A 72,089-nucleotide genomic window follows, 5' to 3' on the forward strand; every position below is an offset into this window, starting at 1 on the left:
TCCTCTATATGGTGTACACCTCAAGGATCTTCACCCATCGCAGTGCAATCTTTAGGCAACGGTTGCCCCTCCCCTGACCGGCCACCTTCATTCCTAAAAACCCACAGGTAGTTATTGATTGTTCTTAGAAGCCGATTTAACTAAAAAGGGGGGAGGAAGAGGATTTCTGGGTTCGTCCTCCTCAAAGCTACATTTATTAGTACACCGGCCGAGGGTCGGCCCTGACCAAGTAAGTGATTTTCCATATCGGAAAGGGAGCACGATGCCCATTCCGTTTGACAGTCTTGTCAACACGAGCACCGCTCTGACACTTTCTCACAGGCTTTACAGCAGCCCGCCAAAGCATATAGTCAGTCAACCTTCCATTTTTCCTTCTTTAGGGTGTGACTACATGCCACCCCCCCCCCCCCCCAGAAAGACCATGACGTAATATTTCAACGTCAAATATGTATGTGTTTTTCTGTTTGTAAATGTTCTGTTTTGTAATACACATGTGATTTACCTAATTACCTAACAATGCTCCCATAGTGGACCTCTAAACCGCACCCCTTGATAAATTGGTTGTGGGCATTGTTCAAATCGAACAACACACGTGTTCACCTAATTTTGCTGTGAAATTGCACTTTTGCACGTGTGGTGGTTTTTAGAACGCGTAATGAATTAATGTTATTCAGCCAGAGGCTGACATTTGTCTGTTTGTTAAATATTGTTTATTTAAAGAATGAACACAATAAGTAAAACAGTACATTACCATGACAAAAAAGCAAAACAGGAATAAGCACATAATGGTGAAGCTCATTTAGAATAAATAAAACTGCGTCTTCACGTATATAACTATTATAAGAAAAGATTATAACTACATGAAGTGAGGAAGAAGAATAGTATAACATTATAATATCTTACTAAAATGTGTGTTCCAAAGGATAAAAGGTTTTAAATTCTATGTAATTTTGAGTTAAAGAGAAAGAAAAGAAACAGAAAAGAAAAAGAAGAGGAACGAAGAAGAAAGGAGTAGAAAAGAGAGAAATAGATAGGAGAAATACTTAAAAAGGAGGGAAAAATTAGCATTATGGGAGAGAAGAGTGTGAGGATAGGAATGTTGTAAAAGGTAACGATAATAAATCTAGTTTAATCTTTTGGAAAATAGAACAATGGGAAACTGATGCAATTCTATGTTTATCACATATTAGATTCTACCAAAGCATGTAAGATATTTTGGAGTTGTCTTTCCAATTTGTTAATATAACTTTAAAAGCAACCGCAATAAAGAGGTCAAATAAAAGAGTTTTAGACGGACACTGGTCAAAATCGGGAGACATAGGGGCATATCAACAACAACCGGCGATAATTATCGCTAAGTGTGGTGCAGATCGGGTTCTTCAATTCCCCTCTACCACCACGAACTGAATGATTTCACAGTCACACGCACACACACACATCATACGCTGGTGGGGCCCATAACACCAACATTCATTCTCTCAATCTACCTGCGCCTATAAAGGGGAAAAACATCAGCTACCCGAACCAATCTGCTTTTCTTTGATGGAAGGAAACACTTTCCTTAGAATCACCCTAACAGTCCCTCCATCAAATAGGTCGATCAAATCATTTAGTTGCCTGGTTTAATAATACCTTAACACTCTAAATTATGCAATTAAACATTTCAATGAAATAATCACCCGACACATTAATTCAAACAATAGTTTCTTTATCTAATTCAAATGCATGTTAAAAGCCTAGTTAATGCAATATCATCTTTGTCATAATGACCTATTCTGGCTAAATGTCGTTTTTTAAGTCAGAACTGGTCCTCAGCAACTTTGTCAGAATTCTGTGCCGTCATGTAGAGTCACCGTCCTCTCCGTCAGCATCGGGACCTCTGATCATCAATTCAAGAAGTGGCGCTTCAGGGTCAGTATTAGCATTGCATTTAGAATTAGCATAGCTAGCCCTCTCTAGTCTACCTTTATTTATACCAAAATTTACACTCCAAATGTTGCAAACATAACTTTCAAGACATTCAGGTGTAGATTCCGATCCTGGAAAAACCGGGTACGAACCGTCGGACGGAGCGTTTTCTCCGTCTGACTCGTACCCGGTAAAAAAACATTACAAACATGCAAGTACGATTCGTACGGAAACACCATTTCTGTACGAATCGCAAAATTCACCGACCGAGACAAATATAGCCACAATTCCGATCCGGGACACCGCGGACGTGACGTCCGGACGCATTCAGGCAGCGTTTCACGAACCAGGAAGTACGATTCGTACCGACGTCACTCCGCACGGATTATATTTTCCGGCAGCCAAAAACTGCCGGGAAATCATGACGACGCGCAGAAGGAGCACCTGTACGCGACCGACAGCCATGGACCCCAACCTACGTGTCATCCCGGCCCTCATAGCAGTCCACCTGGTGTACATGAACCGACGCAGACGCCGCAGAAGGTCAGAACAACACCCAGGGGCAAAGGGGGGGGGCAGGGGCAGGAAACATAAACCCCACCCAAGGTCAAAATCATACATGCCCTGTACATACCTGACCTCCAGGGCCTGGTCACTTCGGGGTGTGGGGGCGTGTCCACCAAGGACTGCGTCCTGCCACAACGGAAGTCGACATGGACGCGAACCGGCAACACCACAATTGTGGTACGTACCGTACCCACGCCTTAAGAGCATGGGTACAGGTTGTACCACGCCCACCCCTACGTCACCCCAACAATGGCGGTACGGCCCGTACCCATGCCTTTGGGACGTGGGTACGGCCCGTACTGCCATTGTTGGGGTGACGTAGGGGTAGGCTTGGTACGACCCGTACCCACGCTCTTAAGGCGTGGGTACGGGCCGTACCCCTACGGCACCCCAACATTGGGGGTACGGGCCGTACCCACGTCCCAATGGCATAGGTACGGGCCGTACCCCTACGTCACCCCAACAATGGCGGTATGGGCCGTACCCACGTCCCAAAGGCATGGGTACGGGCCGTACCGCCATTGTTGGCGTGACGTAGGGGTGGGCGTGGTACGACCCGTACTCACGCTCTTAAGGCTTGGGTACGGCACGTACCCATGCCTTTGGGACATGGGTATGGCCCGTACCTCCAATGTTGGGGTGCCGCAGGGGTACGGCCTGTACCCACGCCTTAAGAGCGTGGGTACGGGTCGTACCACGCCTACCCCTACGTCACCCCAACAATGGCGGTACGGCCCGTACCCATGCCTTTGGGACGTGGGTACGGGTCGTACCACGCCAGTGGACACACACATTGGGGTGTGTGGCCATCAGTCCCAGCAGTGCCCAGACATAGGAGGGGTGGGTGCAGAGTCCTCCCAGCAGTGCCCACATATAGGAAGGGTGGGTGCCTATCACTCCCAGCAGTGCCCAGACATAGGAGGGGTTGGTGCAGAGTCCTCCCAGCAGTGCCCAGACATAGGAGGGGTGTGTGCCTATCACTCCCAGCAGTGCCCAGATATAGGAGGGGTGGGTGCAAAGTCCTCCCAGCAGTGCCCAGACACAGGAGGGGTGGGTGCAGAGTCCTCCCAGCAGTGCCCACACATAGGAGGGGTGTGTGCCTATCACTCCCAGCAGTGGCCACACATAGGAGGGGTGTGTGCAGAGTCCTCCCAGCAGTGCCCAGACACAGGAGGGGTGGGTGCACGGTCCGTACCCATGCCTTTGGGACGTGGGTACAGGTCGTACCACGCCAGTGGACACACACATTGGGGTGTGTGGCCATCAGTCCCAGCAGTGCCCAGACATAGGAGGGGTGGGTGCAAAGTCCTCCCAGCAGTGCCCAGACACAGGAGGGGTGTGTGCCTATCACTCCCAGCAGTGCCCAGACATAGGAGGGGTGGGTGCAAAGTCCTCCCAGCAGTGCCCAGACACAGGAGGGGTGGGTGCAGAGTCCTCCCAGCAGTGCCCACACATAGGAGGGGTGTGTGCCTATCACTCCCAGCAGTGGCCACACATAGGAGGGGTGTGTGCAGAGTCCTCCCAGCAGTGCCCAGACACAGGAGGGGTGGGTGCAGAGTCCTCCCAGCAGTGCCCAGACATAGGAGGGGTGGGTGCAGAGTCCTCCCAGCAGTGCCCACACATAGGAGGGGTGTGTGCCTATCACTCCCAGCAGTGCCCAGACATAGGAGGGGTGGGTGCAGAGTCCTCCCAGCAATGCCCACACATAGAAGGGGTGGGTGCAGAGTCGTCCCAGCAGTGCCCACACATACGAGGGGTGTGTGCCTATCATTCCTAGCAGTGCCCAGACATAGGAGGGGTGGGTGCAGAGTCCTCCCAGCAGTGCCCACACATAGGAGGGGTGTGTGCCTATCACTCCCAGCAGTGCCCAGACATAGAAGGGGTGGGTGCAGAGTCCTCCCAGCAGTGCCCAGACACAGGAGGGGTGGGTGCAGAGTCCTCCCAGCAGTGCCCAGACACAGCAGGGGTGGGTGCAGAGTCCTCCCAGCAGTGCCCACACATAGGAGGGGTGTGTGCCTATCACTCCCAGCAGTGCCCAGACATAGGAGGGGTGGGTGCAGAGTCCTCCCAGCAGTGCCCACACATAGGAGGGGTGTGTGCCTATCCCTCCCAGCAGTGGCCAGACATAGGAGGGGTGGGTGCAGAGTCCTCCCAGCAGTGCCCATGGAAAGAAAAGGGTGGAGTACCCACAGATACAATGCCCACAATTGTCAGGTGCCCAAAGACCCTGCAGAACATGTAACACATGTGTGCGAGGCTGGGAGTACACACATGCATAGTGCGGAAAAGGGAACATGTCCACATGAAGTCATGTCAATATACTCCATACACAAGTACAGTGACCACCAAGGATGCCACAAATGATGCAGGTGGAGACATTGCTCAGTATGCATGGCCAAAGTTGAAGGGATCCGTCACACACCCAGGAAATGTAGACACAGCTCAGCACAACAATTGGGAAACACCCTGCAGGGAAGATGTCAGGGTCCACAAAGGAAGGAACACACCATGGGACAATGGCACCATGCAGTAAGAGCGTACATGACCAAAGATTATTTGCAAATACCTTGTGATGGCACACAGATACCAGGGTCCACCCCATGAGCAGCACACTACTACATTTCCCAGACACCTAAAACATTATCAACACCCCAAATCATGGAGCAGCACCACCAACAGCAATACCAGAAAAGCATTTGTGTTCAAAATAACCAAAAATATTCTTTATTCAGCAGAAAATAAAAATTATTTTGAAATGTCCAATATTTACAAGGCCCATAGGGCAGTCCATATATGATTTCCTGGTGGGGGACACATTGGGGCGCGTGTCCCCTAGCTTGCCTGCACAGTTCAGAGTTACTTTTCTTCCACAGGGGGGGGGGCATCATGTGGGGGGGGGGGAGGACAAGGCACCGCAGGGAATGGAGGGGCAAGGGTGGGCATTGGGGGTGCAGGGACGGAGGACTCCACCACAGGGGGTGGGGCAGCACCAAAGGTGGTGGTTAGGATGGCGCTGCACACGGTTGCAAGGTCCCCCAGCGTCTCCCCTGCACCCGATGGAACCACAGGCCCCAAGGAGGGGGTGGGGGTCAGAGGGATGGGTCGCAGCACTACTGGGGGAGGGTGTGGACAGGGGGGGAACTCAACTACCCTGCCCGTGTCCTGCCTCCACCGCTTGCGGGGTGGTGCCACACTGGGGCTGATGGACAGACTGGGCAGGACTGACCCTTTGTCCGACTCTTGGACAGGAGAGCTGAGGGGAGTGGATTTGGAGGAAGTGGGTCGTGAGGAATGTGGACTCCCACTGTGGCTGCGTGTCTTCCGTTTGCCCCCCGACCCAGTGGGTGTGCCTACTTCCCCCTGTGCGTGCGTGACAGGAGGTGTGCACTTGGCCTTCCCTGGTGGTGTGCTGCCTGTGTCTGGTGGGGTGCGTGCATGGGGACGTCTGGGTGTGCTTGGGACAGGCATGGGAGTGGGAAGTGTGGATGGTTCAGGGGTGGGGGGGACGCAGCGCTGCAGGAGACCCACTGCTGCAGTCAGTGTCGAGTCAATGGACCTCAGCAACATGCGTTGGTCAGACATCGCTGCTGACATGCCCTCCATGTACGACACCATCTGTGTCAGCAGTCTGGTGTGGCCATGGAGGACATTAAGCTGCGATGTCTGACCAACCTGCAACTGCCGCAGAATGTCCACAGACTCGGCATTCACGGCAGCAGTGGAGACAGGGGCAGGGGGTGCAGTGCCTGGCACGAAGGAGACATGTTGTCGCCTAGCACGGACGTAAGGGACCCGAGCAAGTGGGAGGCCGGTGATGGGAATGGAGGGGGCGGCGAGAGATGTAGTGCTGCTTTCAGCTGTGGTAGCAGCTTCCGCCCCCTCTGGGAGCTCAGCCTCGGACCCGTCAGCGTCATAGTCGGTGGTGGGACTGGAAAGGTCCTCCGCCTCACTCCCCTCGGCCTCCGTGCCACTCGCTTGGCCAGACTTGACAGCACTGGTGGCACCGGTGCTCGATCCCTCCTCAAGGTCCGTGCCAGTGTCTCCCTCGGTGTCCCCCGACGATGCTGTGGGCAAGGTGAAGAGACAGGAAATAATCAGACACCTGTATACATTTGACACATGATTCAAAACTACATAGGTCACAGTGCATAGCATGAAAAGCAACATGAGTAACATCTACAATACTACGCATATATGTAGGCCCTGCAACACACAGTTGGTTGACCCACCATGCCACTGAGAAACAATGGAGAGCATGACACAACAGCAAATAACTTGATATCAAATTAGACAGAGGAGCCAGGCTCTGGGGCCACTCGAGCACAGCATCTGGACCACACACCGTTGCCAAAAAAGGGATGAGCAGGAACCATGTCTTTTAACTTTTGGCACATGCTGCTTAACAAGTACATTAAATCATCCCCAACATGACTGGGTCACTGCATGTTGAGAGTATGTCCAGACAAACATCACACACAGGCCAGACCTGGCAAGGAGACATAAGGTTTTGACATGTTGGCCTTGCCCGCACAAACCCCCCCCTACCTGAGACAATGTGATTGAGACAGAGGAAGTACTTACACCTCTTACTCTGGGATAGAAAACATGCCCTTCAATAAATCCAGATTGTACACAAACTACCCCTCGTGCGCCTGTCCACACGTATTATTGACGAACAACCATCATCAGATAGTTGTACCAAGACACACAGGCACTGGCCACTGTGAGTATGCACAAGCAAAATTAGGTCACCCTGTACAGTGGACACATGAAGCACACTTAACGTAAATACAAATTGGGCCAGGGTACAATGCCACAGAGCCCAACCTATGGTGCAGACACAGAGGATGTCCACATTGTTGGATGACACACATGATACCTAGGGAAAGGTGCCCCAGGGGACTGTAGTGGCCACATTCCTCCATGGTCCTGGATGTATATGACTGCAACTGAAGCAACCGTCCCTGCACTATGCATATCTCCCACTCATGCACATCATGTCTGAGGGCACAACATTGGACATGCATGCTGTAAGGCAGTACACTGTTAAGACACCCTCCTATGTCGGGACTCACCATCAGTGCCAACTAACATGGACCCCACAATGACTGAACTGGACAGGGCACAGGCAAGGTCCCAAAACCTGTTACACACCACCCCCACACATGATGCTGCAAGAATTGGGCACTTTGATAAACTGGCAGCCTAGATAACCTTGTGCAAGAGTGATTACACACAGACCAGGGAACACATGTCAAGGAGGGGAAGGGAGGAAGAACAGCACGGGTTGACTTTGGGGAACAGGATATGCACTGCACATATAAACCCTGGCAGTGTATCCATGCAACTGCGCACTTCCAAAACCTGGTGACACACAACAAACACACATGTACCTACCCCCTTCCTGCTGCTGCTTCTCCTGTAAGCGCCTATTCAAGTCAGGGAAGACCACCGCCAGCACACGCTTATGGATGTGGGTCAGGCGCCGGCACCCACGGTTCTTATGGCTCTCTGGTGAGTCCCCCAGCAGGACCCGTGCGATCCTCGTCCAGCACCGGATATCCTGCCAGCGTTTCCTCACCTGGGCCAGGCGCCGCTTCCGACCCTCCACCGACCTCACGGCACTGACGGCTTGCTTCCATATCTCCCCCTTGGCATAGACGCCTACCTGTGAGGATGCAAAAGTGAGAATACTTAAATACACCTGCTAAATGTCACAGAGACACACATTAGAACAATTATGCTGGTTTGAACAGGGCATAGTATGCAGCCAACTCATTGCACCTTTGTCATAGGGACATTATCCTCTGGGGAAGGCCAAATGCACAATGTGGCATTGAAAGTACACAGGTGGCATGAGGGGTGCGACACAATCAATGATCCCGGCTCACACTGTGCATCACAAGCTACACCAGGATTATGTAAAGCACCTCAAAGCAATCACATGCCCCAGGCCACTGACGCAACCTCAGCAGAGTACACAGACACACACTGGCACAGGACAATCACCTGCCATTGCCAACTGCGGGTTGTTAGACGGACCGGGAGGGTCGGCCGAGGACAAGGGGAGAGGTCTCCGGGGAGAGCCGTCTCCAGCGATCGTACAGACGAGTAACTTCCCCCCCACAGATGTACACCACACAAGGATAGGATTTAACGTTCTTTATGAGCGATTTCTTAAGGTACGATGGAATGGTACAAGGAGGTCTGGACTCAGGGGTCCCCTCGGTTCTAGTCTCTTGGTTTGGGAAAGGGGGTAGCGGGACAGTCTGGTCACCGATCTGGTAGATGCGATGATGGATAGCTCACAATCCTCGAGCTCGGTGTTCTAGCTGGGATGGGCCGCGGCAGCGCCAGCAGGTCCCGGTGAAGATGGTCGTTACACGGTCCGCGGCAGCGCCAGCAGGTCCCGATGAAGGTGGTCGGTACACGGTCCGCGGCAGCGCCAGCAGGTCCCGATGAAGGTGGTGGTTACAACGGTCCGCGGCAGCGCCAGCAGGTCCCGACAAAGGTAATAGTTACAACGGTCCGCGGCAGCGCCAGCAGGTCCCAACGAGGATGGAGGATGTAGAAGGCCGCGGCAGCGCCAGCAGGCAGGACGACAGTTCACAAGGCAGGGCTACGGCAGCGCCGGTAGTCCGTCAAGGATGAGTTCTTCTCGGTGTCTCTCGACTCCAGGATACAACTGCCTTCCTGCTCTGGAGCTGCCCTAGTTATAGGTCTGGCGCTCTTTGATGTCCGGACCCTCGCACTTGGAGGTCGGGAGGTCCGGGATGAGGGAGTCCAGACACCCAGCAGGGGGGTGGAGCCAGCGCCCGGGGGAGCTGGAGGGCGATCGGCACCTGGCGGGGGAGAGCCATCGACACTTCTTTCTCCCATCGACCTGCCAAGTGGTCCGTTCACCTCCTGGGTGGATGGTGGTGCCGGGATGTCGGGGCCTGGCCAGGCCCAGGGTTAGGGTCGAGCTGAGGCCATGCGGCCTCGTGGTGCAGTGTCCAAGATGGCGGCTGGTCCGGCCGGGGGAGCCGGTAGTGGTTCGGCCCCATGATACATAGATGTCCGGGGGCAGGAGTTCCGTCGGGAGACGGGGTGCGGGTGATTTCTGTGGGTAACACCTGGAGGGCCGGGGCTTGGGCCCTGTCATGCGGGGAGGGAGCAAGCCCTTCATGTGGCCTGTCCAACACGGGTACAAACCTCACTCTGCACATGTGCCACTAGACTGGGGGGTGTCACAGGTTTGGGGCTGGCTCAGCACGGCAGACACACAGCACTGCTCCCTGCTCACATCAGATGGGTAGGGTATATGCATCCCTCATGCAGCTGGTGTGCAACACTCCACATATACACTCACCCACATGACAGGGGACTTACACACACACCAATGTCCAGGGGACGAACACATCATTTGGACACTCTCACCACAGGTACACTCAACTCACACACATCTGTGGGTACAGTCACCTGTCACACTGGGGAGACCACAGAATCACATCAGGACTGTAGAAACAACATTCCCAAGAGGATTAGCCAGGCTGAATGTGGCACGCACCATGCAGTGATTGTCACAGTAAACACTATGCAAGTGAGGAGTGCAGACATGCACTACAGCATGCTCTGCATGGGAGACATGAGGCATTCCCCCCCCCCTGGGACCCACTCTAAAGAACACTGCATGTCTGTCACACCTGGACACAATGCCAGAAGTCACAGTCACTAAAAAGGGGCACAGTCTAAGCTAGTGGAGTCAGCACTCACCTGCTCCCCTGGTCGACTATACAGCATGGGGTACTGTGGGAGGATCACATCCAGCAATGCCACGTTCTCCTCCAGGGTGAATGGCTGGGCCCTCTCCACAGACCTGGACATGGTGCCAGAGGAATCACGAGCAGCAGCAGTGTTGTGAAATGAAAGGATGTGCAGGCAAGTGCTCTTTCATGGGACCTAGCTGCCTTATATCTGCCTTGCTGGCCTGTTTCATTGACAGGAGTACAGAGTGATTGGTCAGTCTCATTTGCATCCTACGTTTCCTCCAATCCCTTTAAACCTACCCCAGTGGGTGTCTTTGCATGGTTTAAAAATGTAGCATGATGTCAAGTCAACAACCACTTTGCAACAAAGTATATTGTCTCCAACCGACTTTTGCTGGCCACCTGATGCACAATTTAAAACTTGAAACTCGGTCTCCATGACAACCAGCATGCATTTAGGCCCTTATACTTGTCCCTCATGTGTCCCTTATGTAATTTCACTATTCACACACAGGTACGGTGCGTTCCATGGCCCTAGGGCACCACTACTCCAGTGATACGGTCCGTACACGCGTGTGTAGGGTCCCTATCACTATGGGAGTGCTGCCGTAGGCGTACGCCATGGTGATACGGACCGTACACGCGTATGTACGGTCCCTATCACTATGGGAGTGCTGCCGTAGGCGTACACCATAGTAATACGGACCGTACACGCGTGTGTAGGGTTCGTATTACTATGGCGTACGCCTACGGCAGCACTCCCATAGTGATAGGGACCCTACACACGCGTGTACAGTCCGTATTACTATGGCGTATGCCTACGGCAGCACTCCCATAGTGATAGGGACCCTACACACGCGTGTACGGTCCGTATTACTATGGCGTACGCCTACGGCAGCACTCCCATAGTGATAGGGACCCTACACACGCCCTCAGAGTATGTGTACGGTGCGTTTCACACCTTACACTGGTGACCTGCGGCACACAGAAAGGAATTGAGCTGTCATACTTGGCCAAGGCTGGACATCAAGGCTTTGTCAGTGCAGTCCTACATGTCTCGGGCATAGGTGTGTCAGCCTGTGATGTGGCACATCTCTCCTCATGTTTGAAGCCAATAGATGTGTGATAAACTGTGTACACATGTCATGTGTGATGGTGCACTATGTGCCACACATCCCCTTCACTCCTTTGACATGTGTGCATGTAGTACGACTTGTTGAGCAATGCGTCACTGGCATGGCACAGTCACCAACACCCGCAACTGTCCCCTGATGCCAGGTACACGAATAATTACACCTGACATGTGACTACCCGCGTTGCACGATGTGACTATGTCATGTGTGTGTCATGTGTTCCCATAAGCTTGCTGTAGGTGTTCCGTCAAATGCATCTGCAGTTGCAGCATCCAACATGTGTCTGTGTGTAGATGGGCATGGCACACTATTACACACACCAGGCCACATGTGGAATCAGATGTAACGTGTGTATGTATGCATCGAACATGGACTTGCGAGACAAGGACATATCTGCGTAGTCTCAATGTATGTGTGATCAGTCTTGACATGTACCCCTTCATGGCAAGCTGTGTGGTGTGTCCTTTTTTTTAAAGGACATGTGACCTGTGCCTCTAGTGTTCCGCAACCTGTCTGTATGATAAACATCCTTCATCTGCACATATGTGGATGTCTGTCACTCCTGTAATGCGTCTGCCTGTTCACTTACACTGGCCCACTACTAGTTTCATGCCATGTAATGTTGAGCTTCAGAATCCACGTTTGTAGCTGCCTCTTGGTATGAGTGTCACCTGGCTGGCATACGTGTCCAGGATATATTGCACAGACCGGACTCTGTATGTAGCATATGTGTATTGCCTGTTGAACATGTGCTCAGTACATTGACATTTTTGGTGTACTGTACTCACTCTTAGTTGTCCCTTCCAAATTACTGCAGGGCTCCGCCTCTCCCCCGACCAATGCCAGACTTGGCTGACCTGAGGGAACGTGACTGTATACGCCGCTACCGCTTCACCCGACCGTTGATTGAGAACTTGACCGCAAGGCTGGCACCACACCTCCAACCACTACACAGGTATCCTACTGCACTGACACCCAAGATGAAGGTGATGGCAGCCCTCCATTTCTTTGCCACGGGTACGTTTCAATATACCATAGCTCATGTTGGTGGCATGTTCCAGACCATGTTCAGCCGTGTCCTGCATTATTTTTTAGAGGCCATATTGGTTCACCTGGATGAGTTCATCCATTTCCCAACTCCTGAGCAGTTGACAGGTGTCAAGGGTGAGTTCTATGCCCTGGGAGGGATGCCCCATGTCATTGGGTCCATTGATGGGACACATGTGGCTTTGGTACCACCACAGGCACAGGAGGTAGCCTATAGGAACCGCAAACATTACCACTCCATTAATGCCCTTGCGGTGTGTCTTCCCAACATGGTGATTTCCCATTTCTGTACTCGTTTTCCAGGATCAGCACATGATGCCTACATCATGAGGCGTAGCAGGGTGCCTGAAACGATGCAGCAGCTGCGCAACGAACAAGCATGTATTGTTGGTGGGTATACTCTGTCAGTCCTGTATTTAGCGTCATCTTTATGTCTTACTGCTTCTCCTGACCCAATTCTGTCCATGCTGTTTCCATGTAGGGGACTCTGGCTATCCCAACATGCCATGGCTGATCACGCCTCTCCACAACCCCAGAACGGCTGCCGATCACCGCTACAACAATGCCCATGGGCAGACCAGGCGAGTGATAGAGAGGACGTTTGGCCTCCTGAAGAGCCGATTCTGGTGCCTCCACAAGACCGGTGGCGCACTCCCATATGCACCGGTGAAGGTCTGCAAAATCTTCATCGTCTGCTGCATGCTGCACAACATGGCAGTGGAGAAAGCTGTGCCACTCATCCTGGATCCGGATGAGCAGGAACATCCACCCGTGGAGGATGAAGGGCTTGGTGACGAGGCAAGTGATGTGGAGGAGTAGGAGGAAGAGGACATCCGGAGTCGGCTCATGCGCAACTTCTTTGCATAGTGGTGAGTTCCAGTGTCTGAGTGTGCACGCATTGAGCCTTGTGTGGCATGTGTTGCAATGTGTGTGTCCATCTGCATGTATGGCAAGTGAGTCAGAGGTGTGTTTGGATGTGTCACTCGAGTGATGGTGCAATAGAAGAATGTATTTCCTGACACATCATTTTCACCTAGCATGTTGACAACCTTATACGTGTCGAGTACATACCCATGCATGCAGATGTGCTTCTGTTGGCTGACTTCTTGTGTGTCTATCATCCCCAGGTATTTGCGCATGCTGTCTGCTGGTGGCATTGTTGTGCTCCTGCTAATCCTCATGAACACAGCAATGTGTGCTGATTCAGCGTTACATGCACGGACATGTAGAAAATTCTCCTTAGGGTAAGGGATTCAGCACGGCTTTTTGGGTGTGGTATTGGTTTGGAATGTGTGTGCACTGCTCCTGTTCATGTTTGTTTACTTTGCATATATGTCGAAACACCATGGCCCACATGACATGGAGCTGGATTCACCTGTATTGATAGTCACACTTGGTGACAGCCATCTGTAATGGGATAGTGGATTGTGATGAAGGCATCAAAGTGTGTAACACTGCCCTCGTAAACATACGGGATGCACCGGGTTGACATAGTGTGGGACATCCCCATTAGAGTCTCAATGGTGAATAGCAGCCTCACCGTGAACAGCAGGGGGTGTTTAGCTCAAACCCGTCACTTGTGTGCCAGTTCTATGGATTTCCTGCATCTGTGGTGCAAAGGGGGGTGCCAGTGTTGGTCCCACATGTTCATCCACATGACCAGTGCATCTGTTAATATAGATGCATTTGCCTTCCGGCACACATGACTAATAAAGGTGTCCCTCTGCCTCCAAGGTGCCTCATCTCTGTCAATGGTGGTCTCTTGCCACTGTGCATGCGGCATGTGTGGCATAGTTATCAGAGATTGTGCACATGAGTCTATGTGTAGAGTTGCAAGATGCAAGCTGTTTGTCAGGGATTATAATATGTATTGTGCATGATGTCCATGGCTGTGTAGGTATTTTGCCATGTCAGTCTCCACGACGGCCACTGTGCTGCATGTGCATCCATTGTCTGTGTGTGTGCCATGTTGAACCAGACACTCCTTCCTTTACATACACCTTTTGCATAGTTCCTTTCTGACATCCTTGTCTTTGTGTGCAACTTGTGGCATGGTTTTCTGGACATGGCGCATGCTGCTGCAGGCCCTGCAGCAAGGGCACACAGAGTTTCTATATTTAGCCTCACACACACGCCTCTGAGACGCACCCCCCTTCCTCCCTCCACCCATTGATTTGGGTGTAATCTGCTTGTGTGTGACACAGTTGTGGTGGCACAGGCTGGACCGTCAGCACATGCTACGTGCACGTTGCACGTGCCTGATGTCCTTGCATGTGCCACATCACGCTACACCATGATGTTGAGGCCACCCACCAAGCAATGACCATCCAATACATCTGTTGCATGCAATCAGGCATGCACTAATCGGCCACACAACACCTTTGCATAATGAGTGTGCAACTCCAACTGCCTACACAGCGCTGGCACGCCTTCCAGGCCCTGTCACACCAACCAGGTCATGTCCCTCCTACTCCCCACCGGCCCTGTACCCCAACAAGGCCATGGGAGTGGTACTCCAGGCCTCTGCATGTAGTATGGTGTTGTTGTGGGACACATGGCACAGGTATCATGTCTCAGCGTGTCAGTCTACAATGTGTCCAGGATCCCCCTGTACACCATGACATGTGCACTGCATCTCATAATCATCTGGTTCCCCATTGACAGCCAAGTGCTCCTCACCCTCCCCAAAGACGCAGTCCTTGCCAGTTCTCATGTAGAATAATGCATGGTATCCATTGGCAGATGGCTGAACATCAGCCACCTGATGCTGGACTTGTACACGACTGAGGGGTTTATCTGTGGATTGTCCCCTTACAGGTGGCTCAACTGCTTGTGTCCCACCTGCAAGTGCCCTGCACAGGCACCCAGTGGCCACGCACACGAGCTGGTGTGCATCGTGGATTGCTTGCTCACATGTGCTATGCTGATCACCAGCATCTGTACCTCAGGCTGCAGCACACTCTGCATTATGCACAATATCCACAGTTCGATCCACCTCAAGGCAAGACAGACCATCCCCCAGGTCAACTACAACATCCGTGTCCAATCCTACCCTGCACTCTACGGACAAGTACGTTACAACTCCCATGATACTTGTCCACATCCAGGGTGCATCTGCACAGCTCAGCTTCTACATCCGGCGACCCAGCCACATCACCGTCCAACAGAGATAGCTGCAATGGATCACTGTCAGCTGCAGGATGACCTTCACAATCCACGCTCACACTCAGGATGCAGCCCACGACCACGACCCCAACACAACCTTGTGGCACTGTCATCCAAGACCCCATAGTGCCATCTCCATGCATCCAACCTTGGCCTGGACACCATTCTCCACATCCAGCTGACTCCAGCATGCAGGACATAGTTCTGCCACCTGGCTACACATACCTGGGAGTCCCACCCCAGGACACTCCACATGATCCCTGACCTCTGCGCATGACAGTTGCTCTTTGAAATAGGTCTGTCCGCACAGTTGTGCAGGCACCCCCTCAGCTGGTTTTGCCCATCACGGGTGAGTATGGTGCTCCATGTCTGTATTGGATGATACATTGTGACCCATGTGTGTCCTGTGCCAGACTCAGACCCCAGGGTATAGTTGTTTGGAGTTACTGCAACACTCAGGCATGGTTAGACATTACAACACACACATGTTATGGAATAATGCAAAATGACGGCATCATCTCGTGATTGTGATGATTTTTATTATTGGTGGGGTACGTGTTTGGGGGTGATGATAAGAGGTGCTCTCCGGGTGTGTAGAATCCAAAGTTCACTGGGGGAGTTGTTATCCTTGCCATTGGAAGTCATCAGAGTGCATGCCACAGTCTTTGTCAACATTGGTCAGACAGTGACCAGCAAGTCCATGTGGCAGAGAATGTCATTTGATGATGTGCTGCTGTTGGTCCAGAGGGCCAGGTGCCAGGCCAGGTGACCTGGGAGATGGTGATGTTCCGCTGACTCTCACGGTCTTTTGCGTGGACGACCCACCTTCCTCCGGGGACCCTCAGAAGCAGGCCTTGACGATGCTTGTGATGCTCCTTCGGATGAATCCTCCTCCTCCTGATCCCTCCCTGTGGCTGGTGGTGATATTCGCCTGGTGGCACAGGGAGGGTTGCCCATGTTTTCTGCAATCCGACGGAGTGAACGGCTCAGGTCCGTTTGCACCACCACGAGCTCAGCCAGTCTGTCCTCCATCCGTCCTTGGTGTCGCTGTTGACTGGCATGTTGCTCAGCCTGCAGGGTCTTCATCTCCTCGAGGGTCCCCTTGATGTCTGTGAGGGTGGACACAACCTGGCTGATGCCCCTGTTGTCATGCCGGTATGTGTCCAGGATGTTGCAGACGTGTGACATTACCGGTTCCTCAGCTGGCTGGTCAGGTTCGCACCTCCGCCGTCCTCCACTCCCACCACCCCTGCCCACTTGAGCCTGGCCTGCCGTTGTGGGCAAATCGGGTCTCCGGGACCCCTGAGGGATGGCATTTGCGGGTTCGCCTGCCTCCTCCTGGGTGCCCGGAGTACGTTGTCCCTCCTGGTCAGACTGGCTGCGTTGTTGTGTGCGGGTAGGGCTCCTGGCTGTATCCTGGGATGTGGCAGGAATGGGGGTGGTGGTTGGCACAGTTGTACCTGACGCAGGTGCTGCAGGGGCTTGGGCACCAGAGGGGCCAGGTTGGTCGGGGTCATCCACGGAGTGGTGAGAGTCGTCGCTGCCGGTGGGATCATCTTCACGCGGAGCCTGGTCCTGTGATTCTTCCCCCCCCGTGTTGGGGGGAGATCGACGACGTTGCCCTGTGTGTGAGAGAGAGACAATGTTAATTGTGTTACATGCGACATCCATGTTTCATACATATTCAAGTTGGCACAGTTCCTCTGGGTAGTTGGATATGTCTAGCATTCCTCTCACAGTGCACTTGTGCATGGGTATTTCCCTTGGCCACAGCTTTCGACCCTTTACCTATGTGTGACACACTCTTTGTTGATGCATCATTTTTGAACGCAGTCAGCAGTGTAGCGAGCGGGCGTAGCGAGCCATGCAGAACCGCCTTACGTGTTGCACTGTACGTGGGCAAATGGTGTTTTTTCATATGTATTTGAGAATGCAGGTAGGTAACTTATGCATTTTTGCCTGGGTTCTAACAAACGCAGTGAGTGGGTATACTGGGTGTAAGGTTAGGTTTTGCCTGCAGCAAGGATCTACTCGTGCACAGATTGACACATGGCCCAGTGATTTCAACACAAAAAAGGGGTGGTTCACTCACTGCCAAACCTTGTCTACATGCACACAGTCCACCTGCTGACGAGCGGACATGCCCACACCACCCACGGGTGATTTTGTCTCCCTCTGTCTCCCTTTCTCCCTCCCTCTGTCACCCTCCTCCCTCTGTCTGTCTCCCTCTGTTGCCCTCTGTTCTCCCTCTGTCTCCCTCCCTCTCTCTCCCTCTCCCTCCGTCTGTCTGTCACCCTCTGTCACCTCAGCCCAGCTTCCTGGGCACACACAGTTTGTAGGTCTTTCAAAGGCCATTGGCTTGTTCATGTGGCTTTGTTTAGAATCTCCCGGCCCCCATTGTGTGGAGTGTCTGAGTCTGCGCAGCTGCGGCGGTGTGTGCTGACACTCTTTCAATGTGATGCCTGTTCATTAGCTGCTGTTATGTGCAAATTGGGCCTTCCTACCCATGTCATCCTGCGACGGGGCCACCATTTGCAGGCGACACAGTACTGTGTGGGGACACACTGTTTGTATAGCTCTGCCGTAGGCCATATGGGCTGAGGGCATTGGTGTCTGCTTCTGAGTTGCACAATGTGTTTTTTGAGGCCCTCCCTCCCGCCATCAGGGACATCCTGTCTTGTGTTGGTGTTTTGTGTGGCCTGTGACTTGGCATGGCCTTACTTGGTGCATGGGGCATGGAGCTGCTAGTGGCATGTGCGTGTTTTTGGAGTGTGGTTGTGTCCGGTGATGGCTTTGGGGTAGTTGCGTGCATAATTGGGAGTTGGGTTGTGGATGGCGTTCCCCCCATGTGAGGTGAGTTGTTTGTGTACTCACCAGGCTCGGCGACTCCTTCTACTCCGTGTACTCCCACCGGCTGCAGCGTGCGCATCACCTTCTCCTCCCAGGGATGGTAGTGTACCGGTCTGCGGGGCGGCCCACCTCCAGTGATGTTCCCCTGGTTATATTCATCAGTCATTTTGCGGCGGACCGTCCTCCGCAGATCGTACCACCTGGCTTGGCATTCATGCCTGGTCCTTCTGGTGGCCCCAACAGCATTCACATTATTGACGATCCTCTGCCACATGGCAGATTTATCCGCTATGCTGGTCTGTCTGACCAATGTTCCAAAGAGCCGTGGCTCGACTCTGATGACTTTGTCGACAAGGATGTCCAGCTTCTCCCTTGTGAGCTTTGGATTCTTGTTTGTGGGCATGGTGTGGGGTGTGGGTGTGGATGGTTGTGGGTGTGTGGGTGTGGTTGTGAAGGTGTGTGTGTGAATGAGATGAGGGGGTGTTTGTGATGGTGGTTGTTTGAAGGTGTGCAAGTGTAATGTGTCTTGAAGGTTGTAGTATGGTACAGTGCGCTGTCTCTGGGGTCTGGCAGCAGTGGATCTGTTGCAAAGGATCATGGTTTGTGTGTGTGGGCCCTTTTTATTGGTCCATTTGTGGGTGTGGCTGTGTTTGAACTTTGGGTGGGTGTGTTATAAGCAGTGGTTGTGGTATGGGCCTCTGTTTACCAGTTTGGCTGTTGCAGGTCAGTGTATTTGATGTATTTGGCCTTGTTGGACGTGTTTAGTGGTGTTGTGCGATTCAAATTGACTCTCCTTGTGTTGTTTTGCAGTGTCCTGGTTCAGTACGAGTGTTTTTGGCGTCTGTAAGTTGTGTACATAGGCCATGTTGTTGTACAGTGCTGCATTTGCTATGGCTTGGTAGGACTCGTACATGCGCGATGCTGGGTGAGGGTGCTGGTGTAGGGGCCTGGGGTAGGGTGCGTACAGACACGGGCAGGGTGGTGGTCTGCACTGTCCATAGGTGGTGGGGGTACGCTCCGTCTATACAAGGGGCTGGGGTTACACTCCGTCCATACACGGGGGGCTGGGGGTATGCTCCGTACATACACGGGGGGCTGGGTGTACGCTCCATATATACACGGGTGTAGGTACGCTCTGTCCATACTGGGGGGCTGGGGGTACGCTCCGTACATACATGGGGGGCTGGGTGTACGCTCCTTACATACACGGGTGGGGGTACGCTCTGTCCATACACGGGGGGCTGGGGGTATGCTCCGTACATACACGGGGGGCTGGGTGTACGCTCCGTACATACACGGGTGTAGGTACGCTCCGTCCATACAGGGGGGCTGGGGGTACGCTCCGTACATACACGGGGGCTGGGTGTACACTCCTTACATACACGGGTGGGGGTACGCTCCGTCCATACACGGGGGCTGGGGGTACGCTCCATATATACACGGGGGGCTGGGTGTACGCTCCGTACATACACGGGTGTAGGTATGCTCCGTCCATACAGGGGGGCTGGGGGTACGCTCCGTACATACACGGGGGCTGGGTGTACGCTCCTTACATACACGGGTGGGGGTACGCTCCGTCCATACACGGGCAGGCTGGGTGTACGCTCCGTCCATACACGGGTGCGGGTACGCTCCGTACATACACGGGGGCCTGGGGGTACGCACAGTCCATACGCGGGTGGGGCTGGGGGTGGCACCGTACATACGGGGGTGGGGCTGGGGGTACGCACCATACATACGGGGGGGCTGGGGGTACGGCGCGTACAGACGGGGGGGCTGGGTTCGGCGCATATGCAGGCACATGTTTCAACGTCTCCATGGTTGCTATTGATGTTCGCTCCGTACGGAGTTTTTTCCATACGGTTGTACATTCGGACGGACGGGACGTACTTGCGCGCTCGGACTTCAGTTTTCCGATTCGTATGTAAAACTTTCCGGGGACGTGTCGGACACTTTTCCCGACCCGAGGACGTGTCAGGGAATTTACCCAATGCGATTCGTATGGACTTTTTCACATACGAATCGTACTTGCCAGTTTGTACGGGACTTGTCCAATTCGTACGGAAGAAAATCCGGATACGATTCGTACGGGGTAACTTTTTCACGGATCGGAATCGGCACCTTAATTGGTGGAAAAATATGGCATCTTTGTACATTAGGAAACATTCGTTAATTTCCACACGTATTATAAGTTTCAAGTGCTGAAATAGAAATTAGAAGTCCATGGCTAATTCGCAACATTTACGGATTTCTCTCAGGGAAAAATGTATCTTATCCCTGGGAACATTTCAAGTTCATCGGGTCGTATTCTTAAGTTGCAACATTTTCTTCACGTTCAGGGGCACTGGCCCTCTGCCCAGAGTAGTCTTCATGAACATGGTTTGCCAGGTCAAATCGAGGACAGGGTCGATGTCAGTTCAAACGCCTCTCCATTGTTCAATTTAGTGATGTAATGGAATTCAAATACAGGCTTCTGTCGGCGGCCATTTTATAGCAGGCCACAATGGTCAACTTAAGCAAAAGAAATACAAATCGTAATTAATACATGGAAATAATTAAAACAGTGTTATTCCCCTGCTAATACCCATATGTGCGTGCATTTATCTAGCCATATGCAACACCTAAAGCCATTAGTGCATGTTTATTTTAAGCACAAATCACAATGACATCACATAAGCAGCGTTTATTTCAATAATATGCGTACTGGCTTAGTTCACTTATTATTTTAGCCATGCAGATGCTTTCCCACGTGTATTCTTTCTGTTAATAAGGTTGGTTAAACAAAACACGGTAAACAATTAGTATTATAATGAATTTCCTAGTTATTTTAATATAAACATACGAAAAATAGAGTAGGCATCTAAAATAAAAATATTATACCTGCTCCAGCAATCCCCTTTTGGTGATTTTATCACCACAAAAATCAAAACCCACAAAATTTTTATTTTTCCCCTTTTGCGGAAATTCAAAATGTTTTCTTGCTCAAAATCTTTTTTTATAATCTTGTCTCTTCTTCATCTTCTCTTTTTGCTTCAATATACATACTCTCCCTCCATTCTTCTAATTCTATTTCTTGTAAGTCTCTTTCTGGTTTCTTTTCTCTCTTTTTAATATTTTCTTGTCTGATTTTCTTTTTATTTCTTCTATATCTACAACACATACATCCTAATCTAAGAATTAATAATGCAAAAATAACACACGTTAGTGGAAATAATATTTTACCAAATATGGTACTACCTATTTTAGCTATGAAATTCTTAATAGCAATCATTTTATTAGCAACTTTAGTCCAAATACTTTCAGCTTCCAGTGGTACTATTTCATCATGCAATTCAGTAATATTTTTGATATAGACTTTTAGATCTTTGCTTTCATCAGGAATGTAAGTGCAACAATGTTGAACTTTCAGCATTCCACAGACTCCACCCTCTTTTGCCAATAAAATATCAAGGTGGAAAAACAACAAGGGCACCCAAAGGAATTAGACAGGGACCTTGGGAGGTTATATTACAGGAAACAATGGTCCCTGAAAACAAGGAATAAGTAAGACAATAAATATAGCCAAAATTGGTTCTATTTTTAAGCCAGTGTCCAGCCGGACACGAGGCACCTTTAATAAGTTTAAATGATTAGCAATGAATCAGAAAATGTAAGAATGATCTCAGTGGGATACAAGCCTGTATCCTGAGACTTTACATATCATGAAGACAACATGTGAAAAGACGTTCAGGCAATTTTAAGGATGTTTCAATTTTGAAAATGTAGAATAGCGAAACATCTGATACATTTACTGTCACCTTCACATTACGTTGTGTACAAAGAATACAATGTGTAAGGTAGACAACTGTGTCGACGGCGTTTCGATCCATATCATGAGGATATAGGATCATCATCAGGACTATTCGATTAAATTGCCCATGTTCCCAAGCCTCAATATAGGAAGTGGCGATGTCTCTAGGAGGGATGAATTGTCCAGATGGGCGCGAATTAGGATTCAAGGAAAGTAGGGCGATGCCTACGACTTCCAGATTCAGGGGATACAGGTCACGGTAGATTTCCGGTGATCGTCTCAAGATGGTGAGAGGATCGGGTTCCGTGACCGTGCCAGATCGAAGACTCGCTTGTACAGCGCAAATGCGGAAGTCACTTCCGCATTTGCGCTATATGTAAAGTCTCAGGATACAGGCTTGTATCCCACTGAGATCATTCTTACATTTTCTGATTTATTGCTAATTATTTAAACTTATTAAAGGTGCCTCGTGTCCGGCTGGTCACTGGCTTAAATATAGAACCAATTTTGGCTATATTTATTGTCTTACTTATTCCTTGTTTTCAGGGACCATTGTTTCCTGTAATAATAAAATATCAAGGGCAAGTCGATTTTGCATTACCATAGCACGCAGGGCAACCATTTCAGTATTTACCAAAAGAAAGCCTCCAGCGGTGCTTGTTGACAAGCGATCCACTACTGTTGACAATTTTCGAATATTATATGCATTCAAAGATATCCCCACTGCTGGTATCAAAGCTCCAAAAATATCACCTACAATTTCTGCCCAAGTTTCTCTTCTACTGCGCATTAGTAGGTTAGTTTGTCCAGTGTTTTCTACTCTATCCATATGAAAGATTTTTGGAAAGACCAGGCCAACATAACATGTGCCATATCAATGGTCTGGCAACCTATAGTAAGCCTTGTTCCCACAAATATAGTATAATCCAGGAAAGACTGGATCTTCTCCGCCTCTAAATCCCCATCCGGTTGCAATAAAGTATGTATCATGGCAATCACTAGTCCCTATGAAATAATTATCATACTGGGATCTCTTTCTCGTAATACATAGTTTGCCTTTCTGTGGTGTATTTATAGCCATTGTTGGACTGGCTCCATTCTTCAGCTCCTTTTCTTTCTCAATGTCCCACATTGTTTCACTCATTTTATTTCCTTCTGCATTCTTTTGCATATTTAATCTTCTTCTCTCAACCATGTCTAAGAATGTTTTCTCTTCTTCCTTCAAACTGCATGTTAAATTGTTTCTAAAAACATATTCTAAGGTTAATTCTTTAGTTTCTATAAAAATCTCACCTAAAACATTAGCTTCTTTAGCAGGATTCAGTTCTTTATTCATAGGCAATTGCCCAAGAATGTTATCTACATTTGACATATTCTAATCTAATTTCCCTAATTGATAGAATATACTAATTAACACACTACATGAAATTCCATACGTAGCTGGAAGGTGATGATAAGTCACTCCTTCTGAAACAGAGGCAGGTAATTGCATGCAGACGCAGCAATCCCTTACATCCATTGTCTTTACGTATTCATATAATAATTTTGAAAACACATTGCTAGAAAAATCATTAATAGACCTATCCTTATGTATATGTACATTGCTGGTTCTAGTTGGAACTACCTTCTGAGAACTTTTCTCTATGTTAGTCATATTCTCAGTATGTCCTCCTAAAGTGTCTATTGTTACTTTGAAAGAGATCAGTAGTGCAAGTACGCTCCAAAGAAGCATTAATAGTCCTGTACAACAGCAACACATCTTGCACCATCTTTTCATGAAGGTACATCTACTCTTGTTATCTGCTGTGTTAGCCATCTTGTTAAATTGACCGTGTCTTTTGACTTAGCCTCTTCTACTCCACTACTGTAATTTTAGGGCAGCAAGTACCCAACAGGTTATTACAGTCTGTTAGTTTCTATTTTATTCTTTTCACTTTCTTTCCCAAATGACTTCTTTGGAATTACTCAGTCTGGCCTCTCATCACTTTTCACTTCCTCATCATCATCAAAATGCAGAAATTCCTGAATATCCGCTTCTTCTCCAATATCGGACAAGATAACTCTCAGGATTCTTACTGTTTCTTCTTCTTCAACCACTCTCAGCAAAGTCTCCTCTGGATTGCCTTGACTGTCTGCCTCTTCTCCTTGTTCAGGCAGTGCCACATACGTCCATTCTGGCGACTTATACTTCTGGTTTGGTTTTCTTATTCTTTTGTTTTTTTCAGATATCTCTGTCTCTCCTTCTTTTGCTTGGTTTTGACTTGACACTTCGTTCACCTGTTCAGCTTTCGAGGTGTTAACTCGTCTCAGTCGATATCTCAGTCTCTTTATCTTGTTGGGCCAAAGGTCTCCTTTAGCATTTCTCTTTGGTTTTCTTTCTTTATTGTTTTTCTCCTCGATCCAAGTTCTCTTTCTCAGAACTCGACCTTCATTTATCTCGTTCTCACTTTCTTCAGATTCTGTTTCAGTTGCCTCCTTTCCACCAACAGCTTCCTTTTCACCAACAGCTTCCTCTTCCACCTGTTGAGATTGCCCTACTTCTGTCCCTCCTCGGGTCTCCGACACGCAATCTTCTTGCTGTCTACTTGTCCCTTCACCTAACTCAGTGTTGGTGATCCCTACACCTCCTCGGGGGTTTTCCGCAGTAATCTGTCCCTCTCTTTCTATTTCTGTCCCTTCTTCCTCTTCAATGATTATCTCAGGTGGAACTTCTCCAACTTCCTCATTTGGTTTAAGGGTCTCTTCTGTTGGAATGTTCTTTTCTTTTCTTTCTTTCTTTTTGTGTTTCGTCATTGGTATTTGGGATTTCAGGCACTTCTCCAGAATCTGGACTTGTCTCTGGGGTCTGCAGCGTTCTTTTCAAGATTCCTCCTTGTGGGATTAAAGCCGTTCTTGGCCCACTCTCCCCCTTTCAGGATTTCTTTTTGTATTTGCAGTCTCCTTATCTTAATCATCACTTGACTCTGATTCATCAAAGTATTCTTTTCCAATGCCGTCACCTGGATTTGGAACTCTCAGAGTGTGACTTGCATGTATCCAGTTTTTCACTCCAGCACACTTCACAGCAGTCGTTGTGGTCAGGACCACTTGCCTTGGCCTTCCCCACCTTGGAACCAAGCAATTTTTTCTTCTGTGGACCTTTATTCTCACCCAGTCCCCTGGGCTCAAATCATGGGCTGGTTTCCTCTCAAGTGTGGTGGCATCCTCTCCAACCTGGTGAAACACAGAATGAACTGCGTCAGCCAGGCCTTTACAGTAATCCAAAATCATATCATCAGTTATTGTCATCAGCTTGTTGACTGGTACAAACGCATACCTCATGGCTCGTCCCATAATGATTTCATGGGGACTCAAACCTGTTGTTCTGTCTGGAGTAGACCGAATCGTCATCAAAACTAGAGGCAAGACATCAGGCCATTTCATTCCTGTGGCTAAACACATTTTCCCAATTCCGTTTTTGATGGTACCATTCATTTGTTCAACTACACCAGAATCCTCTGGTCGGTAGGCACAATGCAGTTTCTGTTGTATACTCAATGCTTCACAGATCAATCCCATGATTTCCTTATAAAAGTGTCCTTCTCTGTCCGATTCAATGGTTACTGGAAACCCGAACCTTGGGAGGAATTCTCTTAACAATAGCTTAGCTACTGTTATCCCATCATTTCTTCTTGTCGGGAATGCTTCCACCCACCTGGAGAACAGACAGACTATCACCAGGACATACCTCAACCTGTTGACTTGGGACATTTCAATGAAATCTACCTGCATTCTGGTGAAGGGTCCTCCCTCTCTGCCTATTGTGCCTAGGCTCACTACTGTTTTTTTCCAGGATTGTAGAGACTCTCTGCTATCAACCTGAATTTTGCATTGTACCAGGTCTGCTTAAAGGCTCTTATCATAGCATCTCTCCCTAGATGTCCCTGGTCATGATACATCCGTGCCATGGTTGACATCATGCTGTTTGGCATTACTGGTCTTCCATCCCTATAGACCCACACGTGGTCTTTCTCCCTTGGTGCACATCCTGCTTTTACCCATTCCCTCATTTCCTCATCTCCTGCTTCATCCTGCAACTGCCTTACTTCTTCCCATGTTCCCACAACGTTAGTAAACATTAAGGAGCAAGAAGACATTTCCTTTTCCTTTGACCGATTAATAGAGTATTGATTTCGAGCACAGTACTGTGCCATGTCATTTGCGAAGCGATTCCAGGTAGTGATGTAATCACTACCTTGACTATGAGCAGCACATTTTACAACGGCCAGTTCTTTGGGCAGCTGTATCGCCTCAAGCAATTTTCCAACCACTTCTGCATTCTTTATGGGAGTTCCACTTGAGGTCAGGAAACCTCTCTGTAGCCAAAGCTGGCCAAAGTCGTGGACAACTCCGAAGCCATACTGGCTCTCAGTCATCACAGTCACTCTCACATTTCTTCCAATTTTGCAGGCCTTTGTTATTGCCACTAATTCTGCCACTTGAGCGGATTTAACTCCTTTCAAGGGTGATGCTTCTACAACTCCCGAAACTGTGCATACTGCATATGCTGCACTCAACACTCCTTCATCTGTTCTCAGACAAGATCCATCCACAAAAAACACATGATCACTCTCAGGCAGTGGCAGATCTCTTATGTCTGGTCTGGGTTTTGTACAGTAATCAAGCACATTCAGGCAATCATGATCAACATCATCTCTTACCTCCACACTTTCAGCATCTGGCAACAGCGTTGCTGGATTCACATTCACGCATCTCTCAAGACTCACGTTTGATGCACCTAGAATGACTTTCTCATACTTAGTCAGCCGACTATGCGACATGAACTGTGTCCGGCTCCTTGTTAAAAGGATTGCCACATCATGGGGTACGAACACTCGCAATGGATATCCCATTACAATTCCCTCACTCTGTTCCAGACTTCGGCATGTAGCAGCTACTGCTTTCAGGCATCCTGGCAAACCCACAGCTACTGGGTCAAGTGTTGATGAGAAGTACGCAACTGGTCTCCTCAGTCGTCCATGTTTCTGGATTAACACTGAGAGTGCACATCCGTTCCTCTCACTGCAGTACAACTCGAACTCCTTCTCATAGTCCGGCAAACCTAGGGCAGGTGCTTCAGAAAGTCTGTTCTTTAACTCTTTGAATGCTGCTAATTCTTCTTTGTTTAGTTCAAGGGGGTCCTTTACCTCACTTTTTGTCAATTTTATTGATGGCTTGGCAATCAGAGAAAAGTTACTTATCCACTGACGACAATAGCCAACCATTCCTAGGAACATTCTCACTTCTCTTTGTGTCATCGGGGCTCTCATTCCTCTAATGATTCTGATTCTATCTATTGTCACCTTTCTCAGGCCCTTCTCAATATTATGTCCTAGGTACTGGACTTCTTTCTTGCAAAATTGCAATTTGGCTGGTGATACCTTTAGTCCTCCATCTGACAAGTGATTCAGCAAAGCAATGGTGTCTACCTCACAGGCTTCACGTGTTTTCGATGCCACAAGCAGGTCATCAATGTATTGGACCAAAACTGAATTTTCAGGCATTGCTAGACTTTCCAGAGATTTCTTCAGCAACTGATTAAATATTGAAGGGCTCTCTGTATACCCCTGTGGGATTTGGCACCATGCCAAAATACGCTCTCCAAACCGAAATGCAAAAATCGGCTGGCTGTCATGATGCAACGGGATTGAAAAGAAAGCATGGCATAAATCAATTACTGTGTACCATTCTGCATCATGGGGAATCTGATACAATATCACTGATGGATTTGGCACAATGGGACAGCATGACACAACAATTTTGTTAATTTTTCTCAAATCCTGCACTATTCTGAACTTCCCATTAGGTTTCTTCAGTCCCATTATAGGTGAATTACATGGTCTGCTCAGTATTTCTCTCAACACTCCCTGCTGGATCATTTTCTCAATTAAAGGTGTTACTCCTTCAATTATTTCGGTTGTCAGTCTGTATTGTGGAATGTTTGGGAATACGACTCCTTCTTTTACCGTGATTTTTCCTGGGTCAACATTTCTCATCAAACCTACATCTTCTCCAGTGAAATCCCAGACTGCTGCTTTCACTGTCTGTTTTAATTCTGGGGGCAATTCATCAGGATTGAATACGGCATAGGTTTCAGCAACATCATTTTCTCTATTAGCTATGGTCATTTTATACAGGACATCCTCATCTGGTGTCTCAAAAGCTATTCCATCTGGAGTACAGAAAATGGTGCAATTCATCTTGCACAACAAATCCCTAGCTAGCAAATTCACAGGACTGGTATCACACACCACAAATCGGTGCATGTCTGAAAATTTCCCTGTGCTGACCTTTACCGGTTCAGTAAGGTATGTCTTGATCTGTGTGTTGGACACACCAACTACTTGGATTGTTTCACCCGAGAGAGGAAGATTCTTTACATCAGCTGACCTGATAGTTGATCGGGTAGCACCTGTGTCAACTAGAAAAGTAATATTTTCATCCTTAACGTTCCCATCTACAAAGGGTCCTGTCTGGTCTATTTCTAGAGTTGCGCCAAGCACACACTCTTCTTCCTCCCCTCGGCACCGTCAGAAATCCTCTAAATCACTTTCCTCATTCTTCAGCCAATATTGTGACACAGCGCTCGCGCGTTGCGGTTTGTTTACCTGTTCTTCGTTGTGGAATCCCAAATCTTGGCTATACTTCTGGGTGTTTCTGCTCTGGGGTAAAGGTGGTTTTGGCACCTGATTCTGCTGATTAACAGCCTTCTGCTGTTGCCGCTGTTGGCCACACCCCTCACTCTGCACCTGTGGATTCAATGATGGATTTTCATTATTAGCACACAGAGGATTCTTACACTCGGATTTCCAATGCCCTAACCTACCGCAATTGTGGCATGGAAACTTCTTCTTGGCCTCCTCTATGTTACCTTTCCCCTTTCCTGGGCCAAATCTCGGTTTATTTCCTGGGTTATTTGCTTGTTCGACTAACTGAGCTTCCTGTCTTTCTGCAACCTTCACTTGTGCCCACATTGCCTTTTCTTTCAGCTTTCTTTGTTTTGCCTCAATCTCATCACTAAAGTATTTAGCATGTCTCAAGATCTCATCGATCTTTTTACTCTGCCAATCTACAGTGTGCTGCCTGATCATTTCACTAATTTCAGGACGCAGACCATATACAAATCTATATACAAAATGGCTCAGGTCCTTTTCACCCAGATGTTCATCTCCACTAAACTGCTTGAAAGCCAGTATTAGTCTTTCATAGTAAGCATGGACTGATTCTTTCACTTCCTGATGGGTTCGGTCTATTTTAACCCAATCTGTTTTTTGGGAGGTACCTTATTTTTCAAGAAAACCATGACTTGTTCATATTTCTTCATTACCTCGGGATCTGGTGCTCCTGTTTTGGGATCTCTGGGGTATTCTTTAGTTGGCCAATCTATGACTATTTTGCATTCTGCCCACAAGTCTGCTGGTACTATTATATCAAACAGACTGTTCAGGTCAATCCACAGCACTTTTGACAACTTCAAAAATCTGTCTACCTGCCTGTACCACTCGACGGGCATTTCTCTCAATCGAGGGAAGTCATTTGTAAATGACAAAATATCCTGTCTGGTCCATGGGACATGCACATATCCTCCTCCTGGAATCTCTCTCATTGGAAATTCTGTCACTACCTTCTCCTTTTCTCTCACAGGAAATGCTGGAAAAGTTCTGTCTGATGCATCCTCTCGTTTTCTATACCACCTACTTTTCCATTTCTCCACATCTCCCCATTTTCTCAGCAAAGTGATTATGTCCTTAATCTGCCCTATTCGGCCTGTGGTATTCATGTTCTCAATATCTTTGTCTGTGAAATCCACTCGGTAAGGCTTTTGTAAAGCTTTTACCCTGTCCATGTCAATTCCCATCTCACTTGCTATTTCTTCCAATCTATCATGTGTGTTCTTTGCTCTCCAAGTGACGCTCTTGCATAAAAATAACAGCTCCTCATCCTGGTAATTCTTCAACTTTTCTGTGGGGATCGTTCCTACTATTAACTCTTCTAGCACCATGCGTAATTTAGCCACATCAATTGTTTGGGATTCTCTTTCCTTTCCCTGCAAACCTTTCAACCATTCACTCAATTCATCTGTAGTTATTCCTGTGGATTTTTCTACACTCACTGATTCTGTTACTCTTTGGGGTTCTAATATTGATCCTCCGGTCATCCTGTTCCTTTCTACACAAACGGGATTCAAAAATGTATTAGTTGTCATATTCAATTCACCTTCGCACGTTGTATGTCTCCACGGATTCTCTCTTGTTCTCATTGGAGTCTGTTCTGGCTGAACAACTTGCCTATTGCTCACATACGGAACTGTTAGGCCATGTTCGCTTTCTTTCTGCTTCTCAAAGATGGGCATAACGGGTCCTATTGTTGCAGGTACCATAACTGCTTCTACATTTTTGGTCAATTCTCTTATTTTCTCTGTCAGTTCTAGTGTGGTTTTTGCTAATTCCATCGAATTTTCACTCTCAGCCCTGTTTTCCATTTCTTTCTCTCTTTCCCTAAGGGAATTACTTCTTTTCACCTCAGGTGTCATAACTTCTGTTTTGATAATTCGCAGGGTATCTCTCATTGGGGTAGCTGGCGTTCCTACCTCTGGTTCTTGTCTATATGGAGGTGGACTCTTGAAAAACATGTCATCTAAGACATCGTCCTCAGACTCATTTGCACCGTACCTCCTAGTTTCCACATTATGTCTCTTTTCTACACACTTTCTCCCTTCCGTCTCCCCTGCAGTTCTCACAGGAAACAGTCCTTTAGTCATGCTAGCATCTCGCCACCGCCTCATTCGATCATGATGAGTTTCACGATCATACTGTCGTCCAAATATATACCTATATCGACCACCACTTCTCTGTTTTTCCCGTTCATGCATCTCATCTTCCCACTCAGTCAACGCCTCGAATTGCGTCGGCCTAGGTCGGGGCTCTAAGCTCATCATTCGCTCCCGCAGATTTCTCAATATGGCTAGATTAAATGAGCCATGTTCAGGGAAAGCTAAAACTCCGTCCTCTTTTGTGTACTTCACCCAATTGTCCAACCAAATACAAGTATGATACCCATATTTCGCAACCATGAAGGATGCGGGTGTCTTTGTCGGAGGAAGTAACTGTCCTTCCCTAGTCACAATCTCTTTGTCCTTCGTAAACCAATTTTTATTCTACCAAACAAAGACTTCTTCTTCTTTTCTACATCATGGTAATACATTTTCCTGTCTTCTGTAAATCCCTAGCCCTTTCTACAACTGTACGATCTCTTATCCAGTTGCAGCGCGACTCACACTAACGCACCAATCCGGAGCGTCTACGTCACTGTCTCAATCGATAAATCCCAGCGCAACTCACACCACCGCACCAATCCTGGAGCGTCTACGTCACCCTGTACGTCTTCCAATTCTTGCGCGGCACACACTAATGCACCAATCAGAGCGTTTCTGTTGTTCCAACCCACTGTCCAATCCCAGCGCGGTCTTTCTGACGTCAGCAGTCGCTGCAGCAGCTCCTGCTCCTGTCTCCTGTCTCTCGTCTACCCCTCCTTTACAAAACTACTCAGTAGACTTTGTTTCAATTTCTACGATTCTGTTAGTTACAACATATAAACATCTCCATTGTCCGCTTCGCTAACCAAAGAATAGCAATAGACCTTTCTCACGAGAATACCGTCTTTCCTGAGAGCAGCGCTTACCTCTGCCCCACTACGGAATCGTTACTTCCGTTGATAAAGTAGCACATCCCTCTACTTCACCCTTCTAGCAAGCATCAATTAACTGTTTCTCCAGAATTAAGACACATAGTTAGAGACGTAATGCTCCTGAGAAATAAAACCAGAGTTCCGCAATTAACCGGAATGCCTTTTTCATTCACACACTTTCATATCAGAAAATGTAGCACATTCACACAGAATCCTGTCTTTCCTGAGAACAGCGAACAGTCTGTCCTACTACAGAATTATAACACGCGTTAACAAAGCAGCGCTTACCTCTGCCCTGTCCTTCTAACAAGCTCAGAGAGTACCTATTACCTTTCTAGTGATAAGCGTTATCGGAATGCCAATAGGATCCCTGGTACCTAAGACCAGAACTTCACAGGTAACCTTTGCTATCATACACACTTCTTACACACCGAGAATGTCTCTAATGGCAACACACGGCGATGCTACCGAAGCGAACCCAGACAATGCGACGCGCAACTTCAATTGTTACACGTTTCCCCTGCATGCATACAGGGCCAACAATTCCGCCTTTACCGAGAGCAGCGCTTACCTCTGCCCTACTACGGAACTGTCACCGACTTCCCACGTCCCAGAAGCCAGACACACTACATAGAACTCAATACGACTTCAACATATAGTGTTAGTACACATATCATTACCAATCAATAATCAATAAGCTATATACACGCAGAATCATCAAACCAGAACAATAAACAACCATCATACTGCTACCAAGGAACTGGTGCAGATCGGGTTCTTCAATTCCCCTCTACTACCACGGACGGAATGATTTCACAGTCACACGCACACACACACATCATATGCTGGTGGGGCCCATAACACCAACATTCATTCTATCAATCTATCCGCGCCTATAAAGGGGAAAAACATCAGCTACCCAAACCAATCTGCTTTTCTTTGATGGAAGGAAACACTTTCCTTAGAATCACCCTAACAGTCCCTCCATCAAATAGGTCGATCGAATCATTTAGTTGCCTAGTTTAATAATACCTTAACACTCTAAATTATGCAATTAAACATTTCAATGAAATAATCACCCGACACATTAATTCAAACAATAGTTTCTTTATCTAATTCAAATGCATGTTAAAAGCCTAGTTAATGCAATATTATCTTTGTCATATTTACCTATTCTGGCTAAATGTCGTTTTCTAAGTCAGAACTGGTCCTCAGCAACTTTGTCAGAATTCTGTGCCGTCATGTAGAGTCACAGTCCGCTCCGTCAGCATCGGGACCTCTGATCATCAGTTCAAGAAGTGGAGCTTCAGGATCAGCATTAGCATTGCATTTAGCATTAGCATAGCTGGCCCTCTCTAGTCTACCTTTATTTATAACAAAATTTACATTCCAAATGTTGCAAACATAACTTTTAAGACATTCAATTGGTGGAAAAATATGACATCTTGGTACATTAGGAAACATTCGTTAATTTTCACACGTATTATAAGTTTCAAGTGCTGAAATAGAAATTAGAAGTCCATGGCTAATTCGCAACATTTACGGATGTCTCTCAGGGAAAAATGTATCTTATCCATGGGAACATTACAAGTTCATCGGTTCGTATTCTTAAGTTGCAACATTTTCTTCACGTTCAGGGGCACTGGCCCTCTGCCCAGAGTAGTCTTCATGAACATGGTCTGCCAGGTCAAATCGAGGACAGGGTTGATGTCAGTTCAAACGCCTCTCCATTGTTCAATTTAGTGATGTAATGGAATTCAAATACAGGCTTCTGTCGGCGGCCATTTTATAGCAGGCCACAATGGTCGACTTAAGCAAAAGAAATACAAATCGTAATTAATACATGGAAATAATTAAAACAGTGTTATTCCCCTGCTAATACCCATATGTGCGTGCATTTATCTAGCCATATGCAACACCTAAAGCCATTAGTGCATGTTTATTTTAAGCGCAAATCACAATAACATCACATAAGCAACGTTTATTTCAATAATATGCGTACTGGCTTAGTTCACTTATTATTTTAGCCATGCAGATGCTTTCCCACGTGTATTCTTTCTGTTAATAAGGTTGGTTAAACAAAACACGGCAAACTATTAGTATTATAATTAATTTCCTAGTAATTTTAATATAAACATACGAAAAATAGAGTAGGCATCTAAAATAAAAGTATTATACCTGCTCCAGCAAGTGCACTTAGCGCTAGGATAATTATCACAGGCTAGCGTGGATTTTTATCGCTGAGATAGCGTGCTATTAGCAACGCTTATCTCAAAAGCGATAAAAACCCTCACGCCAACTGCCTAACTAGCTTGTTGATACGGACTCACAAACTTAGCCATGATTCCACCTTCCATAGGATATCATGGCTAAGTCCGTCCTGAAGCAGGCGTAAGGAAAATAGCGATAGCAGGGGTTATCGCTTCTTTTCCTGCCGCTATGCTCATAGCGTGGGGCTTGATGATAGGAGAAATGTCGCTTAGCGACATTCTTTTCTCATGTCAGGTCAGGAACGCCCACTTTGCATCTCATTAGAGATGCAAAGCTGAGAGTTAGGAATCCCCACGCTAAAGCAAGGTTTCACGCGTTAGCGTGACCTTGCTAATTAGGCGATAAAATTATCGCCGCTTTTCGGCCAAAAACGGCCGCTAAAGCGGCGATAATTTATTATCGCCTCCTTGTAAATATGACCCATAGTACCTAAAAATATATTATGAATAGCAAACAGAACATCACATGAAAAAATTCAACAGCATTTTGACCAAATAAGCTTCCAAAAGTAAAAGACCTTAGGACAATAATAAAGTAAATGAGTCAGTGAACCTTCAGAGGAAAGACATGACCAACATAATTGTGAAATAGAATGGTCAATTTTATGGAGAAAAAGAGGAGTAATTACAACTCTATTAAAAATGAAGTATAATGATTGTGTAATGTTGGCAGCTTTCGAAGTTTTGTAAATCTTTTGCCAAAAACAATCCTATTGAAGAGTAGGCAATTGTTGAGATAAGTCTAGTTCCCAAGATAATTCATTATGGGATTTATTGCGAGTATTGGTGTGCGTGGATAGGGTTTTATATATAAAGGAAGCACTGGGTGTTGGATCATAGGGAAAATAAAATAATGGTGTAGTGGGAGTAAACGAAATAGGAGGAGCCTTGCATACAGGTTTGAATAATAGCGGCTAATTTAATGTAATGTGGAATACAGGAGTCAGGAAGGTTACTTTTCTCTTGGACCTGGATGAAAGGCATTATCGAATTGTTATGTAGCAGTTGGTGTACGTAAAGAATGCCTTTTTCTTTCCAATGTTTGTAGTAAAAAGATTTGTGGCGAAATTTAATTCGCTTATTATACCATATGGTCGATGAAAGAAAAGAATTATATGGGTCAAGTTTTTCAAAAAATAGTGTATGTATTAGGTGGTGAGAGTATTTTAACATAGGATACTTGAAGATGTAAGTACAATTGGACATAAACATAATATCTTGAAAATAAAAGTCCTGTAAAAGGAAGCGTTCAAAAGTAACCCAAGTTGGAATCGGTGTTTCTAAATAATCTTTGGACATAGCATAACATTGACAAATTAAAAAAGCATGGTGATACAATCTAAAATCTGGAAAACGAACACCACCCTCTGTTTTTGGGTGAATTAGTTTAGACAGAGCAATACGTGCTTGTTTATTATTCCATAAAAATCTGGTGCAAATAGAGTTGATCTGAGAAAAATAATATTTAGGAATTTTAAAAGGTAACTTTGAGAGTAGAAAAAGTATTTGGGGGACAATCATAATTTTAATCGTATCAAGACAACCCCACCAGGATAAAAATAATGGGAACCAGGAAGAAAGCAAATTAGCAATCTTAAATTTTAATGCTGAAAAATTGTGGGCTAAAGTATCTGAAATATTTGAGGAAAACCAAGTTCCTAAATATTTAATCTTTTGAGGACACCAAGCAAATTTAGTAGTATCAAACATATATTGATAACATGTTGGGTTTAAAGGTGTAAATCTCGGTTTTGGAAAAATTAAGTGTGTATCCTGAAACATTAGAAAATAAAGCAATCTCTTGTAAAAACGGTGTAAGGGATTCACAGGGATTGAACATATAAATGAGAATATCATCTGCGTACACAGATAATTTAATTTGATGGGAATTAAGAGTGAAACCAGTAATATTCTGATTGTTTCTAATACATTCAAGAAAGGGTTTCAGACACAGAAGAAACAGCAATGGGGAGAGTGGGCATCCCTGTCGGGTACAAATTTGCAAGTGAAAATAAGGGGAGAAAAAATCATTAACAAAAACACAGGCACGGGCATCAGTATATAATAATTTAATATAGGAAATGAGTCTAGGACCAAAGCCAAACCATTTAATGGTTTGAAGCATAAAAGGCCAATTGATTCAGTCAAAGGCCTTTTCAGCACCGAGTAATAAGGCAGCTAGAGGAGAAGGGTATTTCTTACCAAGAGCTAAAATGTTAGAGAACACTCTGGCATTGTCAGAGGCAAGTTTGTCCTTAACAAAGCCAGACTGATCTAGTTTAATAAGAAGTGTAATGATGTCTTCTAATCGTGAAGCTAGAATTTTTGCAAAAAATTTACAATCATAATTAATGAGGGAAATGGGACGAAAATGTTTACAAAAGGAGGAATCTTTGGCTGGTTTTGGAATAACAATATTAAGGGCTTCTAAAAAAAGAGCCACAAGCTTTAGAATTTGATAAAAATGAGTTAAAAAGATTTAAAAATATTGGAGCAAAAATTGTGGAGAAAGGTAGGAATAACTCAATTGAAAAACCATCTGGCCCCGGAGCTTTGGCTTTCTTTAAAAGCTTTAAGAGTATCGGTTATGTCTTGAAGGGAGAGATCATCTTCCAAGGATAGAAGAGTATCAGAAGGGGCATTAGGTTTGGGGATATCTTGAAAAATGTGTCAAGGTCCTTTTCGGAAGGATTAGTATCCTCTGTAAATTGGAGTTCATAGTAGGGTTGGAAGGTATCAATAATGTCAGCATCAGAATAAAGAAGTTTGTTGTTTTTTTCCGCGTGTATAGGGCCCATAGTTTTGCGTTCAGACTTAATTTTTAAGGACTTTGCTAACATTTTACCTGCTTTATTTTGGCCTCCATGAAATTTAGATTTAGGTGCCGATCACGATCCGGTAAAAAATGTCCCCGTACGACTCGCATCGGGTCTTTTCACCGTACGAATCGTACAAGTGCCGTACGAACTGGCAATCACGATTCGCATGGTAAAAAGTCCATACGAACCGCACTGGGAATCATTCCCCACACGTCCTCGGGTCGGAAAATGTGTCCGACACGTCCTCGGACGATATACCTTACAAACGTAAAAATCCAAGTCCGACCGAGGAATCACGATCCATCCCGTGCGTCCGAGCCTACAACCGTATGGAAAAAACACCGTCCGCACCGAACACCTATAGCAACCATGGAGACATGTGCCCGCATACGCGCCCAACACTCCCCCCAGCCCCCGTACGTCCGACACGTACCCCCGTATATGTATACCCCCACCCGTCTAGGTACACCCCAGTACGTTCCAGTCGTACCCCCACCCCAGCACGTGTCGTACCACCGTCCATGTACACCCCAGTACGTTCGAGCCCCACCCCCACCCCAGTACGTGTCATACCCCCCGTGTACCTACACCCCAGTACGTTCCAGTCGTACCCCCACCCCAGTACGTGTCGTACCACCGTCAATGTACACCCCCCCCTGTACGTGTCGTACCACCGTCAATGTACACCCCCCCCTGTACGTGTCGTACCACCGTCAATGTACACCCCCCCACCCCTGTACGTGTCGTACCACCGTCCATGTACACCCCAGTACGTTCGAGCCCCACCCCCACCCCAGTACGTGTCATACCCCCGTGTACCTACACCCCAGTACGTTCCAGTCGTACCCCCACCCCAGTACGTGTCGTACCACCGTCAATGTACACCCCCCCCCTGTACGTGTCGTACCACCGTCAATGTACACCCCCCCCTGTACGTGTCGTACCACCGTCAATGTACACCCCCCCACCCCTGTACGTGTCGTACCACCGTCCATGTACACCCCAGTACGTTCGAGCCCCACCCCCACCCCAGTACGTGTCATACCCCCGTGTACCTACACCCCAGTACGTTCCAGTCGTACCCCCACCCCAGTACGTGTCGTACCACTGTCAATGTACACCCCCCCTGTACGTGTCGTACCACCGTCAATGTACACCCCCCCTGTACGTGTCGTACCACCGTCAATGTACACCCCCCCTGTACGTGTCGTACCACCGTCAATGTACACCCCCCCACCCCTGTACGTGTCGTACCACCGTCCATGTACACCCCAGTACGTTCGAGCCCCACCCCCACCCCAGTACGTGTCATACCCCCCGTGTACCTACACCCCAGTACGTTCCAGTCGTACCCCCACCCCAGTACGTGTCGTGCCAACGTCAATGTACACCCCCCCACCCCTGTACGTGTCGTACCACCGTCTATGTACACCCCAGTACGTTCGAGCCCCACCCCCACCCCAGTACGTGTCATACCCCCGTGTACCTACACCCCAGTACGTTCCAGTCGTACCCCCACCCCAGTACGTGTCATACCCCCGTGAACCTACACCCCAGTACGTTCCAGTCGTACCCCCACCCCAGTACGTGTCGTACCACCGTGAACCTACACCCCAGTAGTTCCTGGCGCACCCCCAACACAACCTCCTAAGTACGGAGCGCACCCCATGCCCCAACATCACGACCGCATGTACGAGTCGTACAAAGCCACACACCAGGACATAATCGTACAACCAAATGGCCCATGTACACACCGTACACACGCTCAAAACGCACGTACACCATTCGAAAGGCACACAGCCACTAAACATGGCCAACAACCACTAAAATAACACAATCACTGACCTGCAACTGCCAAAAACAAACAGAGGCCCAATACACCACCACTCCTTATAACACACCCACCCAAAATTCAAAAACTGCCACACCCACCCATGGACCAATAAAAAGGGCCCACACACACAAACCATGAGCCTTTGCAACAGACTCACTGCTGCCAGACACCACAGAACCAGACTACAAGCTACACCACACCTTACACTTGCACACCTTCACACGACCACCCTCACAAACACCCTCTCATCACATTCACACACACACACAACCATCCACACCCCCCCCAACATCCACACACCCCCCACACCCACACCATCCCCACCCACACCCCTCACCATGCCCACTACCAAGAATCCAAAGTTCAGTCACCGAGAGTTGGAGGTCCTTGTTGATCAAATCCTCAGAGTCGAGCCACAGATCTTTGGAACATTGGTCAGAAGCACCAGCCAGGCAGCCAAAACAGCCATGTGGCAGACCATCGTCGATGCTGTGAATGCTGTTGCGGACACCAGGAGGACCAAGCAGGATTGCCAGAACAGGTGGTACGATCTGCGGAGGAGGGTCAGAGCCAAGAGGCAGGAGGAACACAACCAGGCCAACGCCACCGGAGGAGGGCCCTCCCGCAGAGCCGTACAGTACCATCCCTGGGAGGAGAGGGTGATGGCCATACTGCCGGTGGAGGCAGTTGAAGGAGTAGAAGGACTCCGAGACCCGGGTGAGTACACAAACAACGCACCTCACATGGGGGGAACTGCAACCACAACCAAAATTACTAACAGGCACGCAACCACCACAAGCCATCGCATGACTCAACCACACTCCATGAGCAGGCACATGCCACTGCTGCCACCATGCCCCATGCACCCAGCTGGACAATGTCAAGTCACAGGCCACAGAAGACAACAACACATGACACGGTAACCCGGATGGCGGGAGGCTGGGCACAAAAAATCACATAGTGCGACTCCAAAGCAGACAACAATGCCCTCTGCCCATATGGCCTAGGTCACAGCCAGACAAACACTGTGTCCCAACACAGGAATGACTTGCCAGCAAATGGCGGACGCCTTGCATCAACACATGGGGGTGAAGGCACTGTTTTGCACATGACAGCAGCTAATGAACAGCCAACATTGTGAAAGAGTGGCAGCACACACCACCACAGCAGCAGCGCACAGACACACAGCAGACAAAATGGGTGCCTGGAGATCAGAAACAAACTCACATCAACAGGCCAAGGGCCACTCAAAGATCTGCTAACAGTGTGTGCCCAGGAAGCTGGGCCAAGGTGACAGAGGGTGACACACGGAGGGAGGGAGAGGGGGACACAGAGGGAGGGAGAGGGGGACAGAGAGGGAGGGAGAGGGGGACAGAGAGGGAGGGAGAGGGGGACAGAGAAGGAGGGAGACACAGGAAGACGGACAGAGGGAGGAGGCTGAAACACAGAGGGAGGGAGAGGGGGACAGAGAGGGAGGGAGAGGGGGACAGAGAGGGAGGGAGAGGGGGACAGAGCGGGAGGGAGAGGGGGACAGAGAGGGAGGGAGAGGGGGACAGAGAGGGAGGGAGAGGGGGACAGAGAAGGAGGGAGACACAGGGAGAGCAAATCAGTCCTTTGGTGTGTGGGAATGTCTGCTCGTCAGCAGGTGGACTGCGTGCATGTAGACAAGGGTGGCCAGTGCCAGAACCCCCCCTCTTCATCATGGCAAAACGCAGGGCCATGTCACAACCTGTACACGAGCACAAGGACAGCCACCTGCATCATATAAGTGTGTGGATCCACTCCATGTGCACATGTACAGTGCTACAAGGAAGGCGCAAATGCATGGCTCGCCACACCTGCACACTCCACTGCTGACTGCAGTCACACTTGACGCAGCAAGTAAGACTGTGCCACACATAGTTAAAGGGGCCAAATTGGTGCCCAAGGGACACACCCATGCACAAGTGCACTGTGAGTGGAATGCAAGACAGATCCTAATTCCAAGAGGAAATGTGCCAACTTTGAAACGGATGAAACATGGATGTTGCATGGACCAAAATTAACATTTTCTCTCTCACACACAGGTCAACGTCGTGCTGCACCCCCCAACACTGGGGGGGAACACTCACAGGACCCGGATCTGCAGGAGACCGATCCCACCGGCAGCGACCACTCTCACCACTCTGCGGACGACCCCGACCGACCTGGCCCCTCTGGTGTCCAACCACCTGCAGCACCTGCGTCAGGTACAACCGTGCCAACCACCACCCCCACTCCTGCCACATCCCTGGAGACACCCAGGATCCCTGCCCCAACACCACAATGCAGCCAGGCTCGCCAGGAGGGACACGGTGTCCCGGGCACCCAGGAGGAGGCAGGCGACAACGCCAATGCCACCCCTCAGGGGTCCCGGAGACCCGATGTGCCCACAAGTGCAGGCCAGACGCAAGTGGGCAGGGGTGGTGGGAGTGGAGGACGGCGGAGGCGCGAGCCTGACCAGTTGGCTGGGGATCCGGTATTTTCCCATGTCCGTAACATCCTGGACTCATACCGGCAGGACACCACGGGCATGGCCCAGGTTGTGTCCGTCCTCGAGGGGATCAAGGTCCAGCAGGCCCAGCAACATGCGGAGCTAATAGCCTGTCTACAGGTACACCAACGGAGGATGGAGGACAGACAGGCTGAGCAAGTGACGGCGTTCCAGGGGATTCACGCTACACTCCGTCGGATGGCCGACACCATGGCCGACCCTCCCTGTGCCAGAAGGCGGAGAACATCACCACCCACAGGGAGGGATCAGGAGGAGGAGGAGGAAACATCCGACGGAGCATCCCAGACGTCGTCACGGCCTGCTGCTGAGGTTCCCCGCAGGAAGCCGGGTCGTCCACGGAAAGGACCGTGAGGGTGGCTGCTACATCACCATCTCCCAGGACACCTGGCCTGGCACCTGGCCCACTGGAGCAACAGCATCACAGCATCAAGAGACATTCTCTGCCACATGGCCCTGCTGGTCACTGGCTGACCAATGTTGACAAAGACTGTGGCATGGACTCTGAGGATTTCCAATGGCAAGGACACCAACTCCCCTACTGAACTTTGGATTCCAAATCCCGGAAAGCCCCTCACTTTGTCCCCCCCCCCCCCCCCAATAATAAATCACACTATTAAGAGTAGATGCCTGCTGGTAGCATTATTATCTAACATGTGTCTTGTACAGTCTAAACATGCCTGAGTCATCTGTTCACTTCAACCATCCACACCCTGGGGCCTGAGTCTGGCACAGGACACATGGGTCACAGTTTATTAGGCAAGACAGACATGGAGCACCATACACACCCGTGATGGGCAGAACCAGCTGAGGGGTGGCCGAACAACCGTGCTGACAGACACATTGAGTACAGCAACAGTCATGCGCAGAGGTCAGGGATCCTGGCCAGTGTCCTGGGGGGCACCCAGGTATGTGTAGACAGGTGGCAGAACCACGTCCTGCAAGCTTGAGTCCGGTGGATGCAGAGAATGGGGTCATGGACAACGTTGGATGCATGGGGATGGCACATGTCACAATACCCACACAGTCATGGACATCATGCCCAATACACAGTCTCAGCACACACACACAGCTTGCATCTTGCCACACGACACATTGACACATAGCCACAATCAGGCAATACCATGCCAGACATGCAGGATGCACCGTGCCAACACACCAGCATTGACTGAGAAGAGGCACCTTGGAGGCATAGGGACACCTTTATTAGTCATGTTTTTGGGATTGCAGAGGCAACTTGAAGTACACATGAACACATCATGTGGAGTAACATGTGGGTCCAACACTGGCACCCCCCTTCTGCAGCACAAATGCGTGATAGCCATGGAACTGGCACACAAGTGTCGGCTAACAGCTAAAACCCACAGCTGCACACGGAGAGCCTGACATACACCATAGATCCGCTGATGTGGAAGTCCCACGCCATGCCAAGACAATGTCAACCGTATGTGTCCGAGGGCAGTGTCACACACATTGATGCCATCATCACAATCCACTATCCCATCACTGATGACTGACAACCAGGCAGCCCATCTATTCAGGTGTACCCAGCTGCATGTCGTGTCCCATGGGGATGCCACATGACTGCAGAGGAACCAAACCCCGATCGGGGAAGTGTGCACACATCGTGAACAACAGCCACACCCAATACACCCCAGATGCATCCCTTACCCCATGGAGACTTCCAAACGTGTCCGTGCCTGTAACGCTGAGTCAGCCCACGATGTCATGTCCATGAGGAATAGCAGTGCCACAACAATGCAACCAGCAAACGGCATGCGCAGGTACCTGGGGAAGAGAGACACACAAGAAGTCAGCCACAAAAAGCACAGCCACTTGCATGTGCATTTACTCGACACATGTATGGATGACAACATGCTAGGTCACAATTATGACTGGGGAAATACTACCATCACTGCCACCATCACTCCAGTGACACACCCACACACACCTCTGACCCACGTGCCATACATGCAGGTGGAGACACACATCACAACGCATGCCACACGGGGACCAATGCGTGCACACTCAGACCCTGGTACTCACCACTAAGCAAAGAAGTCGCGTATGAGCCGAGTCCGGATGTCCTCTTGCGGCTCCACATCCTCCACATCACTAGCCCCATTGCCAAGCCCTTCGTCCTCCACGGGTGGATGGTCCTCGTCATGTTGATTCAGGATGAGTGGCACAGCTCTTTCAACTGCCATGTTGTGCAGCATGCAGAAGACCATGAAGATCTTGCAGACCTTCGCCGGGGCATAAGGGAGTGCACCGCCGGTCTTGTGGAGGCACCGGAATCGGCTCTTCAGCATGCCAAACGTCCTCTCTATCACTCGCCTTGTCCGGCCATGGGCGGTGTTATAGCGGAGCTGGGCCGGCGTGATGGGGTTGCGTAGAGGTGTCAGCAGCCAAGGCATGTTGGGATAGCCAGCGTCCCCTACATGGGAAGCACATGGACATCGTTAGAACTGGTGAGACGGTCGTGCTGGTCGGCTATACAGAATACAGGACGGACAGACTGTACCCACCAACAACACATGCCCGTTCGTTGCGCAGCTGCATCATCATATCAGGCATCCCGCTACGCCTCATGATGTAGGCATCGTGTGCTGACCCTGGGAAACGAGCACAGACATGTGAAATCACCATATTGGACAGACACACCACAAGGGCATTGATGGAGTGGTAGTGCTTCCGATTGCGGTACGCCACCTCCCGTGCGTGTGGTGGTACCAAACCTACATGTGTCCCATCTATGGACCTAATGACATGGGGCATCCCTCCCAGGGCATAGAATCCACGCTTGACCTCAGTCATCTGTTCAGGGGTTGGGAACTTGATGAAGTCATCCAGGTGAATCAACATGGCCTCCAAGAAATCATGCAGCACACCGCTGAACATGCTCTGGGACATGCCACCAACATGAGCTATGGTATTTTGGAAGGTACCCGTGGCAAGAAAATGTAGGGCAGCCATTACCTTCAGCTGGGGTGTCAGTGCCGTAGGATACCTGTGCTGCGGTTGCAGGTGTGGTGCCAGTCTCGCCGTCAGCTCCAGAATCAACGGTTGGGTGAAGCGGTAGAGCCGGATCCTGTCATTCTCCTGCATGGTAGCCAAGTCTGGAATTCTTCGGGCAAGAGGCGGCGCTCTGCAGTAATTTGGAAGTGACAAGGAAGAGTGAGTGCACTACGAGAACAACTCATGTCTACTGAGCACATGTAAATCTGGCAATACACACATGCTACATAGGGAGTCAGGTATATGCTACATGCCCAGGACACGTATGGATGCAAGGTGACACTCCTTCCAAGACCCAGCTACACACGGTGATTGAGAACCTCCCCATGCCACGCCATGGAAATAGCTGTGTCCCAGTGCAAGTGCACAGCCCGACGCAAGACAGGAGTGACATACACCCACACATCAGCAGAAGTGGGATGCCGATTGCAGAGACTGGTAGCGGAACACTGGAGCCACAGGTCACATGACATTACACTAGTCCAGCCCACACACCTTGCCATGAAGGTGCACATGTCATGACTCACCACACATTCCTTGTGAGGATGCTGACATGGCCTTGTCACGCTACTCCGTGCCCCATGCATACATGTGCACCTCACATCCGATAACACATGTGGCATGGTGTGCGGAACAGTGTGCAATGACAATCTACACACAGCCACATGTTGGTTGCTGCAACGGCTGCAGCTTTTGAGGGTGCTACAACATCAACCTGATGTAAATCCCGGACACATATATGACATAGTCACATTGTGCACTGTGGGTAGTGACAAGTCATGTGTCATGACCCCTGTACCGGGCATCATGGGACACTTCCGTGTGTTGGTGTCCGTGCCATGCCAGTGACGCTCACCCCAAGTGCGCAGTCCCACATGCACACATGTCAAAGGAGTCAAGGGCATGCCTGGCACACATTGTACCATCACACAGTACACCTGTACACATCTCATCATACATCTGGTGCCTTCTCCACTCAGGAGGCATGTTCCACATCACAGCCTGTGACACCTGTGCCCCACACATGTAGTAATGCACAGACGATGCCTTGATGTCCATCCATGGACAAGTATGTCCATCCATGGACAAGTATGTCCGCCCTATTCCTACCTGTGTGTCGCCTATCACCACAGTGATGTGTAAAAACCGCCGTACTGCTGCTGAGAGGGCCTGTGCATGTTCCCAAATCACTGTGGGAGTGCTGCCGTATGTGTACCCATCGTGATGGCGAGCGTACAGGCATTTGTACGGTCCGTAGCACTACGAGTACGCATACGCGTGCAGACCCATAGTGATAGGGCCGTACACACGCATGTACGCTCACTATCACTATGGGTCTGCACGCGTATGCGTACCCGTAGTGGTACGGACCGTACACTCGCATGTACGCTCACTATCACTATGGGTCTGCACGCGTATGCGTACCCGTAGTGGTACGGACCGTACACACGCATCTACGCTCACTATCACTATGGGTCGGCACGCGTATGCGTACTCGTAGTGATAGTGAGCGTAGATGCGAGTGTACGGTCCGTACCACTACGGGTACGCATACGCGTGCAGACCCATAGTGATAGTGAGCGTAGATGCGAGTGTACGGTCCGTACCACTACGGGTACGCATACGCGTGCAGACCCATAGTGATAGTGAGCGTACATGCGAGTGTACGGTCCGTACCACTACGGGTACGCATATGCGTGCAGACCCATAGTGATAGTGAGCGTACATGCGAGTGTACGGTCCGTACCACTACGGGTACGCATACGCGTGCAGACCCATAGTGATAGTGAGCGTACATGCGAGTGTACGGTCCGTACCACTACGGGTACGCATACGCGTGCAGACCCATAGTGATAGTGAACGTAGGCATGCATGTACGGGCCGTTGCCATGCATTTGGGGTGCCCTAGGGCCCCGAAACGCACCGTACCTGTGTGTGATGCTCCAAATTACATAGGGGACAAGTATTAAGGCCTACATGCATGCTGGTTGTCATGGTGACCAAGTTCAAATTTCGAAATTGTTCTGGAAGGTGCACAGCAGAAGTCAGTTGGAATTCTTCTACTTTGTTGCAATGTGTTTGTGGGGCTGACATCATGCAGGAGAATGAAACCGATAGAGAACCCACAGACTGCTAGGTTTGAAGGGATTGGTGGAAACATAGGATGCAAATGTGAGTGACCAATCACTCTGTACTCCTGTGCATGAGACTGGGCAGAAGGGCACATATAAGGCAGCCAGGTCCCATGAGGGAGCACTTGCCTGCACATCTTTGCATTTGTCGACCCAGCTGCTGCTACTGATTCCCTGGAACCATGTCAAGGGCTGTGGAGAGGACATAGCCATTCACCCTGGAGGAGAACATGGCTCTGCTGGATGTGATCCTCCCACAGTACTCCATGCTGTATGGGCGACCAGGGTATCAGGTGAGTGCATAGGCCACTGCCACAGACTGTCCCTATGTTGTGACTGTGACTTCTGCCATTGCGTCCAGGTGTAACACACATGCCATGTACTGTCGGGGGGGTCCCAGGGGGGGTGCCTGATGTCTCCCAGCAGTGCCCTGAGACAGGAGGGGTAGGGGCCTATCACTCACAGCAGTGCCCTGAGACAGGAGGGGTGTGTGCAGAGTCCTCCCAGCAGTGCCCTGAGATAGGAGGGGTGTGTGCAGAGTCCTCCCAGCAGTGCCCTGAGACAGGAGGGGTGTGTGCAGAGTCCTCCCAGCAGTGCCCTGAGACAGGAGGGGTGTGTGCAGAGTCCTCCCAGCAGTGCCCTGAGACAGGAGGGGTGTGTGCAGAGTCCTCCCAGCAGTGCCCTGAGACAGGAGGGGTGTGTGCAGAGTCCTCCCAGCAGTGCCCTGAGACAGGAGGGGTGTGTGCAGAGTCCTCCCAGCAGTGCCCTGAGACAGGAGGGGTGTGTGCAGAGTCCTCCCAGCAGTGGCCTGAGACAGGAGGTGTGGGGGCCTATCACTCACAGCAGTGCCCTGAGACAGGAGGGGTGGGGGCCTATCACTCACAGCAGTGCCCTGAGACAGGAGGGGTGTGTGCAGAGTCCTCCCAGCAGTGCCCTGAGACAGGAGGGGTGTGTGCAGAGTCCTCCCAGCAGTGGCCTGAGACAGGAGGTGTGGGGGCCTATCACTCACAGCAGTGCCCTGAGACAGGAGGGGTGGGGGCCTATCACTCCCAGCAGTGCCCTGAGACAGGAGGGGTGTGTGCAGAGTCCTCCCAGCAGTGCCCTGAGACAGGAGGGGTGTGTGCAGAGTCCTCCCAGCAGTGGCCTGAGACAGGAGGTGTGGGGGCCTTTCACTCACAGCAGTGCCCTGAGACAGGAGGGGTGGGGGCCTATCACTCACAGCAGTGCCCTGAGACAGGAGGGGTGGGTGTGATGTTTGCTCTCCCCTGAGGCGGAAGCCGGGGGCTCTTGCTCTCCCTTTAAGCTGCTATATATCTATTCAAGCTGTGGATGTTTTTATCGTATGTATATATTTTAACTGGCACTTTTTTAAACTGTGTTACCTACCTGATTTGATGCTTGCAGTGTGACCAGCGGTCATTTTCGGGGTTGCGAGTGGAACGTCCCGGGCTCTCCGCTGCTGGTGTTAGGCGGGGGCGCTGTCGTTCGTTACACAGACGCCATCTTGGGTAGGGGAAGGCTGACGGGCTACTTGCTCCTCCCTCCTGCCCTCCCTTGCTACTTTAGTGCACGATCTTACTCGATCGCTGCATTCATTTGTTTGCTCTCCCCTGAGGCGGAAGCCGGGGGCTCTTGCTCTCCCTTTAAGCTGCTATATATCTATTCAAGCTGTGGATGTTTTTATCGTATGTATATATTTTAACTGCCACTTTTTTAAACTGTGTTACCTACCTGATTTGATGCTTGCAGTGTGACCAGCGGTCATTTTCGGGGTTGCGAGTGGAACGTCCCGGGCTCTCCGCTGCTGGTGTTAGGCGGGGGCGCTGTCGTTCGTTACACAGACGCCATCTTGGGTAGGGGAAGGCTGACGGGCTACTTGCTCCTCCCTTGCTACTTCAGTGCACGATCTTACTCGATCGCTGCATTCATTTGTTTGCTCTCCCCTGAGGCGGAAGCCGGGGGCTCTTGCTGTCCCTTTAAGCTGCTATATATCTATTCAAGCTGTGGATGTTTTTATCGTATGTATATATTTTAACTGGCACTTTTTTAAACTGTGTTACCTACCTGATTTGATGCTTGCAGTGTGACCAGCGGTCATTTTCGGGGTTGCGAGTGGAACGTCCCGGGCTCTCCGCTGCTGGTGTTAGGCGGGGGCGCTGTCGTTCGTTACACAGACGCCATCTTGGGTAGGGGAAGGCTGACGGGCTACTTGCTCCTCCCTCCTGCCCTCCCTTGCTACTTCAGTGCACGATCTTACTCGATCGCTGCATTCATTTGTTTGCTCTCCCCTGAGGCGGAAGCCGGGGGCTCTTGCTCTCCCTTTAAGCTGCTATATATCTATTCAAGCTGTGGATGTTTTTATCGTATGTATATATTTTAACTGGCACTTTTTTAAACTGTGTTACCTACCTGATTTGATGCTTGCAGTGTGACCAGCGGTCATTTTCGGGGTTGCGAGTGGAACGTCCCGGGCTCTCCGCTGCTGGTGTTAGGCGGGGGCGCTGTCGTTCGTTACACAGACGCCATCTTGGGTAGGGGAAGGCTGACGGGCTACTTGCTCCTCCCTCCTACCCCTAGTCTCATGGATAAAAACAAGGCATCTTCCCGTCCGCGCAGCGGGCGGGCGCAGCGGGCGCGCCGAAGGCGCGCCGAAGGCGCGCCAAAGGCAAGCCCGTCTGCGCCCGTCCGCGGCCGACCGGGGCCTGGGGCCACAGATCTTGGTTCATCCACACCAACTACTATCAGGTATGACAGACATGCTTTGCTTAATCTCCAACCTGACACGCCTGTTGCTTGTAGGCACGCCATGACTGCCCAGTCATTAGGTAAATGTACAGGTTGTAGCTTTGAACCCATGATCCACATTCCGACTACTAGTGTGGGCCACTCTCTGAAAGCAGCTCTACTCAATTGTAGATCTCTCCGCAAGCACGCCCTCGAAATATTTCATCTACTCGAGGAGCAAAATTTTAACATTCTATTCTTGACGGAGACCTGGCTAGATGAATATTCAGACCCCGACATTATTCAGGCCATGCCCCATGGCTACTCCCTCTCTAGATTGGACAGGAAAGACGGAAGGGGGGGAGGTATAGCCATAGCCACGAAAGCCCCTCTAGTCTGCTCCTTAGCTCCTATACAGATTGACCACAGTGAAGCTGGTTCCTTCACAATTAATACCGGCCCCAACCACTCTGTATCGGGTATCTTGATTTATCGCCCACCTGGCAGAATGTTTGACTTTACTTCCACTTTAATGGAAGCCATTACTCACTTAGCACTTAGAAAGTCAAGACTTCTGGTGCTAGGTGACTTTAATGCTCATTTTGAAGATCCCCTAGACAATGATGCCGTTGAGATTCAAACGCAGCTTCTCTCAGTTCAACTTGTAATGAAAAACAAGGAACCGTCTCATCGACTAGGTCACCTACTGGATCCTATCTTTGGAAACTGGCAGGGAGTTCACACCTCACAGTCTATACCCATACCCTGGTCGGATCACCACATTATTCCGATCACGTTGCAACTGGACAGAACTGAGCAGTTTCAACATCAATCTCTGCGGTATAAACGCAGAAAATGGAGGAGCTTCTCTATAGAATCTTTCATTAAAATCACTCAGGATGAGGGCCCTCCCAAAGGGGAAGACTGTGAAGCAGCTAATACTAATTTAAATACTATCGTAACCAAGGCCCTCGATATTACTGCCCCTAGTCGGACCATGACTAATGCTAGGAGACAAAAAAAAACTGCTCCCTGGTTTAGCCAAGAACTGCAGACCATGAGAACTAATTGCAAAAAACTAGAGAGAGCTTGGCGCCTGAACTTCTGCGCAGAAACTAAAATAAAGTATAAGGACTCTCAAAGAGTGTACTATAAATCTGTACGGTTGGCCAAGGCAGAACACTATCATTCCCGTATTACGGAAGCAGGGAATTCCTCGAAGGAATTATTTCAGATCTATAAAGAGATATCTGTAATAAACACTAACTCCTCCATTCACAATGATTCAGTGGAGTCATGTAATGAAGTTGCACAGTACTTCTCAGGTAAAATCAATAAAATATATACTAGCTTTGCCAATCATGTAGAGTCGGCCTTCGACTTCACAGAGAATGACAGTCTTATTAAGACTTTAAAGTGCCTCAAATCTTTTGAAGTTCCCTCATATGAAGCCCTGGCTAAACTATGTAACAAAATCAAATCGGGCTCTCCCAGAGACCCGGCGCCTCCGAAAATTTTAACTGAAGCCTTCCCTGCTCTAGAACCTCACTACAGACATCTACTTCAGGTTTCATTCTCCACAGCTTGCCTGCCGGCGGACTGGAAACAGGCAGTTGTACTCCCTATCAAGAAAAAGCCGAATGTCAGCCTAGACAGTATGGACAACCTTTGGCCAATTTCCTTGCTACCTTACTTAGCCAAGCTAGCTGAGAAAATTGCCAACATCCAACTCATGGAACATCTAGAAGAACATGATGTTTTCCATTACTCCCAGTCGGGTTTCAGATCCAACTTCTCCACGGAGACGGCTCTCCTCAGGGCCACTGAAACCCTACGCAAGGGAGCAGACGAGGGCAAGACCATGGCCCTCATCATGCTCGACCTTAGTGCCGCGTTTGACACTGTAGCACACTCCATCTTGCTACAGTATCTAAACAAAGCGGGAGTAACCAACAGAGCTCTGGGATGGCTGAAAGCCTTCTTGATCAATAGAAGCTTCCAAGTCCAAAGAGGGACTTTCCTCTCAGACAGTGTGCGGCTTGAACAGGGGGTGCCTCAGGGATCGGCCTTGAGTCCCACCCTGTTTAATCTATACATGGCCCCCCTGGCTGAAGTGGTGCAATCGTTCGGCGTGGAGCTTGTCTCTTACGCCGATGAAACGCAACTTCTAATATCCTTGACGCAAGCCCCTTCCATGGAAGCCGCTAACTTTAACAACTGCATGAGCAAGCTGGCATCTTGGATGACAGAGCACTGTCTAAAACTGAATGGAACGAAAACAGAGGTCATCATCATTGGAGGTGATGAGACCAATTGGACTAAAGAATGGTGGCCTATCTGTCTAGGTCCCTTGCCCCCTCCCAGTCGGGAGGCGAAGAACTTGGGAGTTTGGATCGACAACAAGCTATCTTTTGATAGCCACATAAAGAAAACGGTTGGCAAGTGCTTCGGAGTGATGAAGACTCTCAACCGTACCCTTGACTTACTGCCCCTCAATTCCAGACGGACAATGACGCCGGCACTAATCACCTCCCGGATTGACTACGGGAATGTTTTACTGTTAGGCACTTCGGAGAAAAACATACAGAAATTACAGGTCATACAAAATTCGGCAGCACGCCTAGTATTAAGACTGCCCCGCAGAGCCCCTTCTCGACCCTCATTGGTAACTCTCCATTGGCTGCCTATCAAGCAGAGGATAACTTTCAAAGCTCTGCTATGGTGTCACAAGATCCTCCATAACAAGGCACCTGCCTATATGTCGGATCTGGCCTTGCCATATGAACCTAACAGAACCCTTAGATCCAAAGGTACAGGGCTGCTCAGAAATGCCCGTCCTAAAAAGGCCAGAATGGGAGGCAGATCTTTCCGCACAGTGGCAGCGAAGTCCTGGAACCTCTTGCCCATGGACATCAGGTTAGAGGTGAATGAGACCTCTTTTAGGAAGAAACTGAAAACTTTCCTCTTCGATCTGTGATAGGCTCTTTTTCTACTCATTTCACTCATCAGCGCGGGGACACGCCGGGAGGCGTCACCAGGCGCTTTACAAGCTCCTTTAAACTAAACTAAACAGTGTGAGCCTTGATCATTGATTGTGACATTGCCATCATTCCACCTGTGTACCCACTGTGGCACGTACTGCTTTTGCCCTCACCAGGGGATGATATCCCTATGACAAAGGTGCAATGCGTTGGCTGCATGACATGCCTTGTTGTAACCAGCTAATTTGTACCCATATGTCTCTCTGTGACATGTGGCTGGTGTATTGATGTGGTGTCACTTGTTCCTCCTCACAGGTAGGCGCCACTGCCAAGGAGCAGATCTGGCTGACCGCCGTCAGTGCCGTGAGGGGTGTGGATGGTCGGAGGCGGAGCCTGCCCCAGGTGAGGAAACGCTGGCAGGATATCCGGTGCTGGACGCGGAGGATTGCACGGCTCCTGCTGGGGGACTCACCTGAGAGCCACAAGAACCGCGGCCGCCGCCGTCTGAGCCACCTCCACAGGCGTGTGCTGCCGGTGGTCTTTCCAGACCTGGAGAGGCGCTTACAGGCGATGCAGCAGCCGGAAGGGGGTAGGTACATTTGTGTTTGTTGTGTGTCACCGGCATTTGTAAGGGCACAGTAGCATGAATTCACTGGCAGGGTTTAAAGGTGCTGTGCAGATCCTGTTTGCCCCAGTATAGCGCTGTGCCCCTGCCACCCTTCCCCTCCTTGCAATGTGTTCCCTGGTCTGTGTGTAGTCACTCCTTCACAAGGTAATGTAGGCTGGTGCTTTGTCCACGAAAACAATGACTGTAGCATCATGTGTGGGGGTGGTGTGTAACAGGTTGTGGGACCTTGCCTGTGACCAGGCAAGTTCACTGCATGTGGGTTCCATGTCAGTTGCCACTGATGCTGACTCCAGACATGGGAGTTGGTCTCTCATGTGTCATGCCTTACAGCGCGCATGTCCTATGTAGTGGCCTGTGACATGATGTGCATGAGTGTGCGATACACATAGTGCAGGGATGGTGACGTGTGTTGCAGTCATTACCATTCAGTAGCATGTAGTTGCGTACCCACTACTGTCCCCTGGGGAACCTTTTCCTCAGTGGTGTATGTGTCATCATAAACGTGGCCAATCTCAGTGTCTACAGCGTAGGTTGTGCTCTGTGCCATTGTCCCCATGTATATAGACGTGCTATTTTGTACAGGTGTCCACTGTGCAGCCTGACCTGATTGTCCTTCTTCATACTCACAGTTGCCAGTGCCTGTGTGTCTTTTTCTACTCATCTGAGGATGGGCACTGGTACCTCATTATTTGTACAGGCGCACCTTGGCTGTTTGGCGTCCAATCTTGCTTTTTGCCTGCCCCTGTGTGTATCACCCAGACTATGAGATGTTGGTGCCACCTGTGTCTCAACAATTTGCCTCGTGTAGGGTCTTGTTGGGGCGGGCAATGCCTATGTGTTAACTCCTGATTTCCACTTGCTGGGTCTGGGCAGTGTGTGATGTTTGTCTGGACACACACGCAAGGTGCAGTGACCGAGTCATGTTGTGCATGTTTTCAGCATTACCTATGCAGCATGTGTCTCAAGTTCATGGATATGCTCCCTGGTCATCGGTATTATTGCCAACGCTGTGTGGTGCAGATGCAGTGCTGGATTGTCCCCAGGGCCTGGGTGCTATGTCAGACTCCGTTTCCTGTGTTTAGCTATTGTCTCATGCTCTCCATGGTATTTCAGTGGCATGGTGGCTCAACCAACTGTGTGTTTCATGCCCTACATCGGTACCCTGTTCAGTAGATGTTAGGGATCTTCCTTTTCAGGCCATGCAATGTTACCTATGTAGATTGGACTCATGTGACAGATGTGTACAGGTGTCTGATTAATTTCTGTCTCTCCACCCTGCCCACAGCATCGTCGGGGGACACAGAGGGAGACATGGACACAGACCAGGCGGAGGGACCGAGCACCAGTGCCAGCCGTGACATCGGGTCTGGCACATCGAGTGGGACAGAGGCGGAGGAGAGTGTGGCCGAGGACCTGTCGACTGGCACATCAGACTACGAAGCTGACAGGTCCGAGGAGGATGTCTCCGAGTGGGCGGAGGCTGCACCAGCAGCTGACAGCGGAACAACACCTCGCACCGCCCCCTCAGTTTCCACCAGCCGCCTCCCACTTGCTCGTGTCCCTTCCCAGCGTGCCCGGTCACAGCATGTCTCCTTCCTGCCAGGCACCGCACCCCCTGCCCCTGTCTCCACTGCTGCCGCCAATGCAGAGTCTGTGGACATCCAGCGGCAACTGCAGGTTGGTCAGGCTGCGATCCTTAATGTCCTCCATGCCCACGGCAAAACCCTCACCAACATCGAGGCTTTCTTGGAGGGCATTCATTCATCGCAGGCTGACCAACGCAACTTGCTGAGGTCCATAGACTCCACACTGACTGCAGCAGTGGGTCTCCTGCAGCGCGACCTCCCCCCACCTACCCCTGCCCCATCCACACTTCCCACTCCCAAGCCTGTCCCACGTACACCCAGACGTCGGCATGCACCCACATCAACGGACACGGGCACCACACCAGCAGGGAAGGTCCACCGCACTCCTCCTGACACGCACACACAGGGTGAGGTAGGCACACCCACTGGGTCGGGGGGCAAACGTGTGACACGCAGCCATAGTGGGAGTCCGCATTCCACCCAGTCCACTCCCTCCAAATCCCCTCCCCTCAGCTCTCCTGGCCACATCTCCCCCAAGGACTCCTTCATGGCCGCTCTGTCCCTGAGCCCCACAGTTACACCACCACGCAAGCGGTCAAGGAGGTCCCCGGTCAGGGTGGTTGAGTCTCCCCCCCCTGTCTCCACCCTCCCCCGGTGGCGCTGCGACCCATCCCTCTGACCCACCCCCCCCCCCCTCCTTGGGGCCTGAGGTCCCTTCGGGTGCAGGGGACTCCCTGGAGGACCTTGCAAAGGTGTGTAGTGCCATCCTGGCCTCCGCCTTTGGCACTGACCCACCCCCTGTGGTGGAGTCCTCCATACCTGCACCCACAACGCCGCCCCTTTGCCCTGATGTCCCTGCGGTGCCTGTTGCTTCCCCCCCCCCCCTGATGCCCTCACCAGTGTGGAAGACGATGCCATTTGACTGTGCAGGCAAGGTAGGGGACACGCATCCCACTGTGTCCCCCATCCAGCTGAGAATCATTGACTGCCCTATGGGCTTTGTGAAGATTGTACTGCCTGCGATCCACGGACATTGTGCTCATGCTGAATAAAGCTTAATTTTGTTTTCATTATCACACTACTGCTATGCTGGTATTGGTGGGGCTGCGACATGGTTTTGGGTGGTGTGTATGGGTTTGGGTGTGTGGGATATGTAGTGGTGTACTGCTCATTGGTGGGACCCTGGGATCTGTGTGCCATCACAAGGTGTTGGCTAACTTTCTTTGTTCATGTGAGCAGTTACTGCATGGTGCACTTGTCCCAGGGTGTATTCCTTCCTCTGTGTACCCAGCTTTCTTCCCTGCAGGGTGTTCCCAATGTTTAGCGCAGAGCTGTGTCTACATGAGCTGTGTGTGTGACGGAGCCCTTCTACTTTGGCCATGCATGCAGGGCCATGTGTCCACCTGCAACAATCGTGGCATCCTTGGTGATCACTGTACTTGTGTGTGGAGTCTGTTGACATGAGTTCATGGGGACATGTTCCCTTGTAGCCAGTATGCATGTGGATAATTCTGGCCTCACACACATGTGTTACACCCCTCCTGTCTCAGGGCACTGCTGGGAGGACTCCACACCCACCCCTCCTGTCTCAGGGCACTGCTGTGAGTGATAGGCCCCCACCCCTCCTGTCTCAGGGCACTGCTGGGAGGACTCCACACCCACCCCTCCTGTCTCAGGGCACTGCTGGGAGTGATAGGCCCCCACCCCTCCTGTCTCAGGGCACTGCTGGGAGTGATAGGCACCCACCCCTCCTGTCTCAGGGCACTGCTGGGAGGACTCCACACCCACCCCTCCTGTCTCAGGGCACTGCTGGGTGGACTCTGCACACACACCTCCGATTTCAGGATATGTACGCTTGGAACATACACGGTGGGGGTACGCTCAATGCATTCGAGGTGAGGGTACGAGTCTACTTACACTGGTGTGGTGGGGGTACGCTCCATGCATACGCGGGTGAGGGTACGGGTTGAACTTACACTGTTGGGCCGGGGGTACGCTCCATGCATACGCGGGTGGGGGTACGGGTCGTACTTACACTGTTGGGCTGGGGGGTACGCTCCTTGCATACGCGGGTGGGGGTACGGGTCGTACTTACACTGTTGGGCTGGGGGGTACGCTCCTTGCATACACGGGTGGGGGTACGGGTCGTACTTACACTGTTGGGCTGGGGGGTACGCTCCATGCATACGCGGGTGGGGGTACGGGTCGTACTTACACTGTTGGCATGGGGGGTACGCTCCATGCATACGCGGGTGGGGGTACGGGTCGAACTTACACTGTTGGCATGGGGGGTACGCTCCATGCATACGCGGGTGGGGGTACGGGTCGTACTTACACTGTTGGGGTGGGGGGTACGCTCCATGCATACGCGGGTGGGGGTTCGGGTCATACTTACACTGTTGGGCTGGGGGGTACGCTCCATGCATACGCGGGTGGGGGTTCGGGTCGTACTTACACTGTTGGGCTGGGGGGTACGCTCCATGCATACGCGGGTGGGGGTACGGGTCGTACTTACACTGTTGGGGTGGGGGGTACGCTCCATGCATACGCAGGTGGGGGTTCGGGTCGTACTTACACTGTTGGGGTGGGGGGTACGCTCCTTGCATACGTGGGTGAGGGTTCGAGTCGTACTTACACTGTTGGGGTGGGGGGTACGCTCCATGCATACGCGGGTGGGGGTACGGGTCGTACTTACACTTTTGGCATGGGGGTGCGCTCCATGCATACGCGGGTGGGGGTACGGGTCGTACTTTCACTGTTGGGGTGGGGGGTACGCTCCTTGCATACGGGGTGGGGGTAGGGTCCGTACATATCCGTCCCCACGCTATGTGATGTTTGTGCGGCCCGTACCCAGGCCTTTGCCACGTGGGTGCGATCCGTCCCGCCATTGTTGGGGTGACGTGTGTGGGCGTGGTCCGACTCGTACCCACGCTCTTCAGGCGTGGGTACGGGACGTACCTGTCTGGTTGTGTTGCCGGTTCGCGTGGTGACGGACTTCCGTTGTGGCGGTCGCTGGCTTATCAGGACACGCCCCCACCCCCTCGTGGTGACCAGGGCATGGGAGTCAGGTATGTCCAGGCCATGTGTGGTGTGTGACTTATGTGGTTGTTTTGTGGCCTGCCCTGGTCGTGCCACCCCCACCCCACCCCACTTTCCCCCCTCCCTTAGTTATTCTGACCTTCTGCGGCGTCTGCGTCGTAACCTGTAGAGGAGGTGGACTGCTATGAGGGCAGGGATGACTCGTAGGTTCGGGTCCATGTCTGTCCGTCGCGTACTGGTACTCCTTGCTCGCGTCGTCCTGTCGCGTACGGGTCCTCCTTGGTGGCGTCGTCCTGTGTGTCCGTCACGTACTGGTCCTCCTTGTTCGCGTCGTCGTCTGTCCGTCGCGTACTGGTGGTCCTTGTTCGCGTCGTCCTGATTTCCCGGCAGTTTTTGGCTGCCGCAAAATATTCACCGTGCGGGGTGACGTCGGTGGGAATCGTGATTCCTGGGTCGTGAATGGCTGGCTGCGAGCGTCCCGACGTCAGGTCGGCGCTTTCCCGGATCGCATTGGTAGGTGTTTTTTTGTTCGGTCGGGCTTTTGTGCGATTCGTACGGTAATGGTGTACCCGTGCGAATCGTAATTCCTTGTTTGTAAAAATTGACGACCGGGTACGCATCGGGCGGAGATTGTGCTCCGTCCGACGGTTCGTACCCGGTTTTTACCGGATCGTGATCGGCACCAGAGTGTTATCCCATTTGGCCAAACTCAATGCAGATATAGCTTGTTTACAGGAATCACATCTATCGGAAGCTGAATCTGCCAAACTAAGAAGGGGTTGGGTAGGTGATGTATATTTTTCTCCAGGTGACGGTAAACATAATGGCATTTTGATTTTATTTAAAAAATCTCTTCCAGTCCAGTTAGTAACGCATATTGCTGATGTTTCAGGTAGATGGGTGTTAGTTAATTTCAATCGTAATAATGTTCCTATTTCCATTTTAAATGTGTACGCTCCCACATGTGGAGATGCCTCTTTTTGGTCCTCTTTAGCTCCGCTAATTACTCAACATTATGTTGATAATTTCATTTTAGTTGGTGATTGCAACAACGTTTTTGACCCCTTTTTGGATAGGCACTCAGCTAATGCTTACATCCCTCACAAATCACAACATTTTTTTACTCAACTCATTGCACAATTCAAACTTACTGATGCCTGGAGACTCTGCAACCCCACCTCACGAGAATACTCTTTTTTCTCACCCCCTCATCACACTCAATCTCGACTAGATTACTTTTTTCTCTCACATCGCCTTACTCAGTCCCTTGTTTCTTCTGACATTGGCTCCATTTTAATTTCGGATCATGCTCCAGTTTCTATTACATTGGATGTATTGCAGAAGCCTACTTCCTTTAAAAAATGGCGTTTTAATAACGCTCTCCTCCTTGATGCACAATTTGTTTCTTCTTTCACGTCCTTTTTTCATGAATATTTTTTGCTTAATCATACAGGCGAAGTTCCATTCCATATAGTCTGGGATGCTTTCAAAGCGTCAGCCAGGGATTTCATCATCAATTATGTTTCTCGTAAACGGAAGAAAGCCCAACACGACACTAATGCTACTCTTTTCAAATTTAAAGATTTAGAGCACTTATATTACACTTCTAAGTCAAAAGACTGCCTAAAAGACCTCATTTCTGCCAAACTTCAATTTAATAAAGATTCAACGCCTCTAATTTTCTCTTAAAATCCAGCGCCAAGTTCTACGGTGGACAGAACAAAGCTGGTAAGTTGCTGGCTAATTATCTAAAGGTCAGGCATAATAAAGTCAATATCGAATCTGTCTATGGTCGGGATGGCTTGCTGAAACACAAAAGTGAAGACATCTTACAAGAATTCTTACGTTTTTATAAAACATTGTATTCCTCCGAAGCATCTTCATCTGAACAGTCCATCTCTCAATTTCTCTCCACCATTTCTAGTCCTTTTGATACCCCCCCAGACCTCTCTTCCTTAGAATCTGATCTTACTCACAGGGATCTCCTTCAGGCTCTTCACGCTCTCAAACATGATAAAGCTCCGGGACCGGATGGCTTTACTGTCGAGTTCTTTTCCCGTTTTTCAAATCTGCTACTCCCCAAATTGCATTTGCTTCTCTCTAACTTTCTTCAAACTGGTTCTGCTTCTTCCTCCTTCTCCGATGCCCTTATTTGTATTATCCCGAAACCGGGTAAAGATCCACAGTATTGTAAAAATTATCGCCCTATTTCTCTAGTAAACGTTGACTACAAAGTTTTTTCTAAGGCATTGGCATTGCGTTTAGAGTCTTTATTACCCAAGCTTTTAGGGAAAGACCAATCCGGCTTTGTTAAAGGAAGACTGTTATCGGATAACACCAGATTATTTTTTTACATTCTCTCTAAGACTTCGCATCACCCTCATTCCCTTGCAGCCATAGCTTTGGATGCGGAAAAAGCTTTTGACCGAGTTGAATGGCCTTATTTGTTTCAATCTCTGAAGTGGTTTGGTTTTGGACCAAAAATTTCTTCCTTGATATCCTTTCTTTATTCTTGTCCTAGAGCTGCTATTTCAGCAAATGGAGGCTTATCTTATTTTTCATTAGGAAGAGGGGTTAGACAGGGTTGCCCACTTTCACCCTTTTTGTTTAATCTTGCCTTAGAACCCTTCCTTCTGCAAATTCGTCAGATTGATAGTGTTGGACAGGCCACACGAAGGGCTTGCTCCCTCCCCGCACGACAGGGCCCGAGCTCCGGCCCACCAGGCATAACCCACGAAAAGCACCTGTACCCCGTCTCCCGACGGATCTTCGGCCCTCGGACCTCTACTCATCACGGGGCCCAGCCCCACCGGCTCCCCCGGCCGGTTCAAGCCGCCATCTTGGGCCCTGCACCCCGAGGCCGCGTGGCCTCGGCCCGACCCTAACCCCGGGCCTGGCCGGCCCCGACATCCCGGCACCACCCTCCACCCAGGAGGTGAGCGGACCACTTGGCAGGTCAATGGGAGAACGAAGTGTCAAGAGCTCTTCCCCCCGCCAGGTGCCGATCGCCTCCAGCTCCCCCCAGGCGCTGGCTCCACCCCCTGCTGGGTGTCTGGACACCTTCATCCCGGGCCCTCCGACCTCCAAGTGCGAGGGTCCGGACATCAAAGGGCGCCTGCCCTATAACTGGGGCAACTCCGGAGCAGGAAGGCAGTTGTATCCTGGAGTCGAGAGACACCGAGAGAACTCAGCCTTGACGGACTACTGGCGCTGCCGTAGCCCGCTCTTGTGAACCATCGTCCTGCCTGCTGGCGCTGCCGCGGCCTTCTGCATCATCCATCCTCGTCGGGACCTGCTGGCGCTGCCGCGGCCCATTGTAACGACCATCCTCACCGGGACCTGCTGGCGCTGCCGCGGACCGTATATCGACCATCTTTCCGGGACCTGCTGGCGCTGCCGCGGACCGTGTACCGACCATCTCAACCGGGACCTGCTGGCGCTGCCGCGGCCCGTACCAACTAAGCCACCAAGCTCGAGGATTGTGAGCTAATCATCATCTCATCCGAACTACCTGACTGGTAGACAGACTGTCCCGCTACCCCTTACCCGGCTTTGAGAGACTTGAATCGAGGGGACCCCTGAGTCCAGACCTCCTTGTACCAGTCAACCGTACCTTAAGAAGTGCTTATAAAGAACACTGAACCTTATCTGTGTGTGGTATCTGTCTGTGAGGGGGAAGTTACTTGTCTGTACGATCGCTGGAGACGGCTCTCCCCGGAGACCTCTCCTCCTGACCCCGGCCGACCCTCCCGGTCCATCTACCCTTTCTAACAGATAGTATACATGGTTTTAATTTTCATGATTCCAACATTAAAATGGCAGCTTATGCGGATGATGTCTTACTATTTATATCCCACCCAGTCAACTCCCTTCCAGCATTCTTAGACGAAGTTCATTCTTTTGCTCAGGTATCAGGCTACAAACTATATAAAGATAAATGCGAAATCTTACCCCTCACTAAAGTGCCGTTCAAGGATGACTTCTCTGCTTCAGGTTTCCCTTGGAGCCCTAACTTTATTAAGTATCTAGGCCTTCATTTTCATTCCTCTCTTTCAGGCACGATCATTAAATCTATGGAAGAGTGTAAACAAAAATTAACTACTCTTACTAGCAAATGGCATCCTCTCTACTTGTCATGGTGGGGACGATTAGACACAATCAAAATGATGCTCTCTCCCATTGTTTTGTTCACAATATCCAACATACCACTTGCTATTCCCTTAAAATATTTCAAGAAGATTAACTCTATTCTCTCTTCCTTCTTGTGGGGGCATAAAAAATCTCGTATGTCTTTATCTAAGCTAATAAGCTCCAAGAGGGAGGGTGGGGTACATTTTCCAAACTTTTCCTTGTACCATAAATCCTTCCTGTTACATCAAATTTCTCATTGGATCAAAGATGTCTCATTATCATCTCCTCTCTGGTTGACCTTAGAACAGTCTTTCATTTCTCCTTTTTCATTCAAAGAATACCTTATGTTCTCTCGTAGACCTCAATCTATTTCAACTCCTATTCTTAAACATACCTCCAAAATCTTTCCTTGTTTACCTGATTCAACCTTTTTTGATCAACCTACTTGGCATAATACGTCCATTTTAATTAATAATAAGCAAATTTTTGGGAAATCTTGGAGAACACGTGGTCTTATTTGGGTGAGGCAACTGTTCCACCATGCTCAGATCATTCCTTTTGATTTAATTGCCACTTCTTTCAACCTTCCTCTCGCTTTTCGAACCAAATATTCATTGTTGACACACGCATTACAGCATGCCTACGAGGTCCATCTTGCTACACCTCCCTCATCAATTCCCACATCATCTGATACGCCCTCGCTGAATTCCTTACTCACTCTAAAGCTTCAAAGATATATGCTTTTCTTCACACTTTGTCCTATCCCCGTATTAAAACCAGTACAGAGGAACATTGGGAAAAAGATTTTGAAACCTCATGGCCCATTGTATTATGGGACAAATTGTGGTTGAAAATTCGCAGATCCTCCAGGGCAGCAAATACTACTCAAACACTATTTTTTATTTATAACCGTTTATTGTTTTCACCACTCACTCTCAGCACTCACTTCCCAGATACCTCTGACAAGCGTTGGTCCTGCTCTTCACCAGGTGCAGATCTTTTCCACATGCTTTTTGATTGTCATTTTGTTCTTAATTTTTGGAAGCGGGTTTGGTCTCAAATTAATAAGATTTTTTTCCTCCATCCACCCCTTTTCTCTATCTCATATTTTTTTAGGAAGCCTGTCTCCCATCTGGGAGCACTGCACTTATAACGTTAGGATAATTGATTTGCTATTAGCTGTGGCATTTCAGCAAATCACCAAAAACTGGAAGGATTTCAACAAATTATCTTATAAGGCTTGGTGGTACGCTGTTTGCTACAATCATAGACTAGCTACCACTTTTGTTTATCCCTTAACCTTAGCTGTTAAACGAAGAGAACTGTGGAGCCCAGTTACAGTATTTTTTTACTTAAGTGCTTGTACGTCTGTCTCTTTAACTCCGATACAGCAAGAAGTTTCTAAACCTCCATGACTTCCTGTCCCTTCTAAACAAGGTACTTTATTCTCGTTCATTTTTTTTCTCTTTCAACTTTGCTATTGATTATATTGTGTATTTCATATCCCCTTTTTAATACTTTATTTCATACCAATTGCCAGTTTTTGCTTCTAATTACTTTCAATCTCTGATGTTTCATATTACAGCATATGTTATTGTCATTACTTAACATGCTATTTACTTATTTTTGCTTATTTTTTTCTTGCCTTATATCTTATTATGTAATACTTGAGCATTTCTTATTTCAATAAAAATTTTCTGAACTTTAGAAATGGGATTTCTGGTTGGCTAAGGCTTGCGCCAAAGCCAGGCAGAAACCACTCTAACTCAGGGCTGGGGAGTTACACGCCAAAGATAACCCCTGCTCACCCCCTTGAGAGCTTGGCACAAGCAGTCAGGCTTATCCCGGAGGCAATGTGTAAAGCGTTTGCGCGCGCACCCAGCAACAACACCCTAGGCCCACCACAAAAGAAACTCCACACAAGGTTATATATAAAAATAGCCTTTGTATTATACCAAAACACATTAGATAATATTCACACAATTTACATTGGGCCAACTGGCACTGGGCAGAATTTACGGGGGACTGTTGACACAGGAGAGGGCCACCTGGACCACTGTCAGAAATAAGCACTTGGTAGATCTAGCACTTTGTAGAAATAGAATAATTGTAGCACCAAATAGTCATTGTAGAACACAACCAGTAACCACTGGTAAAAGGTAAGTACACCCTACGCCATCCTAAACACCTTAGGCATATATCACGCAGGGAACCATGAACTCACTAGCATAACCTATACTAGGAAAACAATCTCCTAAGCATAGACACATTTAGAAATAAGCATAAAGGCAATGCACATTACGCAAAAGTACACATGTAGAAATAACCATGTACCCTAGGTGAGGGCACAACACAGAAAAACTGTCCCCAGGCCATCTTGGCCTCTCAGGGGCTCAAACGCCCTTTGTCCAAAATGTCAGGGCTGGCTGCGCACGCAGCAGAAACAGCAGGGCAAAAGATCAGGCCTAAACGTGGCAGCTGCCCACTACTTGCTGGGCAGCTGTAGACTCAAAGATGGGCCCGGGTATTCACTGTGCCCTCTGTAACAGAGCTGCGCCACGTTGCAGCTGCCCTCTATCACACGGGGCAGCTGGGGGAAATGCCTTGGCACTATGGTGCCCTGGGAACCCTTACTTGGTTCCTATAATTGCACACAACCGTTGCAGCTGCCCACTGGCGGACGGGGCAGCTGGGAGAAATGCCAGCACCAACCAGGTGCACGTGGAGTCCGACTCTGAAAACGCTGGTGCCCCCTCGGTGCTGTGGCCCACTACGACGGCACCACTGAGGAATTTGGCCTTACACAGGGGATAGCTGACCCCCCCCAAAGAGGCCTTGGGAGCACAAGCCAACCTCTCCCACCTCCGTCCCCACTCACCGGCAGTCTAGGGACTCCAATCTGCTCCTCGGGGAGTTGGTTCTTCACCCGGTTCCTCACTTGGGACCAGGACTTCTGCAAGGAGCCTGCAAGACTCCGGACGTCCTGGGCTGCTCTGGGTTCACGGGGCTCCCTCGACACCACGGGAGCCCCTCTCGGCCCGCAACACCTCCGCCTCACTTCTGCTGGTAACACAGGGCTCTCGGGAGCCCCGGTGGAAGACACCGGCTTCTTCCTCGTCGATGGAGGCGGGGTAGGCTTCCGTCCGGACTGCTGGCTCCGTCTTCTCTTCCTTCCACAGGAGCATGGGGTAGGCTCCGGTCCGCTTCCTGCTCACGCCCCGCCCACGTCTCCACAGAGTTCACCCGACTTCCTGGTGAAGCCCGGCTGTGGCGGTGATTTCAGAGATGCGGAGGCAATACGGGGTAGGCCCCCGTTCAGCAGCAAAAACACGAGGTGGGTACCCGCTATTAAAATAAATGCAACAGAGGCTGCTAAGACGCGGGGTGGGCACCCGCTATAAATTAAAGGCAAATCCTTACGGCGGCAATAACGCGGGGTGGGCACCCGCTCGGTTTCACAGTCCTGTGGGGGGAATCTCCGTGCCGGGGATTCCCTTTTGCTAAGGATCGCCGCTCCACACTGCCAACGAAATTAGGAGCGCTGCTCCTCCGCATAGTAAACCGCTTTTCAGACACAAAAATACAGCGCTTCTCAGGAAACCCAGATTTAGTCCTTCCCAGGTGCTGGAGGGCAAGGTCCAGGAACAAAGTCCTTAGGAAGGCAGGGGCTGGGCCCAGGGGCCAGCTCACAGGGCCCTCCAGGCAGGGAGGCAGTCCCCAGTGGCAGTCCTCCTGGCGCCCAGCAGCAGGCCCCCCTCCAGTTAGGATCAGCAGAACATTTTACATGGGGTCACAACCCCTTTTTATATACACATTTCCTTTGTCTCAGGCTGCAGGGTTAAGGAAAAAACAGATGCAACTTGTTTTGGAGCACTCTGTGCTCCTCCCCTCTCCCCATTCACTGGACAGGCTAGGATCATCAGACGCACCACAGGGGGCAGAGCCAGTATTGTGTAGGGAAGGCCCAGCCCTATTCAGGTCCCAGGTGCAATCTCCCACCCATCTGGATGTAAATCTCCCTATTCACCACTAGGGCAGAACCATCCTGACTCCTGGAGCCAGGCACACCAGCCAATAACAAGCCAGACAGTCACTTCAGATTTATTACACAGACATGCCAGCTTCTAGAAGTGGCACTTCTACACTAGACACAGTAACACTGCACACATCATCGCGCAGCATTCAAGCTCATGAGTTCGCACATACCAAACTCGACCCTGCACTCCCCACGCCTCAGGAACTACCATGGACACATATCCCCCATGCATTCCTATGGGAGGGCAGGCCAGTCTCACTCAATATAACAGAGCGCACGCACTTTACACGGGGACACCGTGCTAAAGTGCTTAGGGTTCTAAAACCACTAACACTCCATAGGGAAAAAGCTAGGATAATTGCAAAAAGTTTAGGGGTGAACATGCCAGAAGGGCCAAGTCCAACACTGAGCGCTTGCCTACAAGTCTGCTATATAACGGATATATACTGCTGAATGGTATTAGAGGGCAAGGTGGGCATGATCACAACCAACTTAAGCGAGCAACACAGATATGACTTTGCATGAGAAACTGACAGCCCTCAAAACACACTGCATTATAAAGACAGGGTATCAGATAATGCAATCTCAGAACGGAAGGTTGGAAGGCTTGCGAAGCGTAAAAATCTTGCTATCATGGTGTGTACTTCCCCCTACGCTAAAGATCATGCAGCATCTGCTCCCACAAATCTGAATGTCTCCCCTCTCAACTGGTAGGTGTTACCAGGAGTGGGATGGTAAAAAAGGGCAAAACTGAAAAGCAAACAAGGAGCTTTACAGTATGACAGAGGTAGACAGGGGCAAATAGGAGTTCGAAGATAAACAGAGAGCACATGTGAAAATAATCAGCGGCCTCAATGCGAACAATGCAGTCAAATGCTTTGAATCCCGACATGCTACTGAGGCACTGCAGGACACTCCAATAGACCCTTAGCAGGACTGACATGCAGGGTTAGACCACCCAGGAGGCCATTCTAATGGCTATGCAGCAGAGCCTCAAGTACATTGATGGGAAAATAGATTCCCTTAACCTGCACATGAACCACTTGGCAGCAAAATTAGACTAGCAATCAACCTTCCTCAGCGTTGGAGAAGGATTTCCATGGGTAGTATGAAATACAATCTGTGGTTGATAAATACCTGGACATGGAAAAACTACTGGCTGTTATATAGCCCGAAAACAAGGATTTAGAGCGGAACAATTTGTGCATTCTTGGAGTCCTGAATATTACAAACAAGGGAAAAATTGTGGGGAACAAATGCTTCATGCTCTTAGGGCCCAAAAATCTGCCACAGCTACTGGTGGTAGAGCATGCACACAAATAGCTTATGGCAAAGCCTCCTCCTGGGACACCGTCACACCCAGTCACAGTGAAATTGTTGAACTATTGGGAAGGCAATACAGTATTCAGGCTGGCGCAAGAAAAGATGGATCTACTGAGGAAATCAAACAGCTTTCTCCCCAGAATACACAGCGGCAGTACAAGCAGCACAAAAAGAGTTAACCCATCAAGAAGCAATTGCAAAAGGGGGAGATTCATTAAGCCATACTCTACCCAGGGCACCTCCGTGTCGAGCACAGCGGCAAACAAATTTTTCGCAAATCCCAAAGCAGCCAAGGGGTTTCTCAAGACAGTCACCACATGAAAATGAGATGCCTAGAGGACAGCGATGGGTAGGGCATATAGCGCAAAGTGCAAGTATAAACAGGGCACGGTGCCATGTCTGAACTGCTAAGCATGGCGAGCCAGGGCTTTGCATTGAGCTGAACGGCATGCACGATACGCTTCCTGGCTCCCTCCGACCAACAGGAGGGTAACTGGGAACCTGGCATAATATGCATTTTATTTTGTAATGTGTTTATTTTTGAAGTTACTAGGAATGGGGAATGACTTTTGCAAGGTTGAGATGCTGAAATAACCACTATCAACAAGGGGACCCCTGGGTTAGGATGTAGGTAGAGAAGCGGGGGGGAGGGGGGAGAAGAGAGCCAAAACAAACAAAGGAAAACTCTACCTATACCAATTTAGTATGCTATACATCATATGTTTTATAGACCAATCTGGCTAGACCAACAGCTGAAATATTCACATCGTTCAGGACAGTGTAGACTTTTTTTTGTTGTCTTTTCAACACAAATATATTAGACCATTAACAAATAAATATCCTAGCTAAAAAATAGAAACATTAGATCCCACTGCAACCTTCCTCTCAGCAACATACAATCAACTTCATGCTCAAACATCCTCATGCGAAACCACAAATATATACATCACATATACATCAAAAGAGCATATTATGCACAGTCCCCTCACAGTGTGTACCAATACAAAAAAAGATTCTCTCAACTGAGAAATACAAATCCCACAAATTTGTTTTACAATTAATGTGACATTACAAAATAACCTTCAGAATAAAAGTAATTAAACAGAAGTGTTTTCACATCTAAGGAAGACTTTAAAAAAAAAAAAATCTATCAGTTTTCAAAGACAAGTAAATCAGATGTATTCATGGAGGGAACTGACTCACAGCGCAGACCCGCGCTTCGGTGAAACACCCTTTCTGGGCATCACCTTCAGGGCGCATATGGTATATGTTCAACAGAAAAGGCAATGGGACCTATATTGCTAAGATTGGAAGATGCTGATAAAGGGGCAACAATCCTTATAGCAGAAAACCAGGACCACTACTTGTTTACAGAAAGTATTGCCGGAAAAGGTTTACGAAGCTCTAGGTGTTACGATTCCTCAAGTAGTAAAAGGAAACGAGAGATGAAGGTGGTTTAAAATAGAGCTGCAATGCGGAGGTTAGTCTTCAGGGCTGTAATTGCAGAGGCAGGAGCGCAACACAGGCCCCTGCATCCCCCGCAGTGTGGGGGGGCCCCAAGCTCCAAGGGGCCCCCTCAGCACTGCACATCGGCCGGGGAGATCCTGATAGAGTCTGGAGTGGGCCCCTCCATGTACCTTGCAGGGGGGCCCCCTCAATTATCGTTACACCACTGTGTAGAGGCAGGCTCCGCCTAGGTCCTCCTTTCTAACACGCGGCGAATAAATATAATGGTCTATTATTTTTTAGCTAGGATATTGGAGAATGGTCTGATATATTTGTATTGAAAAGATAAAAATAATAAATTAAGCAAAGTCTACACTGTCCTGAATGATGTGATTATTTAAGCTGTTGGTCTAGCCAGAGTGGTATATACAACATGGCGTATAGCATACTTCAAATTGGTATAGGTAGAGTTTTTCCATTGTGCATTTTGGCTGGGATGCTGTAATAGCTGGGAGAGGTAAGGGTGTTTTGTTGGCATGGTCACCTGTGTGCTGCCTCCTCCACTAATCTCAGGACCAAATCTATGCTACCTACCACGTCATATGACATAACTCAACAGCTGGGGAATGTATGACAACCCAGGGGACAAATAACACTCACTTGCAATGTACAGAGGCTGAATAACCCGCATAAGGCAGATATAAAATTCAAATTGCCATTTTACAGGAGACTCATTGGGCAGGTAGTACAGAACAGACGACTGTCTCTAGGTGGGCAGTATAGAAATTGGCACCGTACTCCCGTCGTAATTTAGATTGATTAGGATACTGGTAATACTGGGGGTGCCTTTCATGGTGACCCACTCGGTTGCCAATCAGTAAGACCATCTCCCAAATGCACAGGGAAGTGTATGGGGTACCCCTCTCACTCAAGTCAATACCTATCGTACCAATGAGGATGATCCAGGGTTCTTCATGACCTTAAGGCTCCACTTACACTGTCACATGTTATCTAGGGAGGTGATCTCAACACTTATCCAGATCCCACTGCAGACTCACCTGCACTGACAGGCATGGAAAGCAATCTGCTGGTGTCATACGCAAAGGCCTCCAGGAATATAGGCTGGAGGACATGGCGGTTGGATCTCCCAACGTTGCGGGAGGGTACATTTACATTGTCGGTCTACAGGTCATGGATCCAGATTGATATCCTGGGAGGTGTGCGCTTGGGTGGAAGAAATAGCCCACACGCCCAAAATGCTATTGGGCCACGATCCGATGAAGTGGTGTCTGGTGATTCCCACAATGGTTCATGTCCCATACATGGACTCCATATTTCAGGTTGCCTTAGATCAGCTCTCATTGAATACTATGCACATAATGTTGACTGTAGCTGGGAAAGATACCACATGGGAGGCATCCAAAGCCACAATTAGGAGCGTTTGCATCAGCACAAAGGCGGAAGTCCTTAAATCAATACATTCACAACTACAGAAAACTGAGGATACTCTGCGAACACTCAAACATGCCTAAGAGTAATCTGTGTTCTGCAACTCTGGCGGCAATTAGGTAGAACCTCACCAACTTTCATGATTTAACAGCACCAGAGGTGCAATTTTTATCCAAGCGCCACACAGCACGGACATACAGGGATGGAACACAGGACAGCTTGGCTGAGAAATGATGCACACCTAAAGGAAGGGACCATGTAATAGGGATTGTCATCCCAGAGGTGCATGAACATATGCCTTCAATAATAGCAACTTTCAGACACTACTGCAGCAGTCTGTAAAGTACTCATGCATCTGCTATGGCAGATACAATTGGTACATCTCTCGAAGATGTGGTGCTAGCATGGTAGTCCCTTGGACAGGGTGACTAATGCTGCCCATAACACTTGAAGGTCAGTGAAGCTATGCGTGCCCCTTCCTAATGGGGAGGCCTGACTGGAGAGTTGTATTAAAAAAAGGTTTGCTCTGCTAGTGGCACCACAATTAAATGCCATGCATGAGCAGGTGTATCAAAGGAAACAGTTACCCCCTCCCTGCGTGAAGCATTAATAGTAACTTTGTTGAATCCAGATAAGGGGCCTGAACATTGAGAATCGTATAGACCACTGTCCCTAATAAATATTGATACCATAATCAAAACTTCTTGCGACTCGCCTTCAACAATTACTTACTGACCTGGTACTGCCGACCAGTCCAGGTTCATACCATCTAGATCCACCACACATTCTGCGCACCCCATTTGCTTTATAGCACCAGCTGAATCCTTTTTTGCTGGTGGCAGCAGTCCTATTGGATGCTGCCAAGGTGTTTAATTCCTTTGAATGAGGCTATCTTTTTATGAGATGGCCCATATGGGGATACCAACTGCTTTCCTGCGCTGGATACGCCTCTACAGTGACCAGTCGCTCCAGATAAGCGCATACGGACACACGTTATAAGTGTTTCCTATTGGCAGAGGCACAAGTCGGGGGCCACTATCACCCCTATTTCCATTTACACTTGAGCCACTGGCTGTGTAATTAGGCAAAGACCTGCTGCTTCAACACTGAATTTCCATCTGTGCCCTATCAGCATATCACTTTATGCGGATGATATGCTGCGTAGATCCACATGTAATAAGAGTAGGTCCGGTTCAAATACTACTTAGGGCTGAGCATTAATTGGTCAAAAGTGGCCATAATACCCCTCACACCTAGCATTCTGGAGTGCCCGCTTGAGTTCCCATTACTATGGACCATGGCTCTGTTAAATGTTTAGGGATATGGATACACAGATCCTGAATTAGTTCCCAGGATCATTAAGGCAAGGCGATCTCAACCCTGAAAGAGCAGGTCACCCGGTGGGCGCAGCTGCTATTGTCATTGGCAGATAGGAATGCCATCATGAAAATGGTGATACTACCCAAATTTCTCTATTTGTAAACATGCAAATTGTGTTACCAAAGCATTTCTTCAAAAAGCTTAGAGCCCATTTGCTCACACTGGTATGGGCTGGGAAGCAGCCCAGAATCGGATTGGGATATACTCACATTGCCATATGTAATGGGTGGATTTAATGTACCTTTAACCTGTATTACCTATGTGCACAGGCTCACTTTACGCACTATTGGAATGCACACATTGCAGTGAAATATGATGCCGCCTTTCCTACTCCACTCCTGGGCCTATTGCCACATGGAAGGGATAGCACGCGGGGAAAAACAGTCGATACTACGGCAGCCTGGTGGTTACAGGGGGAGCAAGCAGAGAGGACTCCCCTGTATGCACCGGCACCATCACTGCGATACCACCCTGCAGTATCTGTATTTGACTACTGCGCTCTAGCTGTTCGCTAGCCCACGTTTACACACTATGGGAGATTAACACTAATGGCACCTTTGGAGCCCTTGGCGATATTTCAAGCACCCCAATGCTGACATGTATGTATTATCACCTCACAGCCGCCATGCAGGAGTTCTATCCCCAATTTACAGCTGAACCACCAACGTTGACCACTACAGATGCCACTCACAAGAGACACATGTAGGCACTTTGTTACTAAGCTATAAAATGCAGCGCAAATCGATAAACCGCAGACTCATGACAGGGCTCTAGATGGATCGACACTACAGTTTATCAACCCATCCAAATGGGTATCTGATTGATACAC

This window comes from Triturus cristatus, chromosome 7 (assembly GCF_964204655.1).
Source record: "Triturus cristatus chromosome 7, aTriCri1.1, whole genome shotgun sequence".
Lineage (NCBI taxonomy): Eukaryota > Metazoa > Chordata > Amphibia > Caudata > Salamandridae > Triturus > Triturus cristatus.